This window comes from Poromitra crassiceps, assembly GCF_964638095.1.
Source record: "Poromitra crassiceps genome assembly, chromosome: 2".
Taxonomy (NCBI): domain Eukaryota; kingdom Metazoa; phylum Chordata; class Actinopteri; order Beryciformes; family Melamphaidae; genus Poromitra; species Poromitra crassiceps.
Window position 1 is genome coordinate 59169109 of NC_139624.1, and position 72089 is coordinate 59241197.

Here is a 72089-nt window from a genome sequence, read left to right on the forward strand (position 1 = left end):
GTAGCTGCTCAAGAAAGATTTTTCGAATCGGCCTGAAGGTGGCGCTATAATCGACGGTTTTACGTTAAAGTCCATAACTTCCACGCAGTTGGTCCGATTTTCAACCTTTTTTTTTCCAGATGTTCAGGTGAACCTGCTCTACAAGTTTGCCATAAGGACCCTCAATGTCCGTCTGGAAAATTTTTGAGATATTTGGAAAAGTTTGGAAAACACATTTTCGAGAACTCCTCCTAGACCGTTTGACCAATTCCTACCAAAATCGCCAGGAAGCCTCTCTGGAGCAAGCTCTACAAACTGCCTTTTTGAAACCTTTGAAATCTACTTTAGTTTCGGAGATATTAATCGTTAAAGTTGTGAGAGGGCGTGGCCTCACAGCTAAATTGTCATAACTTCATGACCGATTAAGGAATCTTCACGAAACTTGCAGGAGATCTTCGGAGACCATCCTAGACCATGTGTGTCAAATTTTGTGCAATTCGACCAAAAGGGGGCGCCATAAACGCCAGAAATGGGCGTGGCTTAACATAAAAAAGGCTGTAACTCCACACCTGTTTGTCCAATGATCGCGAAACTTGTCAGATATATCAAGGAGGATGGCCTAGTCAGAATCAGAAGCTTTGTCATCTGCGCAAGGCTTGAACCCCGCCCATCGCCGCTTGCGGCTATATTTTATTTATGTATTTATTTATGTATGTATGTATGTATGTATGTATGTATGTATTGTAACGAATCAGGTATTCGTCCAAGGAACCGGAGACTTGAAGTTGGTAGAGGCTTTTATTCTGTGGCTTCACAATAGCTCCTAGCGGTAGCTTCGCTGCTAGCTCCACACACGTTCAGTCAACTCTCTCTCATGCTTGACTGACCATGCTCTCGACAGGATGGCAACCTACACACCGTTCCCCCCAGGAACACACCCACACATATCAGTTCCTAGCTAAACACGGAAACACCACATCACACGCCAAACCCCGGATCGCTACAGTATGTATGTATGTATGTATGTATGTATGTATGTATGTATGTATTTATTTATTTATTTATTTATTTATTTATTTATTTATTTATTTATGTATTGTAACGTTCCTGGTAACTCATGAGGCAGAGGCTTCTTGCTGGTACAAGGTTCTTTATTCTCAGTTAGTTATATTACAACTCTCAGCGGTTGTCACGCTCATAGCTAGCAGCATTCCCTCTAGGCAGTGTCTGGAGACTGACCGCGCATGCTCAGTCTCCCCCGGAAGTATCCCCACAGCATAGTGTTCCCCAATATAACACTCCCACACATCAGTTCCTATCTGTAGTTGAGACACTACCATTGCTCACCACTGTATGTGTAATGCTGATTCGCTACATACTCCCCGCCCAACAATAAGGTCAACGCCCACGTTGATACCACATCACACATCCCCTTGTACCAAAACACACCCAGCATCTTTCTTTCTTTTTAACAGCTTCTTTGTTTTTTTTAACCTTTCAATCTCAGGCTTTTCCCACATCTCCTCCCCCACAATATCTCATGTCATGCACATCATTTACTTTCTGTTACAACATTTCCAACCACCATCTCCTCTTTTTTTTTTTTTTTTTGCTAATACAACTCAAAGTTGTTAAAGTGTCCTGGAGCCTTTGGCTCTCTCCGTGGCCGTGTTAGTCTCTGTGAATCTGCCTGCGGGGCTGATCCCATCTGCAGTGTCTCTGGGCCTTCAAGTCCCTGAGTGGGGGCCGCCCGGTCATGGCCGGACGCCCCTCTCTGTGGAAACAGAGTCCTTCTTTCAGCCTGTCTAGGTGAAACCGCCGGGCGGCCGAGATCTGGGGGAAAGGTGCACCCCCCCCGGTATGGGGCCAACCTGTCTCGGTGGAGTACCTTCTTGCCACCAAGTGGCATCTGCACTCGGTACACCACCTCCCCCATTCTCTCCATGACCCTGCATGGGCCTGTCCAGTGACAGTCCAGTTTAGGGCTACGCCCTTTTTTCTCCGGGGTGTGTACACCCAGACCAACTCCCCCCCCTGGAAATGGTTTCCCTTTGCCCTCACATCATAGTTCCTTTTTTGTTTCATGCCTGCTTTCTCTAGCTGGTCCCGAGCGAAGTTGTGAGCGGACTCTAATCGATCTTGTAGCCTCCTGGCGTACTCTCGCCCCGGGGGAGCGTCCAGTGCATCTGGTGGCTTGCCGAACGCCATTTCTGCTGGTGTCCGCAGTTCTCGACCTAACATGAGCAGAGCGGGTGTGCAGGAGGTGGACTCTTGTGTGGCAGATCTGTAGGCCATGAGGATGAGAGGCAGGTGCGTGTCCCAGTCTTTCTGGTGCTCCTCCGTGAGGATGGCCAACTGCTTTTTCAGCGTCCTATTGAATCTTTCCACTAGGCCATCGCTCTGGGGGTGCAATGCTGTGGTCCGTGTCTTTTTAATGTTCAGTTTCTCGCACATGGTGGCAAACACTCGTGACTCAAAGTTTCTTCCTTGGTCACTGTGTAGGGTATCTGGTGCTCCGAACCTACTGAACATGCCTGTGACTAGTGCGTTGACCACCGTCCCCGCCTCCTGGTCGGGCAGTGCGTATGCCTCTGGCCATTTTGTAAAATAGTCCATGGCTGCCAGGACGTATCGATTTCCACTGTCTGAGCGTGGGAACGGCCCCATCACGTCTACTGCCACCCTCTCCATGGGGGCTCCTGCTGCTAGCTGTTGGAGCGGGGCGCGAGACTGGTCTAATGGCCCTTTGTACGCCGCGCAGAGGTCGCAGCGTCGACAGAAGTCCTGTACGTCTCTCCTCATCCTCCCCCAATAAAAGCCTTGTCTGATGCGACGGAGGGTTTTGCTTACCCCAAAGTGTCCCGCCCCTACCGTCCCATGGCAGCTCCTGCACACCTCCTCTCTCAGCGTCGTCGGCACCACTTTCCGCCACTTGTTTTCTCCTGTCGCTGGCTCCTTCCAGGACTTCATCAGCACTCCGCTGCTTAATCTCAGGGTGTCGAACCCTGCCCACAGCCCTTTGGTTGTGTCGGTGGCCCCTGCCACCTCTTCCCAGGGCGGCTTCTGGCCCTCTTCTACCCATTGCAGTACTGGCGACAGCTCCCTGTCATTTTCTTGGTGGCCCCTCCAATCTGCTGCCTCTGCCATCCGCAGCGTCTTGCACACTGGTCCATCCCCCGTGTGGTTAGGGCAGATCCTAGCTTCCTCTTGGAGCTCTCTCTCTCTTCCTTCTCTCTTTTCGCAGTACGCACACCCTCTCTCTGCGCAGGGTCGTCGTGACAGGGCGTCTGCGTTGACGTGGCGCGCCCCTGCCCTGTGTTCTATGGTGAAGTTGTAGTCTGCCATTTTCTCTAACCAGCGGCACACTTGCCCCTCCGGCTCTCGGAAGGACCACAGCCACTGCAGCGCTGAGTGGTCGGTCCGTATGGTGAACCGCGGCTGTCCCAGGAGGTAATATCTAAAGTGTCGTAGTGCTTCTACGACGGCGAGGAGCTCCCGGCGGGTGACGCAGTAGTTACGTTCTGCTTTATCGAAAGTCTTGCTGTAGTACGCCACCACCCGCTCCCCGTCCGGCCCCGCCTGGGACAGCACGGCCCCCATACCCCCGTTGCTGGCATCAGTGTCTAGTAGGAACGGCAGTGCGGGGTCTGGTGCTCTAAGCACCGGAGACTCGGTCAGCGCTTTCTTGAGGGCTTTAAAGGCTAGGTGGCATTCTGTCGTCCAGTGGAAGTCTGCGTTCTTCTCTTTTAGCCTGAACAACAGTGGTTCCGCTATTTTAGAAAACCCGTTTACGAATTTCCTGTAGTATGCGGCTAGCCCTACGAAGCTCTCGAGTTCGCCTTTGTTCCTGGGGGTGGGCCACTCCATGACCGCCTGAGTCTTCTCTTCCAGGGTGCGAATGCCCCCCGCGCCGATGCCATGCCCTAAGAACTCCACCCTCCTCTTCAGGAAGTGGCACTTGTCTGGGTGTAACTTTAGACCCGCCTCTGCTATCTTCTGCAGGACTTTTCGTAACGCCCCCACTGCTGCCTGGAACGTGCCCCCGTGTGTCAAGATGTCATCTAAATACACGACGCATTCGGATCGGGGAATGTCTCCAAGCAGTTTCTCCATTAACCTCTCGAACGTTGCTGGTGCGTTGCACAGCCCGAAACTGAGTACTCGAAACTGCCACAGCCCCTTCTCGGTGCGGAAGGCGGTCTTTTGTTTGGCATCGTCGCGGAGGGGCACCTGCCAGTACCCGCTACGGAGGTCTAGGGATGAGAACCAGGATGACTCTCCCGCGGCGTCTAACAGCTCCTCGATGATGGGCATCGGGTATGCGTCTTTTTTTGTCACTTTGTTCAGCCCCCTATAGTCTACACAAAATCGCATTTTGGGGCTATTCTTCTTTCTCACCAGCACTACCCCTGACGCCCACGGGCTGTCTGATGGCTCAATGATCCCAGCCCGCAGCATGTTCTCTACAGCTTCGTTCGCTATCTCTCTCCTCGCTGCGGGGACCCGACGGGGATATGACCTGACGGGTCGCGCCCCCTCCGTGTCTATTTCGTGTTCCACCAGGTGGGTACAGCCTAGCTCATCATCCGACATTGCGAAAATGTCCTTATATTCTTTGAGTACTTGCCACAGTTCATCGCTCTGTTGGGGTTCTAAACCTTCACTCTGGCGTTGGTGCAATCCCCTCAGCATCTCTAACCTCTCTGTCTCCCCCTCCGCCTGCGGCGGTGGCTGAGGGTGAGTGTTCGGAGGTGCGCTAGGGGCGTGGTCTTGGTGTAGGACAGGGGTCTGGGTTGGGGGAGGGTTTTGGGGCAGGGCAGGGGTCTGGGCTGGGGTTTCGGGCTCTACAGTGACGCGATATACAGTGATGTTATTTACATTAGCTCTCTCCCCTGGAACGGTGGGAGGGTGGCCCATCTGGACTACTGGCCCCCCTGCAAATGTCAATGTGCTTTTTCCTAGGTCTACTGTGCATTTGTTCAGCGTTAAGTAGTCTTCCCCCAGGATGCAGGGCCCCGCCATTTCTACCACCCACACCGGAAAGTCCACTGTCTGTCCCCCCACTGTTATCATTACGTGTCCCCTCCCCCTCATTGGCATCAACTCACCGGATACTGTTCTTAGCAGCTGTGCTGTTGGCTGCTCCAGGCGCGTCCCCTCGGGCATCATGTTGACGTTCACCAGCGTTGCCGTACACCCCGTGTCCACCAGGGCGGCGCAGTATCTCCCCTGTAGGTAGACTGGAACATGGCAGCCGTTCATCGCACGCGGCCCGCTCTGCATGTTGACAGCTCCGGCGATGTCGTCTACTTCGGGGCCCGGCGGAGCCCCACCTCCCCGTTGCTGTCGGTGGGCTCCTTCCTGCGACGACGTGGCTACGGGGACTGTGGCATCGTAGACCCGTCTCGCCCCATCTGGACGGGCCCTGTGCCGTTTCCCTGGTTCCACGCTCTCCGGCGGCAGTCTGCTTCCCGATGCCCGGGGCGTCCACATCCCCAGCAGATCATGCTCCCTCTGGCCCAGCTGTTGTTCCGCTGGGTGGGCTGCCGAGCGGGGTTGGGCTGCAGGGTCGCTCTGCGGAGCAGTTGTTCTGTTAGCTGTTGTACTGACTCGGACAGTTCTTTCACCATGTTGCCTTGCTCTGTCAACGCCGTCTTCCACGCTGGCTCTTCTTGTATTGGGCTTTCTGCTGCCATTCTCGCCACGGGGGCAGCTCTCCCCTCTTCGCTGTTCATGGCCCAGCCCTCTACTGTCTCTCTTTCAAACGCCAGCTCCAGCGCCACTTCTAGTGTCTTTGGCCGTTGCAACATTACTTGCTCTCTTAGTCCTCGCGGCGCGATAGCCTGGATGAAGTAATTTCGGGCTAGCTCGTCTAGTGCTTCTGGCGGCAACCGGCTGTATACACGCCGGCTGAGGATCTCAATGTCTGTAGCCAGCGCCCGCAGCGACTCCCCTGGTCGCCTGCGCCTGTTACACAGTTCTGCGACCATGATGCCTTCCTCTTTGCACTGTCCAAACCGCCTCCTCAGGGCCGCCATCACAACGTCTAAGTCTTTTGTATCTGCCATCGCCGCCACACATGTTATAGCTTCGCCCTCGAGTGACATCACCAAGTGACTGGCTCTCTCTTCCCTTGACCAGCCATTCATGTCCGCTGCTACGTTAAACATTGTGCAATATGGCTCCCACTCGCCTTTACCGTTGAATTTTGGCGGGGTGATTTCCTTTCTTCCTCGCCGCCCGCTGTCCTTTGTCGCCTCGACCCGTGTCCCGTCTTTGTCCTCGGCCCGCAGGCTAGCTCCGCTGGGCTGTGGCACAGCCTCCATGGCTACAGCGGCAATGTCAACCCGCTCGATCTTCACCCTCACCGGCCCCGGTTCTTCCGCTCCTTCTCCCGCCTCGCTAGCTTGCCTGCTAGCTCCCTTGAGCCGCGGGATAGCTTCCGTGGCTACGGTGATAGCGCTGTCTAGTTTGGATTTTATCCTCACCAACCCCAGGCTTTCTGCTGCTTTCCCCGCTTGGATCTCTGTGGTAGCGGCCGCGTCTACCCAGACATCTTCCTCTTCGGACGCCTGGTAGTCTGCCCCGGCTCTTGCCTTTCCCGCCTCTCGTTTGAGTCTTTTGCGCTCTTTCTTCAGGAACTTGTTAACCATCTCGCCGAATCTGGAGGCAATATTCACCGTTTAAACTTCTGACGCCAGTGTAACGTTCCTGGTAACTCATGAGGCAGAGGCTTCTTGCTGGTACAAGGTTCTTTATTCTCAGTTAGTTATATTACAACTCTCAGCGGTTGTCACGCTCATAGCTAGCAGCATTCCCTCTAGGCAGTGTCCCCCGGAAGTATCCCCACAGCATAGTGTTCCCCAATATAACACTCCCACACATCAGTTCCTATCTGTAGTTGAGACACTACCATTGCTCACCACTGTATGTGTAATGCTGATTCGCTACAGTATTTATTTATTTATTTATTTATTTATTTATTTATTTATTATTATTTTTATTTATTATATCTCAGACCAATAATGCATTAATTTAGCAACTGAGTAGGCTAAACTATAAACTGTTGGGCTCGTTATTGGCAAATTAACATTTATGAAATTGGAAGAGTTAAATTCGTTCCAGCTCTCGAGAAGAAAGAGAATCTTGAGAAGAAAAGAAAAAGTCACGTTATACCGCCCAGCAATGGTAAAATGACACCCTTTAGGTGACGCCTACGAGCCAGGCAGGCCCCACCCTCAGTGACAAGACGTCGGTCGATACTCACCTGGATGACTGACTCAATGGACTAAACCACTAAAATATGAATCCGGGAGCGTTATCCCCTTAAATGAAGCGAACACGTCCAACATCGATGTATCTCAACACGTCCGAGCTATAACGCCTCTGGATGGGTTCAACATGGACGAGATGTATTTTAAATCGGTTTTACCTGCGCAGGATCCGTCTGTGCTGGATGACACAAGCTTGGCTCTGCCGACAGAGGGAAATATAATATCTCCGACTAAAGTCAATTCAAGTCTGCGTGTGCACCAGCAGGTTCAGCTCACACTCGCACGGAGGGGAAAAAGAGCCACATCAAACGGTAACATGTTTGTTAGCCTGCCTTCACATGCTCAGCCCATAGAGGCTCCGTCCCTTTCTTCTCTTCTTTCTCTATCTGCTCCACTCTCTATATGAAAATAAACAATTATCATTTTAAACTATTCCTCATTGCTGCAGTTTTGGACAGCACTGCTGCCTGTAGCCTAGCCCTGCCTACCTTTTGTCCACTAGGCCTAGGCTAGGGGATATACAGGTAGCCTACTCGTATACCTACCTGGAGGTCTTCTGTTAGCCTATTTAAGACTAAACACAAGCTTTTTTTGGACTGGAATGCAGGCTCCATAGCTCCCTTGTCCAACAGGTTCCTGAGTATCATCCATCCGCCTAAAGGCAGATGAAAGTGACAGCAGAGAGTATAGGCTACCTGGTCGAACACTCCCTGGCCTGCTTCCCCCATTCATTAGTAATAAACAGTGACGTACCTGTAGTCATCAAAGGTGTTTACACTCCTGTCAATTCTTCTTCTTCTTCTTCTTCTTCTTCTTCTTCTTCTTCTTCTTCTTCTTCTTCTTCTTCTTCTTCTTCTTCTTCTTCTTCTTCATCTTGCCAATAGTTCTCCTGTCACTGATCAGCCACTAACATAAACTAAAATCAATTATACTTTCAGAAAACCATTACAATATTTTTTTTTCTTTCAAAAGAGCATTATATCTTCATATGACTTACATTGGGTTGATACAACTGTACTTCTTCTGATGTGCTGTAAATTTACAAAGATGTCAGCCTGCAAAGGTGGGAAAAGTCTATTCCTGAAAAATTAAGTAAACTTTAAACATCCCTGGTTTATTATAGATTACTTTATAGACTTTAATTTAGGCAGTGCTGTTCAGTATCCTTAAAGCCCTGATTCCTTACCTGTTGTTGGTCAAGGCTGCAAAGTGCTTTCCACATGACCATGCAGCCAGCCATGCAGTAATTACTTTGAATGAGTACCTCGGGTGAGAGATGACAGGAGTAGCAATTTGTTTTAATGAGTAGCTCGGGTGAGAGATGAAATTCCTGAGCTGAATTGGGCCCCACTCTGAAAAACCTTTAGACCTGCTTTAGGCCTATCACTAAAAATGGCCAAGTAGTGAGATTATGAAAACAGTGAATACCAACTGATTCATAAATGATCATGCTATGTTTCATGTGCATATTGTTTCCCTTTGGTAAAGCTTTATTCTATACAACTTTGTTGGGTTCCTTTGTTATGATGTGGTATCTTGTAACAGTATACACTGGGAAGATGCTGTTGAAAATGATTGAAAGGGTTTTGGCGGGCCTTTTGGGAAATATTCTTTACATAGTACATGACCATGGGCATGTACTGTATATCACAGTATCAAAAGACATCTCGCTCAGTTCTCCGCTGTCAGGTGAAAGGAAGCGGCAGGCAACTGTGCATGTGTCGTAGGAAGCATGGTGCTAGTCTCGGCTCTCCCCAGATCGGCAGAGGGTGGAGCAGCGACCGGGGCAGCAGGGGGAGATTAGCAAAGTACAATAGGGGAGAAAATGGGGGGGGGGGGGGGGGGGGGGGGGGTTCAGAAAAAAAATCTTGCTCTATTTGATTTGTGTGCTCCAATAGGTAACCAGCATTACATCCTCTACTTTACTCCTGAACACAAATTAACATCTGACATTTGGTTCAGACTTCTATCCCAAAAGTCTTACAGTACTTTTTTAGCTCGGGTGTCCTCCAGTGGGAAACACACTCTTGACCCGTATTGTTAGTGCATTGCTCTAAGGTAATTACACTGTGAAACTGTACCGCTCTAACAAAGCCTCTTCAACATGTTTTAGGTAGTGTCAGTTTACCTAAAAACCCAGCAAGGATCCCTGATGCTAGAGATGGACCCTTACCAAACATGAAGGTAAGGGAGTCCCCCCCTCCCTCTCTCTCTCTCTCTCTCTCTCTCTCACACACACACACACACACGCACACACACACACACACACACACACACACACACACACACACACACACACACACAATTTAGTGACGCCACCATGAGCCACTCCATGTGTTACTTCAAGATTTGTCAGGTCACAATTTTTTTACCATTAGATCTGATTTACTTTTTAAGATAGAATAATCCGACGCAACGCACAGGAATCAAGTATAATCTGGTGAATACTTTATGTACTTTTTCTGTGGATGATGCGGAACTCAAGGACAGAGCAATGGCAGAGCAACAAGGGCGGCGTCCAGAGGAGACTGTGTTGTTCGATTTAGACGGTCCACGTTTGGACAATCAGTCTTCTCAGTCAGAGCCGCCCACTACTGAAACAGTTTCCCCACTGACATTAGAGAGAGCTCCAACATTTCCATTTTTAAATACAGATTGAAGGGGTGGCTCAAATCGAATCAAATTTGCACACAACTGTTTCATCTTATATGCAAATACACTTACACATACTAACTTACACTCGCTTTTCTTAGTTTTTAATTTTTACTTGCATTGTTTTAATGTATTTGTTTTAATTGTTGTTTTAATTGTTTCTATGTTAGTCTTGTTTGGTATTGTAATGTGACATTGTGGGTCGTTATGTTGGGCTTATACTGTCTGTCTTGTGCTGTCTTGCAATGTTGTATGGTTTTAGCCTCATCCTATACTGCTTTGTTTACTTTTTAGTATGAACCCTTGACCCTAGTTCTTTTACCATCATGCTCAGGGTCTACAGATGAAAATTAGCCCTCTTGCTAACTCTGGTACATTTACATGGATGTGCAAACTGACATGTTGATTAATGTAAACTGTCCCTGGTAAATAAATGCTTAAATAAATGCTTAAATAAATAAAACTTCAGGAAGCCTTACATGCATTCAGCTGCATGCTGGCTATTCACTATTGTGTGCCATCCTCTTTTGAATATAATCAAATGGGAGAGTCCCTGTTCTGCTGCTGCTTTGTGACCTTAGCTGGAATTTATTTTGGTTTGGCTATCAAATCCTTGGTAACACTTTACAGTAAGGGTACACTTTAATTAAGGGCTAATTAATGCTTAACAAATGTTACCAAATCCTTTTGTTCTTACAATATGGTTTACAAAGTACGTAATGTCTGACATTTTAATCATGTTTGCTTCAGGGTGTGGCCGAATTCAGTGTAAAATCACATGAAGAAAACTGTAATTTTCAGCATATTTACATTTTACATTTGGGCAGCAGGGTGAATAGGGAGTCTGGAAATGATCCACTCATCTAGCCTGCTGCTTTGTGGCCTTAACTGGAATTTATTTTGGCTATCAAATCCTTTTGTTCTTACAATATTGTTTGTAAAGTATAAATATCTGACATTTTAATAATGTTTGCTTCAGGGTGTGGCCGAATTCAGTGTAAAATCACATAAAGAAAAACGTAATTTTTAGCATATTTACATTTTACATTTGGGCAGCCGGGTGAGTGACCTTTAACCTGAGGAACCGGGTTCAAACCACTGTGTTGGAAATGATCCGGCCTGCTGAAGTGTTGCTGAGCGGACATTGAGCCTCTGACCTCTCTGGATGCGGGGAGCAAACATATAATTTCCTCATGGGGATCCATAAAGAATCACATTATATACATATTATGTATTTATCTGATGCTGTAGTGTTACTGAGCACAATTTACAGTGAGTTGATGAGAGGAGTAAAGTTACCACAGTATAGTTGCATAGAGGAGTAAACTAAAGTTACCAGTTGTATAGAGGAGTAAAGTTACCACAGTATAGTTGTTGAGACAGTGAGTTGATGAGAGGAGTAAAGTTACCACAGTATAGTTGTATAGAGGAGTAAAGTTACCACAGTATAGTTGTATAGAGGAGTAAAGTTACCACAGTATAGTTCTATAGAGGAGTAAAGTTACCACAGTATAGTTGTATAGAGGAGTAAAGTTACCACAGTATAGTTCTATAGAGGAGTAAAGTTACCACAGTATTAGTCTCGCTGGCCAGCCTCCCCTCCCTACCGTGAGAGGAGTCTGGCGCCGCAGGTCTCCATAGTGGGATTGCGATGGACGGCGCGTAGCGGCAGTGCCCATGGAAAATAGTTTCCAACAATCCAACTTGCCGTTTTCAGTGTGTAACAACGAGCTAGCGTGTAGGTTTCTGCCGTTAGCTTGCTAGCTAGTTAGCGTTGTTGTTTTCACTGCGGCGGCAGGGCACTATTTACAGCGACACACAGGGAGGAGGGAGCAGAAGCCGCTCTGATTGACATGGTCAGAGCCAATGACAGAGCTTGTAATAAGCCTGGAGTGGACATCCGGCAGAGAGCAGAGTAGAGCAGGGGAGGGTTTATCTCAGTTACGGAGACCTGCGGCGCCAGACTCCTCACGGTAGGGAGGGGAGACTGGCCAACGAGACTACCACAGTATAGTTGTTGAGACAGTGAGTTGATGAGAGGAGTAAAGTTACCACAGTATAGTTGTTGAGACAGTGAGTTGATGAGAGGAGTAAAGTTACCACAGTATAGTTGTTGAGACAGTGAGTTGATGAAAGGAGTAAAGTTACCACAGTATAGTTGTTGAGACAGTGAGTTGATGAAAGGAGTAAAGTTACCACAGTATAGTTGTTGAGACAGTGAGTTGATGAGAGGAGTAAAGTTACCACAGTATAGTTGTTGAGACAGTGAGTTGATGAGAGGAGTAAAGTTACCACAGTATAGTTGTTGAGACAGTGAGTTGATGAGAGGAGTAAAGTCACCACAGTATAGTTGTTGAGACAGTGAGTTGATGAAAGGAGTAAAGTTACCACAGTATAGTTGTTGAGACAGTGAGTTGATGAAAGGAGTAAAGTTACCACAGTATAGTTGTTGAGACAGTGAGTTGATGAGAGGAGTAAAGTTACCACAGTATAGTTGTTGAGACACATTTTTCACTGCTGCTCTTATTTTTGGATGCAGGTAAATGGAATGGGTTTCAGCAATCACTCTCTTTCAAGCGGCCATGTGCGGAGGCCCTCCAGGAGGGTGGAAGTGTCTCCTGCCCCGAGCCCAGAGATGCCTCGCAGCCGCTTGGCATACGGGACCCTCCGCATGGGGACCTACACCCTCCCTGGCCCCAGTCAGACAGTAAGGATGGCCCCTCTGCTGGACCACTCATTTGGGTCTGATTCATTTCGGCGTTACGCCTTCTCAGAAGTACCTCAAGGCACGCGGCTGCAGACATCCACACCCGCTCATGGGAGCTACCGCCATAAGTCAGTCAAACAGACAGCAGGGCCACAGGCTGCATTCGCAGAGGCCCCATTTCAGCTCAGTAACCACAATGGCTTTTCACGGAGTCATCATCAAATTGATGTCCAGAGGGAGACAAATAGTGTGCGGAGACACACTGGCTATGGGACACTTGGTGCTAGCCAGCGTAGGGGGGATGGACTAGCCTGGCCAGCTCAGGTCAGGAGGGACATCCCGGGCCAGGGGCTCGGCAGACAGAATTCATACCCTCCCTCCATGGCCAGCATGGAGGTGGACTTGACCAGGAGGATGGAGGTGGAGCTCCCTGTTCAGCAGATACAGATGGGGAACGCTGTGACACTGTGAGATGTTCTTCTTTTTGTGGAAGTCTTCTGTTGTGTGTGTGTGTGTGTGTGTGTGTGTGTGTGTGTGTGTGTGTGTGTGTGTGTGTGTGTGTGTGTGTGTGTGATATATATATATACAGTATATATATTATATATACTAGCAATCTTGCGCGCTATGTGCGCTCTATTCCTAGGATTCCTAGGATATATATCCTAGGATATATATATATACTGTATATATATATATATATATATATATATATATATATATATATATACAGTATATATATATATATATATATATATATATACACATACACATACATAATATATAGCAGTTTTGAACACGTGAATGTTCCAAAGACAGGTGCAGAGGAGGACTGACATTTTAAATTTGGTTAAGGCCAAACTATTTTTTAGTCTTTTGTGGATTGTGGATTTTCTGACCCGTTGCTGTCTCCTCGCACAGGAAGTCGGCGAAGAAGCCTCCGGAGCTGACGTTAGAGAGGGCCGTGAACTTGCTGACTGAGGACAATGAGGACACACTGATCTGTGCAGCCAGCCTCATACAGAATCAATGTTTCAGCAGCACAGATGCTAAAAAGATGGTATGCTCAGTAGTCTCCGATGGTACTTGGTACTTGTACTTGTGGGATAGCCTACAGCTAAGTGGCTAACCATGGTACAAGTCTCAGTTCTTACTGTTTTAGCTAAATATGCAAAAGCCAGTTATGACAGAGATACAAAGTTTCAAAATAGATTCAAATATAGAATATGTCAGCAGCTAAACATGTAAAAGCCTACATAAACAAAAGCCAAAGCCCTTTCGCTTTGAGGTCTGTAAGAAATGTGCAGGAATAATAAAATGCAATACCGCCGGTATCTCATTTGGACATGACTGTGTTAATGTATATCAGTCCTTTCATCTCCAAATGCTGTTGTTGATCTTGGCGAGGGATCACTTTGATATGGCTATCATATATGATTACTGTATGCCATTTGTTAATAGCTGTCATAGCTTATTTTAGTTGTCTGTCTGTCTATCTGTCTGTCTATCAGTCTGCAAATCTATCAATCAAGAATACATTTTTACCTCTAGGTATTCTATCTCCACGGGATCACGAAGCTCCTGCAACTCATCCAGAACGACAATGAGGAGGTGCAGCATGCTGCGGCCGGGGCGCTGCGCAATGTGGTTTACCAAAGCAGCGAAAACAAGATGGAGGTGAAGGAAAATCAAGGCATGGCCACCATCCTGCGTGTGCTGAAGAGCAGCCGTGATGTGGAGACCAGACGGCAGCTGACTGGTCAGTTTTTGTTGCCGATGAACCAATGCTCTGTTTAAAAGCCCAGTCTGTACGTATGCTAGCTGTCCTGTTTAGAAAAACTCACACTATAATACAGTATATTCTGATATATTGGATTTAATAGTTTTTTTCTGAATCTTATTGTGGGGGTTTTGATATAAGGTCAGACACTAACTATGTCATGGCTAAATATGAGTATTTTAAATTTGTTTTGTTTTATGTTGTATTGTTTCCATTAAGTCCACCATTCATTGATATTGATTACTCCTGCAATCAACAGCACCTTTAAAATGGATACTCAACTGTGCACACGACACGTTGACAACAATCGACTGTGCTTCAATGGGTTGGTCTGGGTTCAAGCCTCCATGACAACAAGCATCCACCCTGCTGAAGTGTCCTTGAGCAAGACACCAACGCTGTTAGGATCGGGTCAGGTGAATTGATTCGCAGACACTTGACGGCTTGAACACTGGGCGCTTGGTAAACTGGAATTGGCAACAGGCAAACTTGGAGACTGAAGGCTGTTCCAAAAGTTGATCGGAAACTGAATTTACGATCGAACACGGAAGATTGGCAGTGGAACCATCAATGAGTGACATCATCAGTGGCATCATCAAAGATGACATTATCAAAAATTATGACATCATCACTGTCGACATCATCACTGTGGCATCATCACTGCATCATCATCACTGTCGACTCCCCAATGATGACATCATCACTACAGTTATGACATAATCTAACAAAAGCACTTAACTCAGGATTCCCAACCTTTTTTGGCTGGCTTGTCGACTCGTCACAAAAATCTAGCGACCCCAGACATTAAAATTTCGGTACATCGGTAATATCATTAATGACATCATCAATGATCTCACATGGTAACAGTATGCTGACTTTCTTCCTCCGAATTCTGACTTTAATCTGAAAATTCTGATTTTGTTCCTCAGATTCAGACTTTTTGTCAATTCTGACATTAAACTCAGAATACTAACTCAGAATTCTAACTTTATTTTCAGAATCCTGACTGATTCTGTAGTTCAATCAGGAGAGACTAGAGACCAAAGGATGAATAAAGTGATATTTATTACAATAAAGTGAATAATTTACTACAGAAAGAATGTTGAGAATAAAGTATTGTTATTAGTCTTTGGCGGTTAGACACCGCAGGGAGATGTTGAGAGAGCTGCACCAGCCCAGATCAGCATCCAGATATATCCCCCTGCAGTGTCTAGATACTGGTGGTGCTGGTGATCTCCTTCTGAGACTCATGACTCTTCCGACTGAAGAATGGGATAGGACTGCGATGACCGGGAGGAGAAGGGGAGGAGGAGGGTGCGAGCCTGACAGCAGCGATGATTGAGAGGCTGAATGAGACAGAAACAAGCATATTTAAGGAACCCGCCTCCAAGCAATTGGCTTACAACTGGGTTGTGGAGCAACGTGATAGGGTGAGAGGTGATCAGAGCAGTGATGTGACACTATGCAATTGGTTAACAGAGACTGGGCGGCAACCAGCTGATTGTTCATTGAAACCCAGAAATTGACAGCTTATTATGATCTTGTGAGTAGATTGAAGAGTGGAGATATAAAGTGCATTAAAGAAGTGTAAAAGATATTATAGTCTTCCTGCTTGAACTTACGTTGAGAACTACATTTGTACGGTTGGGAGAAAAAGCAGTGCCGAATGAAACTGCTGTTTTGCGGAAAAGTAAAGCGCTGAAAATTGTCAAAATAGAGCGTGCATGTACACAGATATCGATTTGTTTAGGTGGGCGTTGTTTTAGGTGGCTAAATTACGTTTTAGTTGTTGACCCCACGTACTTACAGAGAAAAGGCTGGTTTGGCTGCTGCTCTGAGTGCCGGGTCTCGTTCCACAATGCGCCCAGCCTCCAGAACACTGTACCTAATTAAGTTAGTGTATCGAACTAGCTGATAGGACCCCACTTCAAACAAACCGAACTATCCCTTTAAACTCGGAACTCAAATAAAAATGTTCACATGTGAATCTAATCCTCTTAATTTTATTTATTTATTTATTTATTTATTTATTTATTTATTTATTTATTTATTTATTTATTTATTTATTTATTTATTGGGGGGGGGGGGGTTAGGCATTTGGGGTCACGACTAGCTAGTATTCTGCAGTTGATCCTGCACTCTGACTTCAACAAGTCAAATTTTTCCCTCTCTCCACGTTACTCCTAGGTCTACTGTGGAACCTGTCTTCTCACGACCTTCTGAAGGAGCATCTCTCCAGAGAGGCCTTGCCCGTCCTCACCAACACCGTCCTGGTGCCCAGCTCCGGTATATCCGAGGGCGAGAACCCCAAAGATGAGCTCCTAGCTGACACAGACGTTTTCCACAATGCTACCGGCTGTCTGCGGTAGGTTACTTTGTTTGCTGTGAAACTGGACACCTCCTGAGCTCTTGCAGTGTAGATTATGGATACGGCGTAAACAGATACCAATACTGGCATCAGATACTCTGCTGATACAAGACTAAAAGAGGGTATTATATTGGATAATTTCCCCATTATCATAATCTGTCAGCAAGATTCGTGTAATAAGTTGGACATCAGGGCTTACTATTCTGTCATTCTCTGTAATGGAGAAAAACGGATCATGTCTCACTGGTTTGTTCCCCATTGACTCACACTCATACTTAAAGTTCAGAATTATTTTATTCTGCCATAGTATGTTTGCACATACACGGAAATTGTCTTGGTGGAGTAGGTGTACATGTGATAACAACACAATAACACAATAAATATGCCTAAATTTAACAAGATATGGACAGTATTTATAGCCAAGTGTGGCAGAGTAAAAAGTTAGTAAGGCAAAGTGACAGGTACAAGTACAAAGTTGGCAAAAGTATAGTTCCAGAGTTGGAAATTTTAGCTAAATATATACACGATACAGATAAGAGTATTAACATATTATGTTCACAGGTTATATGCATGAATTGCATTGTATTGCGTTTTGGGTTGAATTTCAGGCCATGTTGGGTCGCTGCATCATAAGGAAATAAAACACATGGCAATGACCCAGAGCTCATGAGTCATACAGCATAAAGTTATTACTGGTGTCGTAGTCCTTGTTTACCCAGAAATAACTCCCCAGCCCAGCCCAACAGAGTTATGACTAAGAATTCTCTTGGTCATTTTTATGATCCCTTGTCAGAATCCTGCTGTAAAGATGAATTTCCCCCAGAAATAAAACCAGTAGAACGACCTCTTCCCGATGGATCAATGTTATCTCCCGTGATGCGCTTCCCACATTATACCAGTTCTGTGGTGATTTCTCCCTCAGGGCACAGAGCTCCTAGAAACAAGCTAGGCGTTCTGTCTTTTCACATGTTACAGCCCAGTCAAAGCAAAGCATCCTTACATTGAACCTTCCAAAGACAGAGGGCTTGTAGCTGTTGGTTGCTTGTAATGTTGGCAATCTCACAATTTAAGATGATTATTTATATTGTGAATCACTCATGAGTCGTCCTGGATCAGCTACAGCTTGGCCTGAAATGTTGAAGAGTGTATCCCACCCATGCAAGATTCAAATGTAAGGGGAGGTATGTTTGGTCAGCAATCTTACGGAAGCACATTGCCACCGATGATTATTTTGTAGTGAGAACTTAAAGGAGGAACACTCAACCGATTTTCATCCTTCACTAAAGCGATTTGGGGCCAAAATATTTGATTGTTACTCTTAGGCCTACAAAATAATCCTGCAACCGGAGGCAGAACTTGCCATCTTCGGCTGCTCAGAGTCCTCTCTGAACTTCCCTACAGCTGTGCAACAATCTCTTACACAGGGGACAACTGTCGCCAAAAGACTCATTCTGAAGGAATGGAAGTCCTCCTCTTCACCTTCTTTTCAGGTGTGGCTGATGGACATGATCTCTGTTATACAGATGGAGAGACTCGGGTTCCTGAGAGCCAACTCACTTAAGCCACTTCTTAACATGCAGTGGAATCCGTATTATAACCTGCACCTAGCCGGTTGGCCTGCATGTTAAACAACAATTAGCCGGCCTATGCGCACTCCCGCGACTCCGTATCTTATCTACCTCGACCACCGGTATAAGATCCGCTTCCACGCAATCGTGGCTCATGTTTAACAGTGGCAGGTCATTATCCGCATATCCGTAGTGGGCAGGTGTGGCTCTTCGTGACTCACTTCACGTTCACTAGTTTATTAATTAATGAATCGTTCGGGCAATCGCTTATATCAACGAGCAAACTCACGGTTTCCTCAAGTGCTGCTGATAAAAATCGCAAGTTTGCTTTGCACATGCGGAGCGCTGATCATGAAGAAACTGCCGCAAGCGTATTGCGAGAATTCTCGCAGTGACAGAGAAGTCCTCTGCAGGTTGTAAAGCTTATTATTATGTCCGTTAATTTAGCCACTAATATCAACATCATTTCAGCATAAATAACCTACTAGAACCTCAATTGATTTGCCATGGAGTATTTAATGGGCAGCTTTCATTTATTTGTCTGAACACTTTATGGAGCGCATCGTCTCAAAGCTCACAACACGCAACAAGGGATTTCGTGATGTAGGCTACAGGTAACACAATATTCTTACCTTTTGCCCTTCATTTGAAAGTAAAGCAAATATTCTCATGTTGTGAAGTAGGCTATATGTAGGCTACAGGTAACACAATATTCTTACCTTTTGCCCTTCAGTTGAAAGTAAAGCAAATATTCTCATGTTGTGAAGTAGGCTATAAGTCCGTTCTGAAAGCGAGTTGGATGCCCGCGTGACAACCAGCTGCAGTCCCTCGTCATCGTGTCAATATAGACCGCTTCAGAAAATATATAGGCTATAAAGTTTGACTGACTGCACGTCTCATCTCTGGCTTGTTGCAGGTAGGCAACTTCTTAATTTAGATTATCTTTCAAGTTATTTAATTTCATGTTCTTCGATGCAAAGAGACATTTAATGTAGGCCCGCCAGTGTTCTTTAGGCTTAATTAAACGGGAATATATGACAAACTCAGTTCACAAAGTGTGTGACGAGTTCATTCACTATAATAAAATACATTTGTTGGATAATAGCTTTTGTTTTTTGTGTTTTATTGTTTAATCTTAATGGGTCTGCAAACCCGAACCGAATTAATTAATTAAATAAGGAGCGGTGTGCGTGCAGCTCCTCCCTTTGCGCAGACCGCACCGCAGTGAATAGTTAGAAAATTATTTGGAAATCAAAAAATGATATAAAATTTAGATTTCGTTTGCTAAGAATTATACAATAATGTGTTATGTATTTATGAAATGATCAGGCTACATCTATCTTTTTTCAATAGGCTACATTTTGACTGGGCCGGTAATTATTCTATAAGGCCGGAATTCTGGAATGTTGCGGCTCAATTGGCCGGCCAGAAAAAATGCTAGTGGAATCCCTGGTTTGGTTACAAATTCGCTAAAGCTGTTTCCTATCACATTTCTTTTTTTCGATAGGCCTCCATGCTACCGCGCTGTGGTACTACTTTGACGAGGTTAAGAATGACAAGTGACTGAGGTTAGGGGCGACGGATGACTCGCCCAGCTGGTTTCTCATGGACCCCTTGTGTGGGATCCCATGCACAATAGCTCTTACAAGCCCTTAAGCACCTTATGTGGCTGGTAGCACTGCACTGTAATGTTGAATGTTGTTGATGATGTATGTATGTATTTTTTTCGTTTCTTTTCTTTTCCTGTGTCTGAGCCTGTTCGTCTGAGCCTGTAAGTTTACAAATACTGTAATATGGAAAGTCCACCCATCAGTTCAGTGGCCACGAAGTAGTACATTATCAAATGAAACCAAAAAGAAAGCTGATACTGCTTGCTCATTAAAGCCCACTCAGCAAAATTCAGGAGTAATCACCACTCTACTTGTGTTACATCATTTTTCTATTATCCTGGAAGCCAGGGGAACCACAATTGATCCGTTGTGGTCCGAGATTACCTAGTTACCAAGTTGTTGGCTTCCAGTTGAACATTTCCGTATTTGGACAGATACAGTACCTCCTATTTACAAAGCAGAGGATATCAGAATTACTGCTCCCCTGGCAACTATGGCCAAATGAAAACGGTGAAAGAGTCAATTATTCATCTGGCCCTCTCTTCTCTCCGGTCCGCTGAACTGAAATCACCCAGTCCTCATCGGCCCTGCATGTTATCAAGTTCTCCTTATCATGTTCTAAAGCTTTTCAGGCCGCATTCCTCCCTCCTGCAGTTCAACAAAACAAGGAGTTCCTTTCACATTTATTTTCCACAAAGCCCTTGTTAAATGACCAAAGGTTAATTCTTGTATTTATTTTCCCAGGGAAGGTTAGGCTATGTTAACATGGACATAAGACATATATTATACACATTTTACCTCTACCTCTACATGCTTACACATTCAAATACTATTAGATACTCTCACATGCAATATTAAAACACTTTTATATACACTACTGAAATGGTTTATACGCATATAGTGTAGTGTGTGTATGCCACTGAAACTCTTACTTTTAAAATATTCAATCATAACGATCAGGATTTGCATATTCTTTAAAGACAAACGGAATGTAAAATGTTACCTCAATATCTTAACTTACGTGTTACTTAATTGTGTAATAGTGTTTTCCCCCTTCCTTTTCTCAGAAATATAAGCTCAGCTGGTCCGGATGGCAGGAAAGCAATGAGGGAGTGTGAGAATCTCATTGACTCTCTGGTCTACTACATCCGGGGCACCATAGCTGACTATAAGTCAGATGACAAGGTGAAGTGATAAGAGTTTATTTTCCCATTCAACTCCACAAGTCTCATCTACAGTGCAACTTACAATTAGTGCACCAGTATTAGGCTTGAATTTCTATATTCTTAAATCATTCTCTATTACTATTTTGTGTACTTTTTATTCAGTAATACAATACAAACTATACTTCAAGAGAGAAGTGGAGAGACTCATTATTGGGTTAATGATTATTTATTATGTGTATTTTTCTTTCTTCCTCTTTCGGCTGCTTCCATTAGGGGTCGCCACAGCGGATCATCTGTTTCCATCTTCCCCTGTCGCACCAACCACCTGCATGTCCTCCCTCACCACATCCATAAACCTCCTTTTTGGCCTTCCTCTTTTCCTCTTGCCTGGCAGCTCCATCTTCAGCATTCTTCTCTCCTCTGCACATGTCCAAACCATCTCAATCTGTCCTCTCTCACTTTGTCTCCAAACCGTCCAACATGAGCTGTCCCTCTAACGTACACATTCCTAATCCTGTCCACCCTCATCACTCCCAACGAAAATCTTAGCATCTTCAACTCTGCCACCTCCAGCTCTGCCTCCTGTCTTTCCGTCAGTGCCACTGCCTCCAAACCATATAGAATAGCCTTCCCTCACTCTTACTGATACCCTTCTGTCGCAAATCACTCCTGACACTCTTCTCTACCCACATCCTGCCTGCACTCTCTTCTTCACCTCTCTTCCACACTCCCCCTTACTTTGGAACGTTGACCCCAAGTATTTAAACTCGTCCACCTTCGCCACCTCAACTCCTTGCATCATCACCATTCTGCTGTCCTTCTCATTCGCGCACATGTATTCCGTCTTGCTCCTACTGACTTTCAATGAAGGGGTAGTGAAGGCGAGAGTAGAATAGGATATTCCCCCTTTGGAGTCTAGACCTGGTGGTGGTGAGGAGGACTCTTGAGATCTTGATGGATGAGAAGATGAGCGGGCATCTGGAAATCACAGACCTGGGCATCTGATGAGCTGGAGGTGAATGGGGTGGAGGAGGGTCACAAAATCGCTCTGAAATGACAGCAGGCGCACGAGAGAGGAGAACAGATTTTAAAGTTGACCGAAGAGGCGTGTTTGGCTGAATTAGGAGCTATGGCTGGCTCTGATTGGTTTAGCAACCAGAGTGTTACGCCATAATAAGCTGGTATAATTGCTGATACTAAACAGTTGAGCAGGGGAGAGAGAATAATGAATGAATGAATGGCATAGGTCTTCCTGTCTGAACTTTCACTATTTAGACACATGCTATTTTTCTACACTGCATTTTCTCATGCCCATTCCTTTATGCAAATCCCTTCACTCCTGTAATGTGACATTTGTGTATCTATTCATCTCCTCCGCAGTCCACAGAGAACTGTGTGTGCATCCTGCACAACCTGTCCTATCAGATTGAGGCAGAGCTTCCCCAGAAGTATGCCAAAGATCTCTATGAGTCACGACAGAACCTGGCCCCCAAGGCCAAGACTCCCGGCTGTTTCGGTTATCGCAGTGTCAAGATCACAGAGGTAATCCCCTCATAATCCAACAAGACAATGCAAATGTTGTCCCATGTGGCACAAAACTTTGATGGCAACATTCAACAACAATCGCTCAAATGTCCAACCTGTTTTTGTTTTATTTTTACAATGTGGATAATAAAAGCAAATTACACATTTTGCATCGTTGCTTCATCGGGTTCACTTCTGTCAGCAACTCAACTCACTTACTGCTGTTTACAGAACACCCTCACGATACAAAAAATACAATACTACAATACAATGCATAGAATGCAATAAATGTTTGAGGCAAAGGACACTTTACCTTGAAACCAAGCATGCATACTGTGCATTTAATTACTAAATGTGGTATGCATGCTTGGTTTCAAGGTAAAGTATACAAACCTTTTATGCATAGCTGAGTGTATGTAGTAGGTAATTGCATTGTGAAATGTCTTGTGTATGAGATATGTTAAAAGCTTTCATCTAAATTTGGTTTAATATAATGGGTGAGGGCGGGGGGGGGGGGTTCAATAAAACACTAGCTATCAACTGCTCCCCTCATCTGACTCCAGTGCAGCTCTGTGGGCAAAAAGTAGACGACCCAAGCTATAACTGAATGTGAAATAGAGCCTGCATGCCAGTCTTCCCTGGTTAAACACCACCAGTGGCTCCCGCATTACATTACTGGCTTTCCTGGTGGGGAAGCTAAGCAGGTCTGCCTGTGGATACCCCTTGGATGGGAGACTGGTGCTGGAAGTGGCGTTGGAGGACCAGTAGGAGGTGCTCTTCCCTCTGGTCTCATGAATACTCTCCCCAATGCGCCAGAGCAGAGACAGGGACTCTGCTCTATGAGTGAGCACCGTCCTTCGGATGAGACGTTAAACAAAGGTCCTGACTCTCTGTGGTCATTAAAGATCCCATCGGCACTCTAACTCTTCATAAGAGTAGAGATGTAATCCCATTACCCTCCCGAATGTCTATGATATCATTAGTGATGTCATCAGTGACATCATTATTGGGCGTCGAGCTCTGCGCAGCGGGCGAGCCTAGGGTTTCAGCCCCTAGTTTGCATAAAAACACACAATTTGATTAGGAAAAGAGTGTATCTTTATTTAAATATGTGCTTTGATTTATTTATTTTTACTCAATTTTTAACTTGTGTTACTTGACAAAGTAACTGGTATATTACTGAAATCCTATAGGTTGAGTCGATGTCTCGTCATAGATGCTGGGGTAGCTGGCTGGGTGCTTGGTCAGTGTGGGGTAAATCCTCCTGTTCTCCCCATTCAGCATACTGCAGTTAGCATTTAGCTGCTAGACCAGCCCAGGCAGACACGATCGGGGATTTAACCCCCACAGTAAATGCACATCTGAACAGACGTCTATGTACCTGCTCTAGAATCCCCAGTCCTGTAGTGTAGAGACGCAGCACCATCCTTTGGTGGTGAGTCAGCCCATTGAAATATATGGGTTTGTTTTTTTACCCCACCGCCAGCCGTAGTAACATTTTGTGGGCGTTCCCATACAGACCGACTGTATCTATGGTCATAAGTTATATTACTGAGTTACTGCTAAAAGTAATATATTACCTGGCTGTAATATGTTACTTTTGTAATGAGTTAGCCGCAACACCGCTCATTACTTAAAGGAACACTCTGCCCATTTTCAACCAGCTTTGTATCATTAGAACATCAGTAGTATATCAGAAAACTGTAAACTGTTTTGAAGTCTGTCATTTAATTTGACAGTTATTGAGTGTTAAAGTGTGGACCAGTGACATCACTGGTCCACACTAACTCAAATTAATAACTCATTAACTCAAATCAACTCTCAATAACTGTCAAACTAGATGAATGATGAATAGTTTGACAGTTATTGAGAGTTGATTTGAGTTAATGAGTTATTAATTTGAGTTAGTGTGGACCAGTGATGTCACTGGTCCACACTTTAACACTCAATAACTGTCAAATTAAATGACAGACTTCAAAACCGTTTACAGTTTTCTGATATACTACTGATGTTCTAATGATACAAAGCTGGTTGAAAATGGGCGGAGTGTTCCTTTAATTGGCACATTCAGTCCTCAACTCTCCACTATAGCTGATGTGTGGTGAGCATTGTGGCGCAAACTGGCTGCCATGCATGACCCAGGTGGGTGCTACACATCGGTGGTGGATGAGTTGAGTTGCCCCCCCCCCCCCCCCCCCCCCCCCCAATATGTGAAGCGCTTTGAGTATTTAGAAAGGCACTGTATAAATGCAATATATTATTATTACAAATAAATGCATTTAAAATGCATACACCCACACACAAGCCTGGCAAGAAGAATAAGAGATTCAGAGTTGAAGACCAATGCTAAGTTTGTATGTTTTTCAATGTTCATCTGCTGCAACAATAGTTTGGCAACAATTTATCCACTGAACTGACCTCAAATCAACTGTTGCAACCTGACTTCCTAGCATCTGCAGCGGCAGTGCCCCTTGCTGGAGGAGAAGGCCAACCCCCGAGGCATAGAGTGGCTGTGGAGCGCCATCACTGTGCGGATGTACCTGTCACTGATCGCCCGCAGTATGCGTCACTACACCCAGGAGGCCGCCATAGGAGCGCTGCAGAACATCACAGCTGGAAATGGAATGGTAAAGCCCAATTTATGCTTCGTCTGCCGACACTTTTGAAATGGTCGCAGACAGAAATGAGGACTTGAGTCGACACTTTCAAGTGTCTGCGAGCAGTGTCTGCTACCTGGTGAAATGTCTAGTGTCGCTGACTACGTCACATAATGTCGCGCAAGTCTGATTGGCTATATAGACGGGCACGCGCGACTTCCTTGTTTTAGTTTTCGCTTAAATGAAATTAATGAGCGTGTCCCCGGTATTTTTATCAGCCTGTCCTTGATGTATGACTTCGTGAAAATCACAAAGAACACCGTGACCAACTTCCCAGAGAGAGAGGAAGTGATTGTGTGGTTGTGTGTCGTTATATGCGGCTGCAGTTACATCTTGCCTCCGACGTGGGTTCACTGACAGCATTCCCTCTCTTGCCTGTCTGCACTGCACTAGTTCTCTGCCTCCCTCTGTCTCTAGCGTCACGTGACCGTTGCGCCGTGGAGAGAAGCATAAATGCAGCAACATGAGCGACACTTTATTTTTCGTCTGCGACCATGTGCTGAGCGACACTTTCTAATAAGTATAAATTAAGCTTAAGGAGGGGCAGATGCATTTCAGTCTTTGGCGTTTGAGGTTTGGGGTTAGAGTCCTGGATGCTGCTCCCTAATGTCATAAATGTTTAGAAGAGATCGATTCACCCAGGTCAACTACTGACCTACAGGTGACTACACACTTTTACACGACATGGATTAGCCCAAGTCAACTACTGACCTCCAGGGGCCAGTTGCACCAAGTGATCTTACGACTGGTCTTAAGCTAAGCCAGTCGTAACTTTACGACCTAACAGCTACGCCGGTTGCACCAATAGGGCGTAAGCCTTTTTCTCAATAAGACCGGTCGTAAATATTACGCCTGGTCAGGAGGAGGCGTAAGGTGCCTCTTAGATGGCTTTTGATGCAAGATGGCGGCTGTGTGTTGTTTGGTGTCGCCTGCTCGCTGTGCCCGACAATTCTGTGCTATCCTTCTGATCCTGCTGGCGCTGAAAAGCATAAAAGAGCCTACTGGAAGAAGGATGGTGGGCGAAACGATGGCAAATATGCCCAACTTTTATATCACTGACGACCCAGCGGACAACAACCACACCAACAAACACTTTGGCTTTGGCCAGGCCGTGGCTTTCACCTCCCTGCTGCGGGCTGCCTGGCGGCCTCTCATAGGAAAGGGAAACGTGAATAACGGACTTCTCATCTCCGTGTGCCTGCTGCTGTCGGGGGATATCCATCCGTGCCCCGGTCCTACTGGGGGAACGGGACCAGGACCCAACAACGAGGGCCGGCTGATGTGGCGGCTAACCCAGCTAGCCACAGTTAGCCCGGCTAGCCAGCTAGACATGACATACATTACATTACGTCATTTGGCAGACGCTTTTATCCAAAGCGACTTACAATAACACATTTTTGTCAGCAATAGAGCAATCTACTATGGAGCACAGTCTATGATAACTACAACTTCTGAAGGAACAGTGGTACAAGTTTAGGTTAGTGGTACAAGTTTGGGTTAGTTTTTTTTTTTTTTAGAAAGAGAGAGAACGAAGTTAGATCAAGAAGGGCCCAGATGGAGCCTGAAAAGGTGAGTCTTTAGTCTTTTCCGAAAGATCGGCAGTGATTCAGCTGTCCTGACCGAAGGTGGAAGCTTGTTCCACCATTGAGGTGCCAGGGACGAGAAGAGTTGAGATCGGGATGAGCGACGTTTGGTCAGAACGTCCTGTCTATAAAAGGCAGCCAAACGTGGAATAGTCTCCCCGTCTCCATAAGGGACAGCCCGACCCTTGCTACTTTTAAAGGTAGACTTAAACAATGGCTGAAATCCAACCAGTCATTTCAAGATTCAAGATTCAAGATTCAAGATTTTTATTGTCACTCCATGGTACAAGTATCACGTGTGAAATTCTTGTGCTGTGGACTCCGTATACAACATAGTACAAATATAACAGGGCATATGAGTGCAAAAACAACAAGAGACACAACACGCAATAAGGTAGTATAGTGATAAGACAAGTCAGAGACAGTGGCATATTCACTGCACATAGGTGCACATGTAATGTGCATACTTTAGACTTGCTTAAACATTTTAAATTTGACATACAGGTGCAAATAGCATATACCTTATTAAACATACAATTAAACATTAGACATACGTAATGGTAGCAGCTACAGTAGGGTACAGTACGGCTACTACACTATTTGTGTATGTTAAAGAGCATGGAGCAGGGTAATTCCTTTGCTAAATTTATACTTCACCTTGTCCCTATGTCCATTTGAAAAGTTAATGCATCATTAAAAAAAAAAAAAAAAAAGTTTGAAAAAAAATATGGAGAAAAACACCTTCCTTTTTCAGAAGGAAATAACAGACTTTTATTCTGTTAGACAAAGTCTGCTACGTCACAGTGGGGAGTGGCTCCCGCGTGCGTGTCTCCCTCTCCCCTCCCACTGTCGTCAAATCCATGGTCAAATCAGTCGCATTTCAGGACAGATAGCAGGTCAGGTACGTACGCTAGTCAAAGTCAATCAGTCAGCCAGTTAGTCGGTCGGTTAGTTGGTAGTAGGGCTGGGTCGGTTTGAAAATTTTAAAACCGGTTCGATATTGCTGTCTAAACCGGATCAAACCGGTATACCGATTTTTTTTTTAATTACATTTTTTTTTTTTTTTTTTTTTTCCCAAGCAGGGCTCCCGAGTGTGGCCCATAACTGTCTGTAGTGCAACTTCAGTCCACCTGATAGCGATAATACACCTCTAAGCTGGTATTGTCAACCAGCAATGATACTGAATAAAAAGAAGCAGGACACCTGTGTAACAAACACACCCTGTATTTATTTCTCATAACTATTCAGCTCAACTTTTCTTCTAAACATCAAAATAATAAATGAAATAAGACTTCTGCCTATAGTGCAACTTGAGAAAAAGGCTAATAAAAACACAAGCAGTGCAATCAGAATGGATTGGCTTACAGCTGAGCTGCCTTATAAACTTCAAAACTCACAAATTCACACAATATAGGGCCTAGGCATGGGTCGGTTTGAACATTTTGAAACCGGTTCGATATTCCCCCAAAAAACGTATCAAAGCGGCTGCAGTTGGTGGCGATAATGCACCTCTAAGCTGGTATGCTGCCAACCAGCACGAACACTGAATACAAATAAGCAGAACCTTTTAACTGTAACAACACACTGTTTTTATTTCTCATAACTATTCAGCTTAACTTTTCTTCAAACATCAACATAATAAAAAAAATAAGACTTTTGCCTACTAGTGCAACTTGAGAAGAGGCTAATACGAACAATAGTGCAATCAGAATGGACTGGCAAAAAAAAAAAAAACTTTAAAAAAACTTAAAAAAAAAAAAAAAAAAAAAAATCTTTTTTTTTTTTTTTTTTTTTAGGTTTTTTCGGTTTGCACGTGATCAAACCGGTTTGGGCTCGGATACCGAACCGAACCGGTAAAACCGGAAATCGACCCATGCCTAGTTGGTAGGTTAATCACTAGTTAGTTTTTAGTATATAGTTAGTCATTTAGTCAGTAGCTGCCTGTAGTAAGTCGTTGTCAGTGAGTTTTGGGTCGGGTGTCGCCAGGTTACTGCATGCAGATAACAAGTCAGCTCCACTCTGCTGCTGCCTGCTGCCTGTCTGCGTGACACAGTCTCTTTCTATCTCTCTCTCTCTCTCTCTCTCTCGGTGTGTGTGTGTGTGTGTGTGTGTGTGTGTGTGTGTGTGACTGTGTGTGTGTGTGTACCTGCTGTCTGCGCGGTGACACGCTCTCTATCTCTCTACTCGTCTCTCTCACTCGCTCCGGGAGGGAGGGAGGGAGGGGAAAGAGCGAGTGGAGGGGCGCTCCGTCAGTCCCCCCCTCTCTCTCTCTCTCTCTCTCTCTCTCTCTCTGACTCGGTGTGTGTGTGTGTGTGTGTGTGTGTGTGTGTGTGTGTCGAATTACAGTCCGCACCTCGGCCCGCCTCCGCTCGCTTGTGTGTGTGTCGAATTACAGTCCGCACCTCGGCCCGCCTCCGCTGCTCAGGCTCCTTCACAACTCTCTCTCCGCGGTCCGTTGTGGGCTGTTCCTGCTCTCTTTCACTGTCAAAATTAGCCTGAGGCCCATCACATGCATGTGCATAAACATTTGCTACCTCCTCTTCCTCCTGAAAACCGGCGTTAGCATCCATAGTGTGTGACTGACAGCCCTGACCTAAGTGACTACAGACAGAGGGACAGACGAGCATGCCTGGCGACTCCCCTTTCTGACGTCAGAGTTTTATTTCAAAATAAAAGCTCAAAAAGTAAAACGACCCCAGAAGTCACTGTAGTGTATATGTAAGTGTCTTAATGTGAAAATCGAGTTCCTCCATAATTCACCTACACATTGACTGATTGGGGTCTCTAACCTGCACCATGCTCTTTAAGGAGTCTCGTGGCCTGTGGGAAGAAACTGTTCCTCAAGCGATTTGTGCATGCTTTTGGAACCCTGTATCTCCTCCCTGAGGGTAACAGGGAGAACAGGCTGTTTGTAGGGATGGTTTGTGTCTTTGATGATCTTCAGGGACCTCCTGAGGCACCGCTGGTTATACAGTTCATGCAGTTCTGGCAACTCACATCCTGTTACGTGCTGGGCCGCGCGTCTCACTCTCCGTAGCGCCCTGCGGTCCATGGTGGTACAGTTCCCGTACCAGGTGGTGAAGCAGCCAGTCAGCAGGCTTTCAATGGTGCCTCTGTAGAAGTCCCTAAGGATTTCTGGCCTTAGCCCAAATTTCTTCAGGCGCCTGAGTCTGTGTAGTCGCTGTTGGGCCTTTTTGACAACAGTGGCGGTGTGACCGGCCCAAGTCAGGTCCTGGTGGATGTTGACTCCCAGGTACTTGAAGCTGTCCACCCTTTCCACCACTGTGCCGTTGATGGTGATTGGGGGGTGTGCGCCCCCCCCCCCCCTCCTGTAGTCTACGATGATCTCCTTGGTCTTGGAGACGTTCAGAGAGAGGTGGTTGTCCTGGCGCCATTGTTCCAGGGCCCCCACCTCCTCTCTGTAGGCCGTCTCGTCGCCCCCGAGATCAGCCCCACGACTGCTGTGTCGTCTGCAAACTTCACGATGGTGTTCGAAGTTTGAGTCGCCACGCAGTCGTGGGTGTAGAGGTCGTACCAGAAGGGGCTGGAGACGCACCCCTGGGGCGCTCCTATGCTGATGGTCAGTGGGGAGGAGGTGAGGTTGCCCACCCTCACCACCTGGCGGCGGTCTGTCAGGAAATCCAGGATCCAGTCACACATTGCTGTGTTTAGTCCCAGATCCTTGAGCTTGCATACCAGCCTGGAGGGTACTATGGTGTTGAATGCTGAGCTGTAGTCCACGAACAGCATTCTTACATAGGTGTCCTTCCCCTCCAGGTGGGACAGGGCGGTGTGGAGCACGTGTGCTACTGCATCCGCTGTGCTCCTGTTGGGGCGGTATGCAAATTGTAGCGGGTCGTGGTCCGGGGGGAGTGTGGGGCGGATCTTTGATATGACCAGCTTTTCAAAGCACTTGCTGGCTATTGGCGTGAGGGCTATTGGGCGCCAGTCATTGAGGCTGGTCACTTTCTGCTGCTTGGGAATGGGGATGATTGTCGCTGCTTTGAAGCAGGAGGGAAATCGTCGGAGGGAGAGAGACTGGTTGAAAATGTCTGTGAATACGCCTGCCAGCTGGTGGGCACAGGCCTTGAGGGCCCGGCCGCGGCCGCCTTGCGTGGGTTGATACGCATGTGTCCACAGGTAATATGCTTTCATCTCTTTTTTTGTGTATTGCTATGTATGTTTATTTTTTGTATGTGTAATTGCTGCTATGTATTTTAGAGTGTATTGCTGCTACTTATGTTTTACGTATTTTTGAGTGTACTGCTGCTACCTATGTTTTACGTATTGCTACTACCTATGTTTTACGTTTTATGTTTCTTGTGTTTTATGTCTCTTGGGGACAACGGATGGAAATTAGCCTCGTGCTAAATCCGTCAATTTTTACACTTTTATTATGTTCCAGGTTTTATTATCTGTTCCATGGTTTTTGTGTTCATTGATTTTGCACTGTCCCGTCCAAATAAACAAATAAATAAATAAATTACAGGCACAGGCTGCTGTGATTGAGTCCTCACCGTCCTCATCGTCGTAAAGTTGCCTTCGAAGCATGACGTTCGATTATAATGAACTAGTTGTGTGGCTTAGCCTTCCCAAATGTTGAGGGTTGTTTTTTAGAATTTAATACATAGAATTGGGAACGTTACATTCAATTTCATTCAGACTGCCTGGCACTAATCGCCGCCATTTTCCCCCGGAGCTTCCACAGGAGGAGGGGGGTGGGAGGAGGGAGGGTGTAGTGGCGCACATACAGTAGTGGGTGATGGCGCAAGGCACATTTTTGGGCCAATCAGGGCACATTCCCCGGCAATTCACATGGACGCGCATTGCTACGACCACCAACTGGATTTACGCCAGTTGGTGCAACAGGCGTAAATCCACTCTAAAGACTGGTCTTAACTAAGACCGATGTAGGAGTTACGACCAGGCATAGTTAAGACCACTTGGTGCAACTGGCCCCATGTGACTACACACTTTTACACGAGGTGCATTAGCCCAGGTCGACTACTGACCTCCAGGTGCATATGAGCAAAGTCAGCAACAGATATTGGCCCAGTGGTATGGATGGTTAGAAAAACAGGAAATGGGGTGTTGGTTGTATCGCCGGAATTTGGTAGATTCGTATACACTCTTTTACACAAGGTGCATTAGCCCAGGTCAACTACCTACCTGCAGGTAACCACACTCTTTTACACAAGATGGATTCACCCAGGTTGACTACTGACCTCCAGGTGCATATGAGCTATTGAACCAGTGGTATGGATGGTTAGAAAAACAGGGAATGGGGTTTTGGTTGTATCGCCGGAATTTGGTAGATTGGTATAATTTTTTGTTTCTGAGTAGTGGGTGAGTTTTCTAGCCCATGTGCAAAATTTGGTTACTGTGGGCCTTAGGGTTTCTGAGATATACACAGTTTTACGGAAGAAAAATAAGAATAAACAATATACAATAAACATAGCAATAGGATAAAAACAATAAAAAATAAAGTGTAAATGCAAATGTTTTTCAGCAGACCAATGACGGTGTTGGCTGGGACCAGAGCCGTATATAGAGCAGAGTCGCGACATCTCCATTCACTCCAATGGACCAGTTTTTTTTACTCTCAAGTGTTCCAGGAAGTAAGGTTCTGGAATTAAGCAGCACTGTCGAGTTGAGCAAAATGGACAGTTTGTGTTGTACTTTGAAAGTTTTTTTTTTTTTTTTTAGAATCAAATTGTACATTATCAGCTTTATTTTAGCATTCAAAAGTAGCGCGAGACCGCTTCCTGGCTGTTCATTGGCTAATGAGCCACACATTTTGGTCCTCCGCTGACGCCACTCTCTCTCTAAATTGCTCTGGCTGGGACCAAAGGCCCGGCCAACAGAGTTGGCGGGAGGTTGTGTTTTCGGCCATTTGTTTGTCTGTTTGTTTGTTTGTCTGTCTGTCTGTCTCCCTTTCTGTTTGTTTGTCATCAGGATATCTCCAAACATTATGAACGGATTTGCACAAAACAACTTAGCAGAAAGGTTGGTCATGGGCAAACTTAGAAGTGATTAACTTTCCACGCCCACTGGCCAAAAGGGGGCGCTGTAATGGATGTAAACTTCCGCTGTAAGGAATGTAAACTTCCAAACGGATTCACGTAACACCAAACACGCAGAAAGGTTGGTCATAGGCCATGGCCGAACTGATTAATTTTCAACGCCCCCTAGCCAAAAGCGGGTGTGGCAGTGGCCGTGGCCAATCGCAAAAAAAAAATCACGTAACACCACAAAACTTTGTAGATAAGTAGGTCATGGGCCAACTTGGAACTGATTAACTTTCCACACCCACTGGCCAATAGGGCGTGTTGCAATGGGCGTGTCCAATCACAAAAAGGCGCATAACTTCCACATGGATTCACATAACTTCACAAAACATTGTAGAAAGGTTGGTCATAGAGACACTGCATGAAATATAGGCCACGCCCATCATTGGGGAAAGCTCTCATTCACCTTCATACACCAGCGTCATTTTCCTTGAATTAAACATGGCTAAAAGCTGTTGTGTGGCGGGCTGCACAAGGAAGGAACAAGGAAGCCGTTGAGAAGAAAAGTGTGGATTGCTGTAAGGAGAGAGGGCTGACACGGCTCATCATGGCAGAAGAGGGGTTGCGTTCATGCATGGGTCTCAGGATATTTTGCTCTGTATTGACTGCCAGTACAGGGTGCAAAAGGCATGTGAAGTCTCACTGACTTGTTAGCTAACATACGATAGTTAACTTAGCATCAATCCACTTCAACAGCAAGTCATGCCAGTCACTCAAACTAGTCTGAAAAGCATAGCTGTATTTCAGCTTTTTAAATAAAGTAAAATTATTAAGCAATATATTCAAGATTCAAGATTCAAGATTCAAGATTCAAGTTTATTATTTGTCCCCGAAGGGCAATTTGTGTGCAGCAGACATAAAAAGCATAGCGAATACATGAAAAAACAGAAACATGAACAAATTAAAACAAACATGGAGCATGGCAGCAGTTTTCCAGCAGAAAAAGGATCAAGTAAACACAGGATAAAATAAAATAAAAACAAAAATAAAAACACACCTCAAAGGATCTGTACGATGTACTTAAAAGTAGTAAAGACACGTACAATGTACTTAAAAGTAGTAAGAGACACGTGCATGAACTTAAAAGTAATAAGAGTCCAGGACTATTTGAGCTCACATAAATAGGTAGGTAAAAAATAAATAAAGATATATCTCGAATATAAAATATATAAAGAATATTTATAGCAGCAATACCTACCTAAGAAGAGAGACAAGGAGAGAGAGTGCATCATCTCCTCCGCCCAGCAGCGTTTAAGCTGCACGAGAGACAGAGAAAAGAGAGCGAGAGAGAGAGAGAGAGAGAGTGCACTATCTCCTCCTCTCAGCAGCATTTAAAGCTGTTATGGAAACAGGAACGAAGGACAGTTTATATCTGTTTCTCGTAGCCCTCGGAACCTTTAGCCGAAGGCCCGAAGGGAGCAGCACATACTCTGAACAGAGAGGATGAGTATCGTCCATGCGAATGGACATGGCCTTTTTAAGCACCTGTTTGTTAAAAATGTGGTCCAGGCTACTAAAATTTACTCCGGCTATTTTTGATGCCGCTCTCACGATCCTCCCGAGAGAGTTCCTCCCTTGAATACCAAGGTTTCCATACCAACAGATAATAGAAAAAGAGATTACAGACTCGATATAGGCACAATAAAATAGTTTCATCAGAGTCCTGTCAACCTGGAATCTAGCAAGCTTCCTTAGGCAAAAGAGACGTTGTTGACCTTTTTTGCACAGCATTTCACAGTTTAGATCGAACTTCAACTTGCTGTCAAAAATAGTGCCAAGATATTTATAATTGGTCACCAAGTCTACTGGTTGCCCATGGACAACACTGTTCTGGGGAACTGGGGAGGATCGTCTAAAATCAACACAGATCTCTTTAGTCTTTGAGACGTTAAGTTGGAGGAAGGCTTCTTCACACCAGGACAGAAAATCATTTAAAACCTGGCCATGACCGACCTCATCCCCATCAAGCAGGCTGACAATAATAGAGTCATCAGCGTACTTGATGATGAATCTGTCGGCATGACGGCTAAAACAGTCATTTGTATACAGAATATACAAGAAGGCAGACAAAACACACCCTTGTGGTGAGCCGGTCGAGGATGTTAAGAAGCTGGACAGAGTTCCGTTTACTTTTACTTGTTGTGATCTATTTGTAAGGAAGTCCAAGATCCATCCAACAAGACCTGCGTCTAAACAAAAAAGGCGTACAAGTTTCTCAACTAAAATGTGAGGCTGGATCGTGTTGAACTGCTACCAGTCATTCTGTGAGAGTCGCTGTCAGTCACACATATCGTACAAATGGTCCATTTTGTGTGTTGCAGGTGACGGAAGCCATCGCTCACACCATTGTACTGCGGGAGAATGGCCTTCAGCAGGTCAGGAAGATGTTACAGGAGGGAGAGAGTGATGTGAGGAGGACGGCCGTGTCGCTCGTGAAAAACCTCTCGCGATACCGGGAGCTGCACCCTGACATTGGTAAATATTCCATTTAAACTTGAGGTACTTTGGGGTACTACTTGACATTTGAAAACCAGTCTGTTAATTTTGTTTGCACAAGAGAGTTATTTGCGTTGTTCAGAATCCGTTTTTGTATTGCTAACTCAAATAATGAAAAGATGAAACCAATGGGCACATTAGCTGCAAGCTAACAAACTAGCCGAAAGGATTATAGAAGAATGATAGAGTAAGAAAATAATTCAGATTACATGAGAAAGTTATGACCTAAACGAAATTATGGATTAGCATCGCTCATTCAGCTGAACATAGGGAAAATTTTAGTGCATTTTGTGAATAATAAGTTTAAATTGCTCATAATACCAACTGGCAAGGCACCAAAGCAAGGCCGTATCTAGCTATGGGCAGGGGTGGGCTAAGCCCACCCAGACATGAGTCTTGCCCACCCAATCAAAAGTTAGGAAAATGTTGTAACAAGCTAAGTGTTAGCAGTGGCAATGACAGGCAGAGAGAGAGATGATCTCCGTTTTAGTAGCAGATCCTGTGCCCTATACAACACAAGACTACAGGAAATACCATTTATTGCACTAGAACACACTCACCCACACACAGCATCTCAGAGGGGGTCACTGAACTGCACACCCGACTCACGCATGGTGCCAACATTTTAACATTGTGAAGCAATGTAATTAACATGCAGAACAGCACTATAATACCAATAAGGTAAATACATGTAAAATAAGTTGTTGGTCCCCTATAGTAAACATAAACATAATGAACATAAACATCTTCCCATATCTGTCAACCTGTCACAAGTAGGTGGCTGACTCCTACTGGAACAATTTGGTGTACCCATTACCCTTAACTCTGGATATGGCTTTTACACCCTGCTTCAAATCGTTCTTCATGAATTAGAATATAATGCAACTTAATTCCCATCCCCGAACCCACAACCTCTGGCAACCTACCACCAAAGTTTCCCCCTACCAGCCCACCCTAATGTAGCAGGCTAAAATCGGCCCTGCACCAAAGTCTCATTTGTTGTTCAGGTGCTACCGAAATGTTCAGTTCTCGACTTAATTCGGACATCTTGGGGAAAACTGCACTATAGATTTGATTCCACTTTGTTTTCCCCCCATCATCCTGAAGTCAAGCAGGTGTTGCCAGAGCTGGTGGCGATGCTGCCCAACAACGACACGGCCACGGACCTGCCCACGGAGGTGACGGCCTCCTTGTGTCACATCCTCGTTAACCTCAGCCAGAACGACACGCAGCACATCAAAGCCATCGTCAGCCACGGCGCCCTGCCCAAGATCATCAACATCAGCACCAAGGACAACGGGTCAGTTAGAGCTCAACCCATCACTGCTCGTAACTTGAAGTGCTGATATACAGCACTCCAAGAGGCAATGAAGTATGTATGATTTGGTGCAAAGCAAGATCATATAATACAAAACATAACTTGAAACAGTAAGAACTGCTGGTAAACTAGGTTTTTTGGCCTGGCTTTGCGATGCTAATAGTATCTAGTGTCCCAATTTCCAGTTCGGAAGTAATATTTTGCCCAGTAAGACAGCTGTCTGCTATCAAGTCTATTCACCTCATGTAGAAGATAAAGACTAGCTTGAGAGACTAACAGGAGGTGTAAACACAATCGTAAGAGATTGTGTTTACACTTCCTGTGGCAGCCTGCTTCCAGTGAGTCACTAGCTTTGACCAGAGACGATCTCTGGTTTGAGCAGGTAAAATAGCCGGCGTTTTGAACAGGAAGTCTTAACACAAACTGGTCAAGTGGGCGGGGCTGCATAAGGTGAATAGGAAGGGGGGAGAAACTAATTTCACCTTTCTATTTCACAGCTATGGGCCAACGAGGGCGGGTCAGGCAGCATGCATCGTGCTACACAGCATGTGGAGCCACAGTGAACTCCATGGAGCCTACAGGAAGGTGGGTTCTTATGCATGTGCATGTAGATCAGTGGTTCCCACACTGCTACTACAGGGGGTACTTGAGAGAAAGGGGAAAATGGAAACATGTAAGAATAAATCATGAAAATAAACGAAATGTTACAATACATCTGCTCAGGAGGCACTAATTGCAAGTCTTTCACTCCATTTCTTATTTTGTAATGTTAAATTCTTCGAAAGGTGGGTTATCATTCATTTATTGCATCATATTAACACGTTCACTGCCAATGACGTATTAATCCGTCAAAAAAAATCCAACGGTTGACTGCCAATGACGTATTAATACGTCAAAAAATTTTTTTTTTTTTTTTTGACCGTGGGATGTGCATCTAACCCTTTTACATCTCTTATATCAATATTGGAGCCACCGAACATGTACAACCCATTCCACCGACCCACTAAGTGGCGACAGTGCTCTCCCAGACTAGAGGAAGGCAAGCAAAAATCAGTGTGAGGAAGCCATTCTCGTGAAAATGGATTGGCGAAAACACTTTCGTTTTCGCGCTGATTGCTGGCGGTGCGGGATTGCAAATTTGCATAATAGATTACGGGTGGAACACACTTTGAAACACGCAGCATAAATAAGACCAGAATCGCAAAAGCTTCATCAAAGCTCTCAACACAAACCACAAGAAACGAGCGAGCCGATCCAGACTTGCACAGCGGCCGCCAGCAGACAGGCAGCAGCAGCAGAAGCAGTGAGCCTGGTGACGCGAGGTTACAGCAGCAAAAGAAACGAGCTTATGACACGCCCGCTGCAGCCAAGAAGAACACACACGGAGGGAGGAGTTTGAAGGAGAGGGGTGTTTCCTGCTGTTATGGAGGAAATTACTGTTCAAAACTATTGTTTAGATGTCTGACGTCTTACTGATGCCAAAAATGAATGGTTAAAGTGACTGTTCTATCGAATTTCACAAAAAGCCGTTTATCTCAGAATAATTTTTCAGACGCTGAAACCATGCTGTATTCAACTGCTAATGCTTACATAACTACTAACTCTACAAACTAACTCTTTTAGACAGAGAAAGCACACATTCTATTAGTTCTTTTGAGATAGACTATTGTAACGCCATTCTAACAGGCATCCCTGCCAAACTCACCCACCGTTTTCAAGTCATCCAGAACTCTGCAGCACGGATCATTACCCGCTCAAAATCCACTGATCATATAACACCCCTGCTCATTCAATTACACTGGCTCCCTATCCCCCAACGAATCAAATTTAAAGTCCTACTGCTAACATTTAAAGCTCTCCATAATCTATCCCCCACTTACCTCACAGACCTCCTTCAGCCCTACACTCCCGCCCGTTCCCTCCGGTCTTCATCAGCAGCTCTATTAGAAATACCCCCCGTCAAGCTCAGCACAATGGGTGCCAGGTCCTTCTCACATGCCGCACCTACACTCTGGAATTCCCTTCCCCCCCATATTCGCACACTGGACTCCACAGAATTTAAGACTGCTATAAAGACCCATCTATTTAAACTTTCTTACTCCCTCTAATTCCATTTATTTAACTCTGTCATAACCTCTGTCCGCCAAACTGTTATTATTATGTTTATTGTACTATATTTTAACTGTGTACTTATTGTGTTTTTGTTGTACGGTGACCTTGAGTGTCAGGAAAGGCGCCTTCAAATAAAATTTATTATTATTATTATTATTATTATATTGTGTGTTCACAAAATCTTAGCAGAAAAGAATCCTCGGGTCTTGAAAGATGAGCCAGAATCCTCAAAAAAAACCTCTGGCAGAACCTACCTACAGTAAAAAAAAAAACGGCTGGCAGTGAATGTGTTAATAGTTTTCTCTTGCCGTTTTTTAAAGTGTAACTAACCCCCAAAACACTTTTTTTCAGCTTTTAACCAATATATATGACTTTGGGGGTGATGTGTGAAGAATGCTGGTCAAAATTTCCACATTTGAGAGCAAACTGTTGCCATTCTGCCATTTGTATCTTTTTTCAGCAGCCTACCTGGCATAAGCGCCCTCTATGGGTGGAACACTGCTTTTTTTTTGCCCTCAAATGAATGGGAGATTTGGTACAACCTGACGTCACATTGTCCCCAAAGACTATGGGATTTCAAGATAGTTACTCCCCTACTCCCCCTGTACCCTTTCGGCTCCTCACAACTCCAAGCCTATTCCCATGATGTCACTTGACCTGTTAATCACCTGTTAATTGAATACAATCGCCTGTTATATTCCTACCAACTCCTATGTAACACAATACTATCAATAAACGCCACTATAATCATAAAAGGAAGGACATGGCACTGTGTTGCTGTAAATCATTCCCAACCTTTTTCATACTAAGAGGTTATTTTTTATGGGGCTTATTATGATGAGATTTGGTCTCTCAGATGCAAATCTGATTTTTATTTTATTTTTTTATGTACCCTAGATATGATTTTGTCCAGAATTCCATATATCGTCGCTGTCGTTCCAGGACCTCGAATCTCCAAAACAGCAACTTTTCCAGGAAGTTAAAAAAACCTGTTTACTCTTAAAATACTGAACCAAACGTCGTCAAAGTTGGCACATGTCTTAATTATAGTTAGTTTCCCGCTGAATGTGTCATTACTTTATTAATATCTTACCTGGATAAGCTCAAATGATGTTGTTTATATTATCAGTCCGAGTTGGAAGCACTCTCTCCCGGCCAGTCAGGCGGGAGAGCCTCTGAGCCTCTCATGGCCGAGGCGGGGGCTTTCGTATGGGGTGAGAACAGTCTGACATAACGTAGCGCTAACGTTACTTTATTCTCGTCAGAAAACACTCCGATTTGCATGTTAAAACAAGTTTGCAGCCTAGGAATAACTGGAAAACATTTGATTGATCTATTTATGTCAGACGATGCCAGAATCACACAAAACCAGCACCGCACAAAGCACACAAAGTCAGCAGCGTGCCTGGTGACTTTTCCGGGGAAGTCCTCATGAGGTGGGGCGGAGCATGGAGGTCTGACTGTCACATACACTGCCCTGCGCTGCAGTAACTTTTAACAAGAATCACGAAAAGCCCCCAAACGAAAATTAAAAACAGATTTCATGGCGCGGTATATCGCAAGTTGGACGAGGGAGTGACGTGGAGAAATCTCGCATTGTGATTACATGAGCGTGAGAGCGGGGCGTTTGTCCTCATTATTGTGCTGTCCTCTCACGTCACTAGTCTCTTTTAACGATAGATACAGACGCCACATACACATACATGCAGAAACATAATTCAATTTCTAGTTCGCCACTGAATTACCAAATTGATATAACTTTCAACCATTTTGAGCAACGCTGTTTCCATACAGGCCACCAGCGTTGGCTAGTTGTTGATATTTATAAAGATATTGCAGCTCTCATATAAATTATTTTCGAGGCGGTGGGCAAACTGTAATGGCGTCGATTTCTGAAAAAAATTCCTGAGCTGAGCACAGCCAAAGAGTATAGTATAGACAAGAGTATATGTCATTTCTTGGTTTTTTCCATAGGTTTTTTCAAATCACCGTTTTCTTACATATCTGGGGGGTAAGTCCCCCTTTAAGCAAAATGTTGGAGTAAAGGAAATCAGGGAAAGGGGGGTACTGAAGCCAAAAGAGTTTGAGAACCACAGCACTACAGCATACCGCATGGTTTCATAGGATAAGGATAATAGCGGTGTTTTCTTAAGTGTTTGCCAATCATCTAGGCCGTCCCTCTCATTTATATTTAACTATGTCATGGGGCTTATTTCGTTTTGCATCCCCAATGTAGTATTTTGACGAGCCTTGTCTTAGGACAAGAGACACATTTTCCCTTTTGTATCCAGAGAAGTTTGACAGAACCACTGCAATACCATATGAATTCAGTGTTGTCAGTTTGGTTGCATCTTCTCTCTCAACAGGCTGGCTATAGGAAAGTGGATTTCATCAATGCGAGAACAACAAAGGCAGTGAACTCATCGCGAGACTGAGCCCACATAACAAAGTGAAGTTGAAGCATGCTTGTCAACCTTGTTTACAGTTTTGGTCCAAAATCATTCAATGCTAACCTGACACTGCCAGACGGGAACAGTATTGGATGTGCGTCGCCGGTTTGTGAACACAATACCGCCCCCGTCTGGCAGAGGCAGGTTAATTCAATGCACTGTTGTGTTGAATCAAGCATTTTTCCCCTGTGCTGTAGACTAAAGTTTGTCAATTGTACCCAAGTTTCCCACTGAAACCAATTGGTCTAACTACTGGTCACACTGTCGGACAAATGTAGAAACTTTTCCCCTGATATATACCAACTGATGACTGAAGACAAGAAACTAAAATGGGAAATATTAATCTATCCTGTTACCGTAAAAATTGTTTGTGTAGTGTTTTTTCTACTTGTTAGTATACCGGTATGTCAGCTCCACTCGACAGTTTAGACTGCTGCTGTGTATTCTCAAGCACTTCAGACGTTACTGTAATTATACAGAGAACCAGAAAGCAATTATGAAGGATTAAAATCAAAGAAGGAAAAACATCACTAATTGTCAAACTAAGATACTAGTATAGAAATGTATATACCGGTAAATGACATTTGTAAACACTTTCCCACTTAATGCACAGAAACTAGCTGATCCATACAGTAGCCCCTTGCCTTCTGGCATTTTCTGAATGTTTTCCAGACATGAATAAACATTTGTAAATTATCTTTGTTGTTCATCATTTCTATGTTAATCACAAATGCACAGAGACAACAGCTCATGAATCACTACAGGTGAATTATCGTAACTTTTCCCCATTAAATTACTTATCTTAATGAGTATTCTGCACAGAAATCATTATTGAAAAAGGCGAGTCATTGCCAAGCCATTATATACAGTAATGACAAATTAATGTGCTTCCGTTTTCCATTAATTTAGTATTTACATCTCCTTATATGCCATTTCTGTTAAGTACTTTTCATTACCGTCAACAAACAAAAGTAAAGTTGCGTCATTCATCAGAAAAGAGGCGGTCGGTGCCAGCGGAATAGACTACTACACCATCAGATGTTAGCTCTTAGCGTTCACACTTGTCAGTCTTGTGTTGGTCAGTGTTTTATCCAAGGGCAGATCTTGGAGACTTTGCGGCCCTGAAGTAGCATTGACCTTGCAGGGTGAGCTGCACTGCGGTATAGCTGGGGGGGGGGGGGGGGGGGGGGGGGCTGGGCACCGATCAACATCACCCCTCCTCCCAGGCTCCGTCACAAGGCTGGGGTCAGAGAAAGAAAACACAAACAAAAACCATGTTTAATGGTTGGATAAAGATGGGGATGAGGTCACTTTCAACTTGGAGGGAAATTAAAAGTGTTATTCTTTAATGCCGATCTGTATCATAAGGATTCTGGTACATTGGACTGTAGACAGTGGAGAGAGACTGGAAAGGTGTGTGTGCTAGGGGTGTCACAATATATCATCCCACGAAATTTCGCGATAGTAAAACGTCACGATATGTATCGTTGAGATGAAATCTCATATCGTGATCTTTTTTTATATATATATATATATATATATATATATATTTTTTTTTTTTTTTCAAAAATAGACTAAGAAACGTCTTTGTTTGTTGAAGTTCAATGTGTGGAAAGTAGTTCAGTTGAACAAGTCTCTGAAGAGACACATGAGAAGTTATACAGGAGAGAAACCATTCAATTGAGTTTCTGGCAAAACTGTTTACTTGACAGGAAAAACTGAAGATGCATAAAAAATAGACTAAGAAAAGTCTTGTTGTTTGAGTTTGAAGAAAAACTGAAGATGCATAATGAGAATTTATACTGCTGAGAAACCTTTTAGTTCGAAGTAAATCTAAGTGACGGTGTAACTCATTCTATTTCAAGATAAGCCTTATCTCCAATCTCATGTTTTTTCTAGTTGTTATTGTAATAACAATTTCCCACAACAGCATGTTTTGTATTTGTGCATTTCAAATAAAATACTACTTTTCCAGTCATATATTGTCATTATTCAAGTTTAAAAAAATATTGTTAAAATCGTATCGTATCGTATCGTTATCGTGAACCCAGTATCGTGATACGTATCGTATCGTGAACTGAGTGTATCGTGACACCCCTAGTGTGTGCCTGTGAGAGAAGTATAATGATGTGAGCCAGACTGAACACATCATCAGTGCCTAAAAATAGCACCTCCTCAGAAATCCCTTGCTCAAATGTTTTTCTTTCTTCGACAGACAAAGCTAAACCAGTTGAATTGTTGTACAGTATGACAACTAATAAGCTGTTGAAATGTTACAGTCTGTAGACTCTGTAGGCGGACTATCCAAATAAAGTGTTACCGAATAATGTTTCTTAAATTGATCATTACAATTAAGATGTGAACCTTTATTATGATGATTGCAACTGAAGAATTTAGACTAACTGTATTAATCCTCCTTCCAGACATGAATACTGTACTTGGCTGCGTTTCCCAACAAAGAAGCTTCTTAAGGAGTTAAAAAGGAGTTAAGAAGGCTCCAAGTGTTCCCCAATTTTAAACACTAAAGGGTGCATGAAAGAAAGGAAAAAGGGAAAAACACAACAGTGGACACTATATTATTATCTCCTTTTGCCTGACGCGGCTGAATCTGCGAGTGTTTCGTCGTTAAGAAGGTGTTAAGAATGCCCCAGACCCTTCTTACAAAACCTTCTTAACGAAAGATCATCTTAGGCTAAGAAGCAATCGGGAAACGCGTTGGCTTCTTACGGGAACCTTAAGAAGGGTCAAAGAAGCTTCTTAGCGCTAAGAAGCTTTTGGGAAACGCATGCCTTCTAACGAAAGATCATCTTAGGCTAAGAAGCAATTGGGAAACGCGTTTGCTTCTTACGGGAGCCTTAAAGGAGAACTTACCTCCAAAACACTTTTTTTCAGCTTTTAACCAATGACTTTGGGGGTGATGTGTGAAGAATTCTGGTCAGAATTTCCACATTTGACACCAAACTGTTGCCATTTTACCATTTGTATCATTTTTCAGCAGCATAACTGGCATAAGCGCCCTCTAAGGGTCGAACACTGCTTTTTTTTTTTTCTCAAATGAATGGGAGATTAGGGGCACACTGACGTCACAGTGCCCCCAAAGACTATGGGATTTCAAGATAATTACTCCCCTACCCCCCCTGTACCCTTTCGGCTCCTCAGAACTCCAAGCCTATTCTTATTGAAGTTTGCTCTTAAAATACTGAACCAAACGTCGTCAAAGTTGGCACATGTCTTAATTATAGTTAGTTTCCCGCTGAATGTGTCACTATCTTACCTGGATAAGCTCGAATGATGATGTTTATATTATCAGTCCGAGTGGGAAGCACTGTCTCCAGCGCAGGCAGGCGGGAGCGGGCGGGAGAGAGTCGGTACTGTAAACCTCATGCACTAGCGCCAAGCTCCGGCGGCGCGCGCAGCAGAAGCTGGGCTCTCTCGGTGTGTCTGTGTGTGTGTGTGTTTTGCTGTGCGGATTGGGTTTGACCGTTTGATCAAGCAAGTAGCTCCTGTGCTCTTAAAATACTGAACACCACGTTGTCATATTTGACATATGTCTTCATTGTAGACAGTTTATCGCTGAATGTGTCATTACATTATAAATATCTTACCTGGATAAGCTCTAATTATGTTGTTTATATTATCAGTCCGACTTGGAAGCACTTTCTCTCGGCCAGTCAAACGGGAGAGTCTGCACTCTCATGCACCCGCGGGAGCGCGCACAGCAGACAGACTGTGAATGAATGGGCGGAGGAGGAGGAGGAGAGATCCGACAGGCTACTCAGCTACTGTGCCCGTCTGTGAAAAGCGTCCTGTCCAGTCGCACCTTCGCAAAAAGATGCGAGATTCCCTCAATCGCACAAAGAAAAATCGCACACCAGCTATTTCTGTCTGTGTTTGTTTGTTGCTCCGTGAGGTTACAGAGCACCCCATGCATGGAGGAGCCAGGCTGTTTCGCCAGCCAGGGCGCAGCCTGCAACTGCGCTGAGAGGAAAACTTTTGCACAACTTTTAACAAGAATCACGAAAAGCCCCAAAACGCAAATTAAAAACAGATTTCATTGCGCGGTTTATCGCTAGTTGTACGAGGGAATGACGTGGAGAAATCTCGCATTGTGTTACCCCAGAGCGGGGGGTTTCTCCTATTGTGCGGTGATGCTGTAACGAGCCCATGTCACTTTGCTCTCGTAACGTAGTTTTGACACCTGCCATAGAGATACATGCAGAAAAATAATTAAATTTCTAGTTCGCCACTGAATTACCAAATTGATATAACTTTCAACCATTTTCAGATTTTCTGTTTCCATACAGACCAACAGCGTTGGCTAGTTGTTGATATTTATAGAGATATTGCCCCTCTCAAATAAATTATTTTTGAGGCAGTAGGCAAACTGTAATGGCGTCGATTTCCGAAAAAGAATCTCGACTTGAACACAGCCAAAGAGTCCAGTATAGACAAGAGCATATGTCATTTCTTGGTTTTTTTCCATAGGTATTTTCAAATCACTGTTCTAATACATATCTAGGGGGTAAGTCCTCCTTTAAGAAGGGTTAAAGAAGCTTCTTAGCGCTAAGAAGCTTTTGGGAAACTCCCAACAAAGAAGCTTCTTAAGGAGTTAAGAAGGTTCTTAAGGAGTTAAGGAGTTAAGAAGGCTCCAAAGAAGTGTTTCCCAAACGCCTTCTTAACAGCCTTCTGTACCCCCCTTATATTTTGTGCCTGTTGCACTCCCTGGTCCAGCAGCTGGATATTGATATTCATAAGTTATTTTTTATATTCATAATAATTATTATTATGATTATCCATAATCACTTATCCATTGGTAACTTCATCCCTCATACCTCATATCAACATTTCATGCTTACTCAGAATTTTAACCCCTCAAATGCCAGTTTACTGTACTTACTGTACAATCAAATTTACAGTAGAAAAGACAAAATATGATTTTTTTGCCTTCCCATCAATGCCACCTGGATATCCCCCTGTGGGACTATTTTAGCCTTGGATTTGTCACATTTTTCGCGGAGGAATTATTTTCTTACTTATTTCATCTTTTGAGAATTCCAATCCTAATATTTTTTGCCTGTCGCGCATCCGCCAGATATTGATCGATAAACGACGAAACGCGCCGGCTCTGTGACACGGAAGTCCACAGAAGAACTACAGAAGACGACCCGGATGTTTTTCATGAGCGATCTTTGACATCCGGGTGACTGGCCTGTGGTGACCTGCTCCCAGAGCAGCACGGGGCAGCGAAGAGAGGCATCCAGGGAGACATCCGCACCGCACCCTCCAGCAACATTAGCCGAGAAAGAGCCTCGTTTCACGGCATTGGATTTACTGTGCATCGGTGCTTTGAGCGCACCTCAAACCGGGAGCTCTAGAAAGCTCCTACAACTACAGAACACAACGATATTAGAGATCTAGAGTCAATTTTCAACGCCGATTCCGGCCATGCTATTGGCGAGTCTCTTCGACGAACGAGCGCGGAGATACGGACGTACTTTCAATGAAGGTAAATTTCAGAAAAAAACATGAAACTGCCAATTTTGCCAAAGAATAACTCATAACTCAAATCAACTCTCAATAACTGTCAAACTAGATGAATGATGAATAGTTTGACAGTTATTGAGAGGTTATTTGAGTTAATGAGTTATTAATTTGAGTTAGTGTGGACCAGTGATGTCACTGGTCCACACTTTAACACTCAATAACTGTCAAATTAAATGACAGACTTCAAAACCGTTTACAGTTTTCTGATACACTACTGATGTTCTAATGATACAAAGCTGGTTGAAAATGGGCGGAGTGTTCCTTTAAGAGCTAAAGAAGGCTCTTAAGAAGGGTTCTTAAGAAGGGTTCTGTGAAAGGTGCTATATAAATCCACAACATTCTTATTATAAAAGGAATCCAGGAATCCATTCTGATTAGAGGAATATAGCCTACGGTAAAACATTTAAAACACAAGTAACCATATTACATAGAGGAGAGATTTTCAAGTGTTCCCCAATTTTAAACACTAAAGGGTGCATGAAAGAAAGGAAAAGGGGAAAAACACAACAGTGGACACTATATTATTATCGGTAACACTTTATAATAACGTTCAGTCGTAAGTGATTTATAAGCATTTAGTTAATGATGAACTAATCACTTACAAAACATGAATATACATTTGTATATTATGAATAAGTGCTATGTTAACATATCACAAATGCGTTGTAAGTCATCTATAAACTTTTAGTAAATGAAGTGTTCCTCACCTGTTATAAATGATGTGTAAATCATTTACAATTAATTTACAAGGCTTTCTGCATCCCCTAATCTAAAGTGTAAACCATTCATCACACATAAATGTGTTACATACAAGGGGGAAGATCTGTCAAAATTGAAGCCAATGTGGAAGTGCACTTAAACCTGCATTCTTTCGAATGCCCTGCAGGGAGCATCCCATTGGTCTCTGTGGACTTCTGTTTTCCCACAGAGCACGGCCTGCTATTGGTCCGTGATCGGCGAACTGTGTGATCAGTGGACAGGCGACCTGTCAATCACGCCCCAAAACATAGTCTGCAACTACAACATAGTCTGAAACTAGCAATTGAGACATACATTAGGAAAGTGTTTACTGAGGCCATACTCCCCCCCCCCCGATTTTTTATCCCATTTTTATCCCCCATTAGTGCTCATTTTAATTTATTTATCCTGGTTGCTACTCCACCCTCTGCCGATCTGGGGAGAGCCGAAACTGGCTCCATGCTTCCTCTGAGACATGGGCAGTTAGCCAGCGGCTTCTTTTCACCTGACAGAGGAAGCTTCACCGGTAGGACATAGCACGTGGGAGGTTCACGCTATTCCAATCAGTTCCCCTCCCTCTGAACAGGCGCCCTTAACGACCAGAGGAGGAACCACATTAGCAACCAGGATATTGCATGTTTTGGTGAAGGGGGTTCCTATATGAAGGAAACCCCCGGGAGGCACGGGGAGAACATGCAAACTCCACACAGAAAGGCCCTTTTGACGACCCCACCCGGGCGGTGGGCACTCGAGGACATACGGACGGGCACGCATTCCTTCAGCGTTCACAGCGTCCCAGGTGGGAATCGAACCCGGGACCTTCGAGCTGTGAGGCGACAGCGCTTACCACTGCACCACCGTAACCCCCTACTGAGGCCATACTTGAGGCTTCAAAACAGAAGTCCACAAACCAATGGGTCGCCCCCTGGCAAAGAGGACACTTCCTTGTATGTAACACATTTATGTGTGATGAATGGTTTACACTTTAGATTAGGGGATGCAGAATGCCCTGTAACTGAATTGTAAATTATTTACACATCATTTACAACGGGTGAGGAAGACTTCATTTACTAAAGGTTTATAGATGACTTACAACATATGTTAACATAATGTTTATTAATCATCTACAGATGTATATTCATGTTTTGTAAATGGTTAGTTCATGATTAACTAAAGGCTTATAAATGACTTACGACTGAACATTATTATAAAGTGTTACCGACCCTTCTTACAAAACCTTCTTAACGAAAGATCATCTTAGGCTAAGAAGCAATCGGGAAATGCGTTGGCTTCGTTGGCTTCTTACGGGAGCCTTAAGAAGGGTCAAAGAAGCTTCTTAGCGCTAAGAAGCTTTTGGGAAACGCATGCCTTCGTAACGAAAGATCATCTTAGGCTAAGACGCTTCTTAGACCCTTCTTAAGGCTGCTTAAGAAGGGTCTAAGAAGCTTCTTAGCCCTAAGAAGCTTTTGGGAAACCCGGCCCTTGTCTTTAAAAATGTGGGACACAAGTTTTGCAGTGAGGTCAATGGAGCAACATGCTGCATCCTGCAGAGGGCAGTGGTGTTGTAGCATTCACTTCACTCACATCAGTCGTCACAGTGGGGTGTGGAAATGTGAAAGCAGAATCCCCAGACTTGAGTTTTAAATCATATAAAATATTGCCGTCATCAAATAGAATTTTTATCTTTCATATAGTTGATTATTCCACATTTCTAAAAGCGATTTAACGCTCAGATAAAACTCGCCTTTCCATATTTCTGGAGCTTAACTTTTCCCTACTTTCTTAATTTCTCTCATTCTCTCTAATCACTCCACTTAGTGAAATATTTAGTAGGTTACAATGTCCATGATTGCTAATTAAGCCTTAGTTATAACAGAGAAAAGCTCGGATTACCTTCCAGCACTATTTGTTTTTCCAGCCACACCCTGTTGTGATGTAGTTATTCAACCAACTTTTTGTGGAGAGGCAAGGGGCTTAATCCAACAAGCAATTAGTTTATTTGTCCTTTTAAGAACAATCAAGCCCAATTCTCTTACTAACTCAATCGATATCGATATAATTCCCCTTGAAGAGTCACCCAGGATGACTTACTTTCCTTGTCAGCATTCGGCTATAGTGTGTGAGAGATAAATAGACGACTCTGAGCCTGAAGAATGATATTTATACCAACATAGAAATAATATACAGTATGTCCAAAATACCAAAATAGCCAACAGTAACAGGTGTCAAGACACATGAGAATATGTTTGTTTGCTGTGGGAGTTAGGGTGGAGCGGAGGGGAACAGAACAGTGCTGCCTGCGAGTCGCCACAAAGTCACTGAGCCCATTTAAAACATCACATCTTCAGAGTGAAAGAAAGGGATTCTTTCAGCAGTGGAAAGAGAAGCCAATCTGTGCGTCTTGCCTTTTGCTTTACACTGAGGCCATTGTCAGTGGTGTCAGCACTCAGGGTCAATTGCTATCCATTGATATAATCACTGGAGAACATTGGGGATGTAAAATGAAGCCACCGACCAAATGCATGTTATATCTTGCATAACTCTCTAGAATCTTGCATAACTCTCTAGATATCACTTTCATGAGGTTTGTTCAACAAGCCAAACAAGACATGTTATAGTTTCTGGAACTACATGTGGCTAGAAAAACCCCTCTGATCTCCTAAGAATGCATGGAATGAAGTACCACCCTGTCACAAACAGGGGCAGGGAGTGTTACGGGAGGCTCTGAGTAGCTATGCTTGGTGCTTTGTGTCAGAAGGAGATGACAGCACTTCACAGGTAGCCTGCTGCACCCGTCTCTCCAAAGACACTAGTGCACAATGAACAATGAGAGAGGTCGGATCGAGAAGTGACATGTAGCTGTCTGCAGTCAACATTTTGGCCTGTACACCTTTCTCAAGACTCAATGCACAACTGAAATGTTCTCCTGACACTGAGGGAATATCTATCTATTCAGTTCCTGGAACTCTGCGATAACACCCTTGAACTACACTGAAGATGAATTAGAGCCTGTATGAGGCTTGATGTTCTTCCATCCAGGGTGGAGGAACTGGAGAAGATGAAGTGCACCTGGTATCCAGCAACACTGATCATTGATTACCTATGTACCCAAACTCAAATTTGGTACATGCTGTAAAGAAGAAGAGGAAGAAGAAGAATGGTGAATTAATGGTTTTAAAAACCTTCTGAAAGAATTCTTACTGAGTAAGCTAGAGTAATGTGTGAGCCTTTCAGTGTAATGATTTTTGAAGTTATGTTGGTTTATATCTCTTGTTCTTTTAATCCTTGACTGTTCTGTATTGTTTATATGATGTTATGTGTGTTATGTGTTACTGTATGTCATGTTTTTTTATAAGAGCAGGGACCATGATGGAAATAAGTGTTTACACTTTTGCACTTTTTGTTATTATTTATCCAAAATAAAATGAATCAATCAATCAATCAAGAATAAGAAGAAGAAAACAAAATAATAAAAGAAAAAAAATGAATCAATAGTGACTGGAAGACTGGGAATTATTGTCCCCTTTTCACTGAGTCAACAAGCCAATATCTGGCAATACAAATAATCATATAATGACAACCTGTTCTATTTTTGTGTACATGCACTTCTAGTTCATTTGAAATAATTATGAGGTGTTGGTGGGTTTATCAGGTGGTGTTGCCTGCAACAGCTGACCATTATGTAACCTCAGGCTGGCACTCATGGTAGGTTGTTCTGTGTTTGAGGGTGAGATGCCATCAGATTCACCCACTGTCTTGTTGTGTTGTGCGTGCGAGCAACTGGTCTCTGTGTTTGCTCCCCTTTTTGATTTCTGGCTCTAAAGTTGATTTGCCCTAGGTTTTAAAGGCAGCTTGACAGTATGACATTCAGGTTTCAGCTGGCAGTAGAGAAGCAAATATTTTGGAGATTGGGGAAGCAATGCTGGTAGAAAAACAACAGCTTCTCTCAGAGAGCAGAGCCAGAGGACTTATGGAAAGAGAAACAAATGTGTCACTGCTATGACAGATGCCCCAGTTACACCCTTGCAAATATAACTTAATTAGACTGAAAGCAGAAAGTTGCAATTGGAAAGCTTTTCCTCCCACACCTAGATCCAAAATAGTCTGGTCAGTTTAGGCAAAATGGCTGCAAAAAATGATTAACATTTGAGCGAATGTTTTTCTGTTCATTTAGGGCCTAATAAACAAAAAAATGCAAGGAGCCCAAAAAATTAGCTAGGCGAAGTCCCTGAAACGGCCACGCCCAGTTTTTAGACCTGGAATTTTGTATCTCGGCTCGTGAAAGTCACAGAGAGCTGATCTTGGGCTCAAAAGATGCGGAAACACCACATTTATATTAGAGTTATTAACAAACATATACTCTAAAACCATTACTTTTTCAGTTATTTGTGAAAAACTAGTTTTCACATGATGCATGATGGTCTTATCACTAGAAATGTAATTCCGCCTCTGACCACAATGACAAATTGGCACTGTTTGTATTTCAACTGATTAACTCCACAGGTAATGAAGATGCAGAAGTGCATATGTTTCTGTAAAGCTAGCATACATGCTGAAAACATTTGACAACATATGATATTCATGTGTCTTCTGGCCTTCAGTGAGTTTGTTCCTGACCTTGTAGATGGATGGTAAGAGACTGTTATTTTATCTCTGAAGGTTTACCTCATAGTAACATTACCTCCACCTTAGCTCATATTCATAACCTTTTTTCTGTGCAGTGGTTAGATAGTGGGCCATTGCTACGAAAAGGGGGTTTGTGTGGAAATGTTTGGTTGTCCTTTGTAACTGCACTTTTAATGTTATATGGACAATCTGTTGTTGGGCTGTCTTTTGTATCTATGCAGAAAAGATTATTGTTTAACATTGGATTTGGATCTGATGGATGTATGATGCCATACTGCAGTGAAACATTTCTGTTATCAAGGTGTTTAACTTGTGCAAAACAAAACAAAAAAAAACTGTGTTCTGATTTTCCCTGATCAGATGATCTCCCGTCCAAACAATGGAACTGGTAAACAAGAACCTGTGCATTGTCTGCAAGGTTAGTTTTAATGCTTATTCCTTAAGAAGTGTAACGTAAAGGAAAGCAGTGAGTACAACATTTTGCTTTTCATTAAATGCATGTCAGGAACCTGGAGGAAGAGACATAACTGCCGTCACGGCTCCTAAGCTGATTGACCAACTGAAACTGTTTGAGGATAATGGACTGATAATCAATGATGTGGATCTCAATTTTTCACAAAGACTGTCAAGTGTCAACGCAGCAACTCTACAGGATGGGTATAAAATCCACAAGACGTGCTATGATCGCTATAATAACAGTCATTTCAATCGTGCGATGGATCGTAAACACAAACGAGAACTGGATCTTGCTGATCAGGAGATTGTTGGAGCAAACACTAGAGCAAAGGCTGGGTCTAGTCTTGCGTTTGGAGCTGAATTGTGCTTCTATTGTGAAGGGCCAGCCATTGAGAACCATCGCAGGAAGGACAAATCAGAGCCCTTGTATGCCGCTGCAGGAAAAGGGAAGTCAGCAAAGCATGTGAAGGATTTCACAGACAATCTAGAGATGATGGCCAAAGTTCTGAATGACGGCAGAATCCTAAGATTACTCGAAACTGATGTTAGATCACGGGAGCTGTTCTATCACAACAAATGCCACACAAGATACTGTAACAGGTAAGCTAGCAGAACAAAGTTTTAAGTTCAATTCAAGACTGTCAATGTTGAGGAATTTGATGCAGAGCTTGGAGTTGTGTTTCAGAAAAGCATGGGAGAGGAAGAAGATTTTTTGATGGCTGCTATGAAGAACATTGGATCTGATTTATTACAGCCTGTAACTTGGACCTCACACCACGCTTCAAAGGAGCGTGACAAGACAGATGTCCCCAAAACAATCAACTGCATCATGCCAGTGATTGACCATGCTAGCAACACCGAACAGCTTCAGCTCCATGTCATGAGAATAGCAGTATCATACACAGGATATCTCAACCCAGGCCAAGTTGCAGTGGGTGGATCTGATCAGCCCCTTTATGCCATCAAGAAGATGATACAGTGGCCATGGGGGAAGAGTTTTCTCATTCATACTTCGCTTTCATGGGTGGGCTGCACCTTGAGAAGGTTTCTCTGGTCTGTGTTGGCCAGTTGATAAAAGGTACTGGCTTGGATACCGTCTTAACTTCAGCTAATCTGAACATCACTGGTCTGACAACTGCTGTATGTGATGTGAATTCCATAAAGAAGGCTAGATACTGCATTCAAATCCTGGCTGTGGTCCTGGCCAAGAAGAGAGACGAGGCATTCCAGGCAAAACATCTAGAGGACAACAGTTTGATTTGGAGCAATTGGGTGGCCAATGAAAACAGTCCCATGTTTCACTACTGGACCAATGTCCTTGAAGCAATCAAGAAAGTTCTTATCTTCATCAGATCCTTCCGGGAGGCCAACTTCACCATGATGATCAGTGCACTTGAGCAGCTCATTCCTCTTTTCTTTGCACTTGATCATACACACTATGCCAGATGGGCATCAGTGTTTCTTCAGGATCTCAAAGAGCTCAAATGGAAACACCCAGAGTTGTTCAAGGAATTTCTATCAGGCTCTTTCGCAGTAAACACCAGAGGTAACCCATTTTCGAAGATTGCATGTGATCAAAAGCAGGAGCATAATATAAAGGTCATCAAGTCTGGCACTGGATACGTCGATATCATCAATCGGGAAGATCAGGAATTCTTCAGGAAACTAGAACTTGCCCTACCCGAAATCCAGTGCTACCTCGCCGAGGTCGAAGGTCAAGATCTAGCACACGGGCACAAAGAAATGCTGGACTCCTTCAAGGAAACATTTTCAAGCCACATACTCAAGGTGTACGAGGGGATCCTTACCAACCCATTCAACCAAGCTCAGTTCATGAGGTTGAACTCATCCATTCCCTTCCCAGATGTCATAACTAAAGATGCCAGCCTTGTTTTTACAGTTGGAAAAACACAGCATGACCAGTTTGTGCAGGAGCGATTTGTATATGCTCAGAAGGATGTCCATGCGAACATCTCACGAAATGCCCTGAAACTTCCAAGTTCAGGTGCAAAAGTCCAGCTTGCAAGCCCTGCAATAAAGCCACCTAAAGGAACCTTTGCAAAGCTGAAGGAGGCCTGCAGATCGAGAGAAGAAGAGACAAGGAGGCTCTTTGGTGGTGAATTCACGGGTAAATCTAGTTGATATAATTTCAAAGTTATTCAATATTCATTTTATAAGTGAATTGATTTGAGAGTACTAATTTAATTTTGGTTAAACTATTCATTTCAAATACAGGTTTACCAGAAGCCCTGTCAACAAAGGATGGAGACATTTATCACAGCCAAAAGTCTCAAATCCTGAAGGACATCGGAGTACAAGTTCAATCTACAGCCTCAGAAGGACTTGTGATAGATCTATCTGTGCAAGTACGAATCCTGGCAAAGTCTCTCACCAAAGGCATGACATTTCGGGACTTTGTCATCAAGGTGTTGAACAGCATTGCCAAGATTGGTCATGAGAAGGGAGCCAATCGTATTGACATTGTGGCTGACCTCTACCAGACTATGAGCATTAAGACTGCGACTAGGAAGAATCGGGGGTCAGCAGGTAGTTCACAGATGGCCTTTAGCGAGAATGACACCGTGCCCGAATCTAAGCAATTCTTTGAAGCTTTTCTGTCTAATCAAGACAACAAGGTAGCCCTGAACTTAATGTTCGCCAAGATTGCTAAGGAACAGGCATGGAACTGGAGCAAGGAATTCTGCATTACCTACGACAGGAAGATCCTTGCAAACTTTGGCGAAGATTTTGAGATCCAGCTTTATGACCGCATAGAAATGCTTGAGGAGGCTGACAACCGCATCGTTGTCCATGTGATGGACATGCTAAACAAGGGGATCAAGTCAGTTACAGTTCGAACAGTCGACTCTGATGTAGTTGTCATCCTGCTAGGGTTCACTACAAAGTTCCTGTCAGTATGTTGTGACTTGCAACTTATCGTCGACTTTGCCGTTCCGGACAAACGCAAGTTCTACTCAATCACAGAAGCACACAAGAAGCTTGGTGGAGATGTGGCTGATGCCATGCCTGTGTTCCATTCTTTCAGTGGCTGTGATTCTGTGAGTGCCTTCTTTGGCCACTCAAAGAATGCTCAATTCAAAGCCTGGATGAACCACAGTAAGTTGACAGAGCTCACTGCTGCATTGAGAGGACTAAGTTGCTGCCCTGATATCGAGACAGTTAAGAACAGCATGGAAGTTATTGAGCCCTGGGTAATGAGCTGGTACAACAAGGCTGGACTGTACGACTGTGCAAGTATAGATGGACTCAGATTCCAGCTGTTCAAGCACTCGGTTAAAGATGAGCTGCGAGACCTGCCCCCAAGTAAGGATGCACTTCTACAGCATCTGTTGAGAGCTGCATTCCAGGCAGGATGGCTGTGGGGGAACAGCCTTCGACAACTCCCTTGTCCCCCGGTTGTTGAATGGGGATGGACTACCGATGTGGAGGAACTCTTCGTCAGGTGGAGCACAGTTTCCGCAGGAGACACATTGTCTCGGGTAACAGGGGTGTGTAGCTGCAGAATAAATGCACCTCATGTTCTTGTGCTGCGAGGGGGATGAAATGTCTCATTTATTGCAAGTGCCTAAGCAAGTGTTTGAATCCTGTGTGATGGGATGTGTGATATGTTCAAATAAAGTTTTTTTGGGCTTCACATGGTTAGCTCTGTTTCTTAGGTGGTTGTTGGGGTCCTCGTCTTCTAACAAAGCCTCAACTTAAACACTACTATGCCCCATGAGTAGATCTAGAACTTTGTCCCAAACAAACTGCACGGCCTTCATGAGCAGATTTGGCTGAAGTGGCTTGGGTACTGATCAATTCAGTGATAAAAAGGGTTTTTCTTGAATATCCCCAAAAGTAAAGGTTTTAGGCCATATGTTTCTTCATAACACTAATATAAATGTGTAATTTCCACATCTTTTGAGCCCAAAGTCAACTCTGTACGACCTTCAGGAGCTGAGATACAGAATGTCGCGTGCAAAAAGTGGGTGTGGCCGTTTCAGACACTTCGCCTACCTAAATTTTTGGGCTCCTTGCATTTTTTTCTTTATTGGACCATAAATAAACAGAAAAACATTGGCTCAAATGTTAATCATAATTTGCAGCCTTGACCCCATTTTTGCCCCAAACTGACCAGACTAAAAAGGTTTGGTCAGAACCACTGTTGAGGAAAATTACTTTTTTTTTTTAACTAATTTGTTATTTTGAGTGTTAACTTGTGGTGTTTTCCTTGTCTGGTGATTTCCTCACTCTTCCTCACTTAAAGTCCCTGGAAACCAAAATCCACAAAAACGTTCTAACTATGTTATTTAGGGTCTTATGTTAGTAATTTTGTGCCTCAGAAATTATTATACATTACTTTCAACCCAAAGCCTTAAAATCGACACTTTTCTACAAGATTCTACAAAGTACTTCCTCATTGAAGACAGCAGTGCGCGAGGTGCTAAAACGCAGGAGCTTATGACGTCATAAGCTCTATACAACCTTTGTACACACGCGCAATCTGCCCTTCTCCTTTTGTCCGTTCTTTGCCCCCAGTGTGACAGCGCTCCCTCGTGTCCGTCCGTCTGCCTCCCACTCTGTGCCGAGCGCTATGCTGCTCTCTCTCTCTCTCTCTCTCCTCTCCTCTCCTCTCCTCTCTCTCTCTCTCTCGGGACTAGTGTGAGAGAGAGCACAGAGGGACACACACAGCCTGGTGACGCAAGGTTACACATACGCACACACACACTGCGCTGTGCAGTCGCAGCAACATCTCTCCCTCTCCGAGCAACGAACACACGCACACACACACTGGATCTCTCTTTCTCCGTTTCCCTCCCCCCCTCTCTCTCGCGCTCATTCTCTCGGAGGAGAGAAATGTCCCTGCTGCAGACGGGACACGCCCACACAGTCCGCGGGAGAAAATACACTCTAAAAAGTAATTGCTTCTCATGACTTTTGCCAGACTGTCAAACCTAAATTTATATACTTTGCGACGTTCATCATCGTTCAAATTTGGCTGGTGGCTTATTAACATAGGGTCCTGTGATGTGATGAACTCAAAATGCTAAATAATAAAGAAATATTTCTGGTTTCCAGGGACTTTAAAGGGGAAGTTCACACAAAAAAAAGAAAAAAAAAAGATTTATTTTGCACGTCACACATCCAAAAACTGTAAAGTTTTGCAAGCATTCATTTAGTCCGACAGTTATTGAGAGTTGAGTTGTGGACTGGTGATGTAATTTGTGCATGAATGACATCACTGGTCCGCAAATAAACTCAATAATTGTCAAACTAAATGAATGCAAAGTTGTTGACAGTTTTTTGTGAGATCATGTGCAAAATGAATCAGCATTGTTTTTTGGTGAAGTTCTCCTTTAAGCTGCGAGTCGAGTCTCATCAGGTTTGTCATAGCAGGCTTGCGTGTTTGTGTGCTGCTGCTGGTGTAGCCTACTGCACAAGGGATTAAAGACTTTGAAGGGTTGAACACGCTCATACTGCTGGAGCAGTTCAAACACTGTTCATGAGAGGGTTGCTGAATACTTAAATTAGCACAAAGATCTAGCATTGAGAACGCTGCAGTATTTGCAGATCAATCTGACTCACTAAATCACCTTTACAACAAAGTTGGCAGTGACAAATCCTGGTGCTAAAGGCGGTTCAGAAAAGTCTCTATCGAAGTCCATGTCAGCACCAAGAGAGGACAGGGCAGATGACTGGTCCCACAAATCAAATCGTGCCATTAGTGCCATCAGAAGGGCTGTGTGATGTAGGCCTACACCCTGCTCATAGGGAAGAAAATAAGACATTTGTAACAAAGCTCTAGCATTGGTAGTACTTTGTTACCAATCATTTGCACTATTGTCACATATATATGGAAACATGGAATTATTGACTCGTTTACACAGCATCATTTGCACAGCATTAATAATGACACAAGACGTGTAGTATTTATTGAATATATTTTATTTGTGACTTAATTGGTCTTGTCCTGCTGGATCAGCTAATCAGCATGAGCAACGAGCTCCACCTGTGAAACAAACAAACAAATGGTCAGTAGCCTGCTTAACCTGACATGTAGTAGGTTTTCATAGTTTGGTTTGGGCTAGTGCAATATAACTAAGTGCAATATAATTCTAAGTACATTGTGCAAAGCAAATATTTTAATTGTTTGATGCATGCAGTCACTTACCTGTTGTCTCTCTGTTCTCAGGGTGTTCGGGCAAAAGAGTCCTCTAGGTCCGAGCACCTATTTATGGTTCCGGGAGGAACTATCTAATGGGATAGCAGGAGGGGGGTGTTGTCAAGTCAAGTTTATTTGTATAGCACATTTCATACACAGAGGCAATTCAAAGTGCTTCACATAAAATGGTTGACAGGAAAATAAAAGAAGAGAATAACATGGACATTTAAAAGCATCACAACAAAACTTTATAAAAAGTGCATTAACACATTGAGTGCCAAGGACGTCTGTGGACGTCCTAAAAAAAAGTAACGAGAAGTGCCAAGGACGTCTGTGGACGTCCCAATATCATAATTCATATTATTCCATAATTCTGCTGTTTAAGGTCGTACCCAGCCAGTGAGCATGAATCCCTTCAAGGGATCACACGGCGCCACCTTAAAAATCTACACGGCAGCTGCGCCACCTTAAAACCTTGGCGCTCAGATCCTTTACTTTGTGCAGGAGAAAGCCGTGATCAAAGAGAAACCGATGCATGCTGCAGCCAGAGCCATATAGATTGCTCTGTCTGCAGCTGACAGTTGGCTGCGATCCACGCCCACAACTGAGCTCCTCTGCCTCTGTCTATCTGTCTGCATATAGTTTCTCTATACGATTACCCGCCAGAAAGGCAGCACCCGACGCCGAACGGCCAAACCTTTTCCTGCAGTCCCGTTTGGCATTTCCTTGTCGCGCTGGGATCCGCCCGGGAGCCGCCGTCAGCCGCCCGGCGCAAAAACGGAGGCTCCGAAAATAGACTGTGTGCGTGTGGGGAGGAGTTTGCAGCTCAGGGGGGGAGAGGGGGGTGGGGCACGCAGGCTGCACAGAACTACACCACGTCACTACATCAGAAAATATTAGCTAGAGTCAGTGAATGTGCTTGAAATTAGACTAGCGTTAGTGTTAGACTAGCGTTAGTGTTAGACTAAAATGTGATATTGTAAGTTCTGATATTGTAAGTCGATTTGAATAAAAGCATCTGCCAAATGCCGTAATGTAATGTAATGTAATGTCTAATAATAAAAAGAAGCAGGAGAAAAATAATAATAATAATAATCATGAGTGCAAAAAGTATTCATAAAAGTGACTTTATCTTGAAAAGTAAAAAAAGACAGCAGAAAACCCTTGAAAGTGCTCTTCTTTCAGAGGCTGTCATTTCATAATGGAACTGTCTAGAAACAAAATTTCTTCTTTGAAAGAAGCAGGAGTGTCCAATGTTTCATTAGAGTCCAGCCCTGTCCATATAGCCCTAATAGAAAAAATTCTATAGCTGTTTTCAACTGAATGGAAGTGAATCTGGCACAGGCTCCAGACAATTTTACTGAAGCGCTGTGGCACTCAATGTGTTAAGCAACAGGCACAGCAGTTGCAAAAAGAGCTAAGAACTTATAGAGGACTCATTGGGTTGCACACTTACACTGCATCCCTGCACACTTACACTGTATCCCTGCACACCTACAGTACACTGCATCCCTGCTCACTTACACTCCTGTTGTGCATTTGCTTCAACTTGAAATGTGTATTGTTTATATGTTGCATTATTAAATGGATTGAGAGCAACATTTATTTAACTGTCTATTTGATAGATATGTAGAATGGTTGGTTAAAGGGGCAGTATGCTGTTTTATTTAATGCTATTGTTAAAGTGACCCCTATTTAATTGGTAGCATCCAGCTAATTACCTGAGACAGACTATAAAAAGCTGCCAGTGTGTGTATGATTCAGTTTGGCTGCTGGTAAGACACTGGAGGGCTGCGCTCAGCCATGCCTCATTTCTGTCAAATCCTTTTTGTCTTGTTAAATCTATTTTGTCTTTTTCTGTTGGTGAATAAACACCTTTTGATTGCACAGTTCAACTGCCTCTTCTTGCTGTAAATCCAGCCGCTATTTGGGCCAGCCTAACAACATTTAAAAGAGTTGCTGTTCTGTGAGTTATTCCCCTTATTGCTCTAGTCAGAAATTGCGACTATATTTCAATCATGAGAGACTCTTAATATAATTTTAACAAACTTTATTGAATCAGAATAGACGGTTTGAGTATGGCGTATGACTCCATGATGTGACGCTCCTCTTGCTTATGAGAGAGGGCGTCGGTGCTGTATGAGATAGGACATCCCCCCTAAGGGGATTTGTTTCCAACAGGAGTCATGACATTGGTGGTGATCTGGGGAGGTGGTGGGATGAAGCTTTTTGCTCTGGAGATGCTGGATGAATGCGTGATGCTGACACAAGGTGAGTGATGACTGCACAAGTGTGATTTAAGCTGTGGTGATGGGGGCTTTATATAGTACCAGGAGAAGGGCATTTATGATGTCATAACTGATGTCATTTATGATGTCATAACTGATGTCATTTGGGAGAAGGGCATTTATGATGTCATAACTGATGTCATTTGGGCAACTGACGTCACACTGCAAAGGTGACGTCATGGAGAAGGTGACGTCGGAGATGGTGACGTCATTTAGTGACGTCATTTGGGCTGAGGGGTATGACAGCATGGGGTGCTCTATTAATGCCTTATTTGGTCTTCCATGATTGAAATTCAGTCTACGACTACACTTCAATCATGAGAGACTCTTAATATAATTTTAACAAACTTTATTGAATCAGAATAGACGGTTTGAGTATGGCGTATGACTCCATGATGTGACGCTCCTCTTGCTTATGAGAGAGGGCGTCGGTGCTGTATGAGATAGGACATCCCCCAAAGGAATTTAAAGTTATTTCAGGAACTGGGAGAGTGAAAACGGGGGTCATGGAGCTCGCCTGGGGTATGCTTTAGTCAGGTCGTGGGCTGACAGGGGGAGAATTTATGCATGCCGGGAGATGAGGGGCTGACCGGGTTTTTTTAAGGCAAAGCGGGGGGTGCAAGGGAGTGGATGTGGATAGCCCGGGCATGGGCGCATTGAAGAGAAAAGGAGAGTTTGATCACCACCAACGAAGTGCTTGTTGCCTCTTTAGTCATGGAAGGAGGGATCTTTGGGCTGATAATATGGCGTCTTGCTCTGGACGAATGTAGGATGCATAGGCTGATGAGGACCAGCGCCCCAGTTGTTGAAGGGAGGCGGAGGACACCCCCTGCATGGCTGCTGATGTGGCTGCTCCGATCCTGAAGGAGTGACTGGAATAGTTCTCTGCAGGGATGTTGCATTTCTGGAGTGTGGTCTTGAAGTGAAGGATGAACCAGGATCTTGTCATGTGATGATGGGGAGAGATGAGGAAAAGGGGGCCAAGGCCTGATTGAGGTTTATGCAAATGCCGGAATGATGGGTTATGCAGATTGTCAGGACATTGGCTGACTTGTCAGGACGTGGGCTGACTGAAGTTTAAAGGTCCCAATTCGTGCAGCTGTAACCTCTTAAAAACGTGTGTCTCTGGTCCATAAAACATGATTCTGGATTAATCTGTCGAAAATATAGCAACCCCGTTTGTTGTGACGGAGTTCTCACTTCCTCATCTCGTCGCTTCCCAAGAACGGCCTGTTTCTATAATATATTCAGAACTAACAGTTCCCATTGGCCGCTGAGGGAGAGCCCGCCCCAGGCTCCCAGCGGCCAATCAGATTAGCGTCTGTGGACCAGCACGCTAGGTTGCGAGTTATCGTTAACTTAACGGTACTACGCTAAAGAGGACATCTCAAAATGCCTAGACTTACCGAATGCACCTCTGCAGTTGCTGGATCACGTACAGTTGGCGTCGCTCCAGCTAGAAGTGTTAATTTTGTGGCTATAGACTAAATGGTGCAGGTAGCTTGTGTGAGAGAGACCCGCGCAGTATGCAGGAGGAAGCTAGTGACGTCCCAATTCCCCTCTGAATCACAAACCCCAAACGAAGCGTTTGGGGGTGTGGCTTGGAGGAGACTGCAGGGGGACGCTGGATAGGGACAAATCCAACTGTGGCAGTTCTGAGCGTTATTACAGGGAGGGCTGACAGCAGTATATATGCATTTACAAGTAAAAACAGCGTTTGCACGGAATGGGACCTTTAAGCAGGATGCAGGGATAATGGGTTGAGCAAGTTGTCAGGATGTGGACTGACTTCTCAGGACGTGGGCTGACAGGTTTAAGCAGAATGCAGAGATAATGGGTTGAGCAAATTGTCAGGACGGGGGCTGACTTGTCAGGACATGGGCTGACTGATGTTTAAGCAGAATGCAGGGATAATGGGTTGTGCAAATTGTCAGGACGTGGGCTGACTGAGGTTAAGCAATGGCAAGGACACTTATGGGGTTATATGCAAATTGCCCGGCATGGGCACCAAACGGGGATTGGGAGAGAAGACCACCACCAATGAAATGCATTAATACTTCCTACCAATCATGGAAGGAGGCATATTTGGGCTGATAATATAGCAGCTTGCTCTGGATGGATGTAGGACGCATAGGCTGATGAAGACAGCAGCCCAGTTGTTGAAGGGAGGACCCCCCCAAAAGAAAAAAGGTCAGCGATGACCTGCATTTTTAAGGTCAGTAATGACCAAGGTCGCAACAACCTGCATGAGCATAGCCAGCAATGGCTTAAAGATGCAATATTTAACCTTTAGCATTATATTATTATAGCATGAAAATGTCTAAAAATGGGTAGACATAATGTTATATTCTTTAGTTGTGCACTTACTTTATCCCAAATTGTATGAGGCAAAGATTGGCTTGATATTTTTCTCATAGTTTTCCTATCTATCTGTTCTATTCCTAATAGATGCACGTTCTGATTTGTGCATTTTGACATTTGGAATATTAAAGGTGGGCTGACCATTGTTAATAAGTACGTTTTCCCCTTGGATTTGACTTTAAGTTGCGTGTCTATGTCTATTATGGGCCTTTTTCATTTGTTTTGACAGTCGTGTACTGTCACTTTGGGAGAGTTGCACCCGCACCCTCGGCTGAGATGTTGTACGGTGGATTTAGTTCAGTTGAGGCAGAGACTGGCTGTGGAGACACACGGTTTTCGTGCCATGTCCTTTTTGATTAGTTTTGACGTCCAGCAGGAGGGGGAGCAGTGAATGTGCTGCATCTGTGAAAAGTTTTAAGTCGTCGGCAGACGAGACGATTTCGTCATAGAAAAATGAGATTCCGTTCCAATTTTCTAAGAGGTGTGCCCAGAATTTGAGATCGGCTCGGCCTCCCTCATTGAGGGTAACTGAGTCAAGGAGGCTGGGGACTGAAGATGCTAAATCGAGCAGCCTGGAAATGAATGACCTCCCTTGGGGAATAATGTGCATGGCAAAATTCAGGTGGCCGAGCAGAGACAGAAGGTCTCGTTTTGAAATGTGGCTTGCTGCTGAATAGGACTGGGCTATTTCGTGGATGCGAGACAATTTCTCGAGGGGGAGGGAGCTTGCATAAGCTTGGTGTCAAGATTAATACCCAGGAATTCGAGAGATGATGAGGGCCCGGAGGTTTTTTCCCCAGCTAGAGGGACGCCTTTGACATGGAACTGGAAAACTGGATTCGCCCTGGAAAGCTCTGAATTGAGGCAGGAACTATGGCGACTCTCGTGCACTGTTTGGATGAGGCAAGGTGGTGCTCTGCTGAAGCCACTGTGCTGTGACCGGGGATATGCTTTGCTGAAGCCACTGTGCTGTGACCGGGGGTATGCTTTGCTGAAGCCACTGTGCTATGACCGGGGATAAGTCAAGTCAAGTCAAGTTTATTTGTATAGCACATTTCATACGCAGAGGCAATTCAAAGTGCTTCACATAAAATGGTTGACAGGAAAATAAAAGAAAAGAAGAGAGTAAAACGGACATTTAGATATTTGGATAGGCTTTTGGATAAGTTTTGCTGAAGCTTTGCTGAAGCCGCTGTGCTGTGACCGGGGGTATGCTTTGCTGAAGCCACTGTGCTGTGCCCGGGGATATGCTTTGCTGAAGCCACTGTGCTGTGACCAGGGAGGAGCTTTGCTGAAGCCACTGTGCTGTGACCGGGGATATGCTTTGCTGAAGCCACTGTGCTGTGACCAGGGAGGAGCTCTGCTGAAGCCACTGTGCTGTGACCAGGGATATGCTTTGCTGAAGCCACTGTGCTGTGACCAGGGAGTAGCTCTGCTGAAGCCACTGTGCTGTGACCAGGGATATGCTCTGCTGAGCCACTGCTGTGACCGGGATATGCTCTGCTGTAGCCACTGTGCTGTGACCAGGGATGTGCTCTGCTGAATCTACTGCGCCATGACCGGGGAATGAGCTCTGCTGACCTGACAAGTTATGCATAACAGAAAGCCGGGTGATGCTGCACTGCACATTAAAGCCATGGTGGACTGGGAGGAGCACCTTTTGTTTATGATCGAGACTGTAGCTTCGTATACGTTTGCAATACCAGAGTAAATCTCGTAGAGGAAGAGCGATTCCCTACTGGGAGAAAGTAGGGAACTCATGGTGCCTCTTTTCTGCAACCTTTCACCTCTAGAATACCCCCCAAAAAAACTTAATTCAAGCATATGCTGAAGCCAGAACCACATGCAGCTGTGACAGATAGAAGGAGCATTGAATTAAATTGAACAAGAAGCCATTTTTGGCCTGAAGGACAGGCAACAGCAGAACTGATGATTATCGCCATTTTGCCTGAAAGCAAGCAACGGGAGACGGACCGACCTAATACAACGCTCAGCGTTGCCAGACGTACGATAATTATCGTATTTGTACGATAATTTCAACCTCTGTACGATGTACGATCAATAATCCCAAAATCCCCCAAATGTACGATAATTTCATCATTTTGTGACACTTAGACGAATCCTACGTCTATCACTCTATCTGTTTATATAATCATCTCTTCAAACAACGTATTTGCAGCCAATACATGCAGGGTGTTTTGTTGTTGTTGCAACGCAGGCTGAGATCACAGTGTTGAAAAATCATGCCAAGTCCAAAAAGTAGCCTGTGGTCAGCCGCAGCCCCCCCGATATAGGCGCGCCAAGGCGCGCCACGCTGGGGAGGGGGCGTACGATAATTTCACTCCAAAAACGATAATTTTGACCCTCTGGTACGATAATTCAACATTTGCCATCTGGCAACACTGACAACGCTAAACCAGCCACGCGCATGCGCAGTATAGCATGGAAGGCCGGTGGCTAGCCAGGTAGCTAGCGCGCTACTCAGCATAGGCCGGAAAAAGTTTACAAGGGTTATACTTTATCTAAATGACTGGGATTGGATCGATGGATTGGATGCATAAGAGAGGAAACATGCTATGGAAAGAAAAGGTTGACTGGAAACTGGGACTAGAGGCATGTTGTTAAAAACCCGATTGGACACGGGAGAGGGATGTGGCCGCGGGCAACGGGGACAGAGTTGCTCAGGGATTGGCACCCGGCCTGAAATGAGTGCAGCAGCATTGCCGCAACGTTGACTGAAACCAGGGACTAAATGCATGTTTGATAATACCCAATTGGACACGGGAGAGGGAAGCGGCCGTATGCAACGGGGCAGAGTTGCTCAGGGATTGGCACCCGGCCTGCAATGAGTACGGCGCACACACCTGGATTTTGAAGCGGGGCTGGCTGGGCTGATATCACGGAAGAGATGCCGGCTGAAAAGAGGGGATACAAGCCTGAAACCTGGGGCGGTGCTGATTGGGCTGCTGCTGTGGGGAGCGTGGGGCTCCCGAGCGTCCTCAGCCGGGCATCGATGAGGGACCCGACCAGTGATGAAATCGTTGCGATCAGGGGATCTTGGCTCTTTTGCCGCGGCCACGGCCTCCGGAGTGCTACGCGGACTGACATCCGGGCGAGACGACTTGGACCTCCGTGGCGCTGGATCTCCTTTTGCGGCTGCGGCCCCTGGTGAGAGGAGCGTCCCTTGTGACGCCGAAGATGAAGCCTGGGGATTGGAGATTTGCCCGGGGCTGGCCGGGGCGTTGATCGTGCTCTGGAGGAAGGCGTCCACGGCGGAGTTGACCCTTTGCTGCTCGTCTTCAGACTCAGACATGATGATGGACTGAATGAAGCTTTTTGCTCTGGAGATGCTGGATGAATGCGTGATGCTGACACAAGGTGAGTGATGACTGCACAAGTGTGATTTAAGCTGTGGTGATGGGGGCTTTATATAGTACCAGGAGAAGGGCATTTATGATGTCATAACTGATGTCATTTATGATGTCATAACTGATGTCATTTGGGAGAAGGGCATTTATGATGTCATAACTGATGTCATTTGGGCAACTGACGTCACACTGCAAAGGTGACGTCATGGAGAAGGTGACGTCGGAGATGGTGACGTCATTTAGTGACGTCATTTGGGCTGAGGGGTATGACAGCATGGGGTGCTCTATTAATGCCTTATTTGGTCTTCCATGATTGAAATTCAGTCTACGACTACACTAAACTACTACAGTATACTACTACTACTGCAGTACACTCCTATAGTGATCACCTTGAGACGGGTCAAATTGATCACCATCAGCGGTTGATCATTATAACAGATTCTTTTCTTTTTCTTTATTTCTCATCCAGATTACCATCTAATTGACATTTGTTTATGTATTACATGAATACAGTACATATAAAGTAAATTAATGTTACTGACTTTAAAAATCCATACAGTAAGTTAGGCCTCCAGCTGTTTCAAACACAGCGGTCTCACGTAGACAGCCATCTCTCCACAGACAGAGATGCCGTGATCTCTCCATATCATTCTCCATATACAGACAGACAAGGCGCAAGCAGTGAGACAAGGTGACCTAAACAGGTGGACAGATTTACCCCTGACCCTACTTGGTAGGGTCAATTGTATAAAGATGAACATTTTACAGAGTATAATGCATCTATTTCAGTCGCTCCCTATCCCTCTTCCCAATAGTATTTTTAAAACTCTCAATAAAGCTGTAAGTGAATTCATTTGGAAATGTAAAGTACCGAGGGTGAGTTTGGAGAAACTATCATGGGATTACAAGATGGGTGGCCTTCGACTTCCTAATTTCAAATTTTACTATTGGGCATCACAAATTAGATTTCTATCATCTTTGTTTGAACGTGACTATGCCCCCTCCTGGACACAAATCGAATTACAAGACATTGATGAAGAGGTGGGAAGTGATCTCATTTATAAATGGAATCCTAAAAGTATTACTAGTAAAACCAAAAACCCACTTGCTGTCCATCTGGTTAGAACATGGTATGAAATGCATAGAATTCTTGGAGTAAGGACTGATTTTAGGGGTGTCAAAAATAATCGATTATAAGATGCATCGCGATGCGGACCTGCACGATTCTGCATCGATTCCTTAATGTCAAAAATCTATTATTAAAAAAATAATAATAATAATAATATAATCAAATAAAATATAATGGAAGTACATGCAGTTGTTTATTTTAATTATGGATCATAATACAATGCAATTCTAAATGCACTTTTATTTTAAAAGTAGCCACACAGTGAGAAAAAAGAAAGTGAGAAAAAAAATCTTGTATTCGGGGAAAAAAGTGATGCATCGATTTAAGATGCATCGAGATGCATCGATAATCGTTATCGAATCGAATCGTAGCCCTCTGAATCGTAATCGAATCGAATCGTGAGGCCAGTGAAGATTCACAGCCCTAATTGACTTGTCTCCCAAAACACCTTTGTGGAAAAACAAATTTATACCAATGATCTCTGATAATAAAATGTATAGGTTTTGGTATGACAAAGGAATAAGATGTCTTGAACACTGTTATGATAATCATATCCTCATGTCCTTTGATCAGCTAAAAGAGAAATAAGGTTTATCCAATAAACACGTTTTCTGTTATTTGCAACTAAGAACCTTTTTGAAAAAAATTTGGGTGAACAAATGTCATTACCTGACCTGACAAAGTTGGAGGAGGTGTTTCATAATGACAAAGGCTCAGGGCGACTTATTAGGGTATATTCCACAATGATGGATTATTATCCAAAACAAAACATAAATCAATCAACAGAGAGATGGGAAACTGACTTGGGCACCACTATAGATAAAGACCTATGGTCTGACCTATGTCAGAACAGCATGTTTTCTACTGTAAATGCCAGATTCAGGCTAGTCAACTACAACTTTCTTCACCAACTCTACGTCACCCCTCAGAAGTTACACCATTACAATTCTACAATTTCAAACCTGTGTTTTAGGTGTGGTATTGTCAATACCGCACCTAAAACACAGGTTTGAAATCAATACCGTATTGATGAGGGCAATGTTACATTGGACATGGCAGTGTGCTAAAGTCACAACATTTTGGTGTGATTTATGTGACACTCTAACTAAAATTATGAACACATCAATTCCATTCGACCAAGAGCTCTGTCTCTTGGGAAATTTATCAAACTTGTCAAAAGTTAAGTCAAAGTACCAAAAAATTCATCGATATAGCCCTTGCGGTTTCCAGAAAATGTATTGCCCTAACCTGGAAATTGGATTCCCCTCTCTCTATATCAAAATGGATAACAGAGATGATATATGACTAATTGTATTCCTTTAGAGAAAATCATGTATGTTCTGAAAAACAGATTTGATATTCTTAAGTATTTGGCAACCTTTTGTTGAGAGTACATGAAAATATTACCCCTACCAATGGTGGACTTGCTATGACTTCTGAACTGGTTCTACAATATGTCAATAACAACATCTACAAAATATGGTTGAGATATCTCATTGTACTTCATGATTTTTTTTCTATTATTATTTTCTATTACTGTTTTTTTTTCTTTCTTGTCTTAGTGGGAATGGGTTGCATGATGTTTTTTCTTGTCTACACTGAAAACTTTAAAATTAAATATACAAAAAAATAAAAATAAAGAAAATACAGACAGTATTGCTGCTGTATCTCGTTGGCAAATTTTTTGCAGTTTGTAAGTTAAAAAAAGAAAGAAAATTAGAGTAGTTTTAAACATTTTTTCCATTGTTCTTAGGCGGACAAGGCCAAAAATTATCGCTGTAAGTGGAGTATTGATCACTATAAGCAAATTATTTAAACAGCATGTGTATAGAATGATTTGGGTGATTCGCAGTGATGCAACATAAAGGCTGCCAACTGCCGTAAAACACCACAGAAGAAGGATTTATTACAGCTCTCTGGTTGCTGTGGCCAAGCAACCCTCCCCCTTCCTTTCTTTTTGTTGTTTGTCCGTGTTTTATGTCTGTCTCTGTTGTGTTTTATGTTCGGAGGTTGGCCCTGCTCCGGTTGAGTGAACGCTGGCGCGTTTGGCTGGCGCGTTTGGCTGCCGCTGCTATCTGGGTGCTATGGCCAACCCCCCCCCCCCCCCCCGCAACCCCCCCCCCCTTCCTTTCCTTTTGTTGTTTGTCTGTGTTTTATGTCTGTCTCTGTTATGTTTTATGTTTGACCCATGCATTCTGTAAAGCGACTTTGAGTTCTTGAAAAGCGCTATATAAAATAAATGTATTATTATTATTATTATTAGGGGTCCAAGCACGAAGTGCGTGGATCCCTATTGTATCTGTTCCGATTTTTTTTTTTTTTTTTTCTTCTCCGGTAAAACTGTATGTACAGCAGAAACTGTAATGCTCAGCGTAGCCAGACTGGGCACATAGATTGTAAATGTGCCTCACTACTCAGAAACAAAAAATATCGGCCAGATGGTGGCGCTATAACAGACCATTTCGCGTTATGGTCCATATCTTCTGAACCGTGTGTCCTATACTAAAAATTTCACTTCTCAGGGATTCCTTGGATCAATACGCATCTATCCATCTAGGCCCCGCCCATTTGCGTGTGCCTAGATTTTCCGCCATTTTGAATTTTATCAAAAACCTACTTTTGCGAACTCCTCCTAGACCGTTTGGCCAAATCACATGGAAATTATTCTGGGTCATCTGGACTACCCCGACCCGGCGAAGTTATTAAAGGATTTTGGATACGTGAAACCGTTTTGAAATTATAAATGTCTAAACTTTTGTGTATTTGCTTTTGTTCTTTTCCTGCCCTAAAAGTGTGTGGATGTCAGAAACCATACACCCCCCATCACCCAAACTTTCCACACAGGTTCACGACATCACCCACTACTCAGAGTAAAAAAATTACACCAATCCACCAGACGGTGGCGCTATAACAGCCAATTTCACGTTTGTCGGTCAATAACTTCTGAACCACGAGCCGTAGAATCAAAATCCCACATCAACCGGTTTCCCTGGAGCATCGTGCATCTAACCTACTAGGCCACGCCCATTTCTGTCTGTTACATTTTCCGCCATTTTGAATTTGATCAAAAACCTACTTTTGCGAGCTCCTCTTAGACCGTTTGGCCAAATCACACGAAACTTTTTCTGGGTCATCTATAGACTACCCCGACCTAAAGTTATTAAAGGATTTTGGATACGTGAAACCGTTTTGAAATGATAAATCTCGAAACTTTTAATGAAACACACGCCAACACTAAATTGCCCACAACTCATTAACCGGTCAATTACAACTACTGCTGCCACTACTGCTACCACTCCCACTACTACCAACACTACTACTACTACTACTATTACTACTTCTGCTACTATTATTACTACTACTACTACTACTACTACTACTACTGGAAGTTGGAATGTAGCATTTTTGGTGGGGTTAATGTGTTTTGGGGTTCTGCATCTGCTGTAGCATAATACATAGTTGGTTTAGATGTCACACAGTAATGCCCGATCCACAAAGACTTGACACCCACATTTTAATAAAAACAAGTTTATGCCATAATAAGGTTACATCCGTGCCTTGTCATTGCTGTGGAAGGATGGTGTAGGGGTAGAGTAGAAGACACCAAAGCTGGAGGTCCTGGGTTCAAACCACGGCCAGGTAACTGTTTTATTTTTTGAAAATGTAGAATAAAGGTTAATCTGGATATAATTATGTATAACGCTGCTGAATACACACTGTGTACATAGCAGAATAACTGAATATGCCTATTCATGGTAACGTCATATTTCGACATCATCTTGACATTCCTGTGTAGATGTCTAAATGATCCCCAAATCGGCTGTGATTTGGCTTAGTCCTGGACGTCACTGAAAGATGATATCAGAACATCATCATGATGTAATTGTGTTTGCTGGGAGCCTTCTTTCAGATATATGAGAGGAAAAACATTCCAATACATTATTGTGTCTTCAGATGTGAAAGGTCCATAAAGAGAATTCAATCTGAATTATCCTCGTCACTCATGTGCTCATTGTAACAGCACAACCCACACCAATTAGTTCAAACACCTCCATTCAGGGCAGACTTTTAATGTAAAGTGGTGCATTATGTGTGTAATACAAAAAT

The 72089-nt window shown here is 44.0% G+C and overlaps 1 protein-coding gene across 1 annotated transcript; it reads left to right on the forward strand.

The window, feature by feature from the left end:
• Nucleotides 1-12453: 12453 nt before the first annotated feature.
• Nucleotides 12454-41940, forward strand: pkp2 (plakophilin 2; the record flags this gene model as incomplete). Its single annotated transcript, XM_083652886.1, has 11 exons — nucleotides 12454-13079; nucleotides 13531-13669; nucleotides 14161-14368; nucleotides 16577-16754; nucleotides 21003-21120; nucleotides 22482-22643; nucleotides 25076-25252; nucleotides 35255-35408; nucleotides 36537-36729; nucleotides 37245-37332; nucleotides 41226-41940. The coding sequence occupies 11 exons, from the start codon at nucleotides 12454-12456 to the stop codon at nucleotides 41292-41294; spliced, it is 2112 nt and encodes a 703-aa protein (XP_083509012.1). The 3' UTR covers nucleotides 41295-41940.
• Nucleotides 41941-72089: the final 30149 nt, after the last annotated feature.